A 69,926-nucleotide genomic window follows, 5' to 3' on the forward strand; every position below is an offset into this window, starting at 1 on the left:
TACCAGATTGAGGCATACACCCACAAGAAATTAGAATTCTCCCAGGAACCTCATGTGGGGGAAGGAAAGGCTGAAGCCTGGCGCTAGCCAAGGGGGGAGCTTGTCTCCTTGGAAGAGATTTACAACCTGTCAGACCTCCTTGCCTGAGAAACTGGAGACCAGACTAGGTTGTGGATGGAACCACACTTTGACCATATTGCTTAGCTATGTATAATTCTTACCCAAATTTTTACCTATTTAAGCCTGAACGTCATGTCAGGATCCCAAAGATGGACTAGGGATGGAGGGTCCCTGGGCCTCTTTGTTTCTCTTCCCAATGTGTGGCCACATTAAACCAACCTCTTTCCTCCGCTTTCCATTGTTGTGTCTTTAGTGGTCCTCCGGAAGACCAGAGACCGATCCTGGTTTGTTAGAGTTGACAGCAACTCTATTGGCATTGGAAGATGGGTCTCAGCTCTTGGCCAGTTCCCCCGCCCTCCCAGATATCCCGGGAGCACTCATGGGGAGCACTCTTGGAGCACTTGTGCTGGAAGCCTGTGAGGTCCCCCAGCATGACCCTGAGACCTCTGTCCTTGGTCTCGACACCAGTGATAAGCGACAGCACTGCGTCAGCTACAGGATGTACCCATCACACCCGCCCCACCCCCCCAGCTACCCACTCCTGCCTCCCCTACACAGTTCCAGCTAAGGGTTGATCTATGACAAGGAATCAGTAGCCAACATATTTCATTTGACTATCAGAGAGGGAGAAACGGCTTATTATTTTTAAAGAATGAAGAACACAGAATAGTATTCACATCTTTTATTTCTCAGGCCGAATTTGAGTTCTGAAAGTCAGAGAGGTTGAACTGTGTCGCCAGGCCAGATCCAGCCACAGAACAGTGGGTGGGCCGGGTGGCTCTGGTGCCCAGATGCAGGTGACGGTGCCAAGTCTGGATGCAACCAGCTCTCTCGGACGGACTCTAGAAGGGACAATCCTCTAGAGGGATAAGAGCAGAAAAAAGGCACTCATGAGTGTTCTCTTTCTCTTTAAACAACTGTAGGGAGCTTTGGCTCAGAGTGCCAGTAGGGAAATTCTTCGTGAAATACAAACTGTCAGGCCCGGGGAAATGGCTCCGTTGGCGAAGTGGTCGCCTTGCAAGCAAGAGGATCTGAGTCCAGTGCAAGAAAGGTGCACTGTGGTGCATGCGTGTAATCCCAGGGAAAAGGGTGGATGGCTCCTGAGCAATGATGCCTGAGGTCGACCTCTGGCCTCCACACACATGCATACATGTGCACGAGTGCCTGCATGCACACAAGCACTTGCACAAATGCACACGGAGAAGCTGGCCTGGCATTTTCTTGCCATCCCCTTCACTCCTGCTCAGTGAGCATTCCCCAAGGGTGTGGCTTGGGTTTAGACTTGACAAACCGCCAAGTAAAAGTGGGCCCCTCCATTGCCAGACTCTCAGCCCTGACCAGGATTCCACTCTGTCACAGGCATCCAGGGAACCACCAGTGACACCAAGTCTCATATAGTTCTCCCTACTAAACCCTCGTCCCCTACTATGTTGAGAAGTGACTATACCTTCTAGGGGGCTTTCAATGGCGTGTGGTTTGAAGCACCATGGAACCCCCCGGATAGTGTCATCGAAACAGCAACCTCTTTCCTTGCACTGATGGGGGGTGATACCAGAGAAGCCACAATTTTTCCTGTCTCCGGGAGTCACGGTACATGTTTCTAAAGAGAACACAAAAAGCAGAGGAAAGTCATGGGCTGGATTCCTGAAGTTGTCCACACTCTCAGCAGCTTCCTTCTCTGAGGAAACAGGTCACGGCCTGCTGGGATCCAGGTTTGAATCTGCAACGGGACACGGTCCTCATTTGCAGATGCAGGAAGACTGATGCAGGGGTCAGTTCCAGGGCCCAGGTTTGCACAGCTGCACCTGTTAGGTGATGGCTGTACTGTCCACTTACTAACTTCTGCACCTGGCCAGTGAACTGTATGTGCCTAATAAATACTTACTGAGCAGTGTGCATTCTGGCTACACATAGGAACTGACTTGGCAAAAGCCAGACACTGTGCCCGGTGACAGAATACAGAGATGGAAACAGAGGTCTTGCGGCCCCCTTCCTTTTGTGCCAAGGAGCTGGTGAGCATTCCCTAGGATGTATCTTTGCTTCGGGTTTAACAAACAGCCACGTCAAAGGAAACCCCTTGCCAGGTTTTCAGGTGTGACCCTCCGCCCTACACCTGGATTCAGAGACCAACAGACCCATGGGGGTGTGCGCCACACTGCACAATCATCCCAGTGTGCAGAGAGGATAGGCACAGGGATGGTGGTAGCACTCATGGGGGGGGTAGCAAACGGGGTGGGGGGGTGGGAGGTGGAGTGATGGGGAAGTCCTGTGTATATGTCAATAAAGCACTGTTGGCCAATAGGGAAGCAAGATAGGTGGGACTAGGAGTCCAGGAGGACCCTGGGTAGGAGAAACACAGGGAGTCAAGATGTAGCTGCCATAGGGGTAAGAAGTTCGGAACTTTTCTCCGGTAAGAGGAATACTTAAATTAACAATTATGGAGTAAATACTTAAGTCAGAGCTAGCCAGTAAGAAACAAGCAAGGCCAACAGCTTCATAATTAAATACAGTGTGTTGTGTATTATTTGGGAACTACAACGTGGCAGAGCCCAGGCGACTGGTGGGGAAAAAACCAAAGCGGCTAGCAAGGAAAAGGCTTTCACTCTACAGTGGAGGACCATAAGGCTAAATGAAGCAGAGACAGCTCCTCATTAGAGGAGGCTGACAATAGGTGTCCCGAGCACATATCAGAGTCCGGAGGCCTGGTCATCCATCAGGGCCCACTTCTAGAGCTGTTTTCTTGTGGGGCTCTACTGAACCATTCTCAAAGAACTGGTTCCTGTCTTTTAGGATAAGATAAGGACCTGTCAGCTACTTGCTGGTGGCCTCCAAGGGAGCACCAGCCTCCCAGCTGTGGTTCTATCGGAAAGCTAAGGCGGCCACTGGACACCCAACAGGATGGTCAGGGGTCACAAGGAGCCCTTAAACCGTGGAGAATCAGCAGCCAGGAGAGGAGGGATGTTTCTGCCCACCTGTGGCCTCCAACTCCCTTTCCCAGCAGAGTTTAAAGATCTCTGTCCTGGGCTGGGCGGTGGTGGTGCACGCCTTTAATCCCAGCACTCGGGAGGCAGAGGCAGGCTGATCTCTGTGAGTTTGAGGCCAGGCTGGACCGACAGCTTCCAAAACAATACAGAGAAACCCTGTCTCGTAAAACAAAACAAAACAAAACAAAAAGATCTCTGCCCTGCTCACACATTTGTGCTCACATGAGGGAATTATTGAAAGCCAAGTTCCCTTCAGGATGGGCACAGGCAGCCACTATATCCTAGAATGGATATTTTTACAAAGCTACAGATTCATCTGTATGAAAACAGGGTCATTGACACCATGCGGCCCAGAAACAGATGTTGAGCCCTGGTCTAGGGAATGGGGCAGAGGAAAGCAGGGAGACTATGATGGATGGAACTGGGGGTGCTGGAGAGAACACAGAACAGAAGAGGGAGGTACCCCTCGCCCTTCCCCGTCTACTGCAAAGCCATCTCTACCTCAGGTTCATCCCTGCTGGCTCCTTGCTCCCTGCCACAGGCTGGTGCAGAGGGGTCTAGGCAGTGTCACGGTGCCCTCTCCTTCCTGACCTCCCAACTACCTGCTTCCACTGAAGGGGCACAGAAGGTACTGGAAGATAAGCGGAGTGCTCTTAACTCTTCTCTCGTGCTTGTAGAAATCCTACACTTGGAAACTTTCCCGTTCCCTCTTCCTTGTCTAAGAATCAAGCTCTTCACAGCCAGGGAATGGCGGCTCCCACACGGCTACTGTCGCACGCCTATGCGACACTATTCCCATTCTACAGGTCACAAGGTCCTCCATCCCCAGCAGGGTTGAGGGCCAGATGGATGACACAGGGCTTCAGGAAGGAGTTGGATCCCAGAGCTGGGTGCATCCTAGGGACCCAGGGGCCCACAATATGGGTAGATCTATTGAAGGCCCAGTTACAAGTATTTGGGCAGGGCTACCTGCCGGGGAGAGGCTGGCGAGGCCCTGTGGAAGAGCCAGGCTTCACTTTAAACCACACCGAATGTTGCATTTAGAGTTGAGGCTCTAATAACAGTGCGACATTGACTTCAGCAAGGGAAGGGGGAGCCCCATCACAGAAGCGCCATCCTCCCTGCTCCCTCACAGGCCCCAGGACCTCACTCTACATCCCTGCTTTTGTGACCTTATAAACAGGATAATGGCCTTCAAGGGCCCAGACTAGTGGCTGCACAGAGGAATGCTGGGAATAACAGATCACAACAGTCTCTGGGCCTGGTGTCTACGGTTGTGGTCCCCAGGAAACAAGAGCACTCAACTTACCTGCCTGGTCCTGGGCGAGGCTGCTGAGGGCCAGCATGAGGACCATGGCGAGGACACAGGCCACCTTGTGCTCCATGGCAGCTTCACGGGGAGACCACGAGTGACAGATGAGCCTCTGCCCGGGTTCTCGGCTTTATACTGCTGGCCTGTTTGCCTAGAGCGAGAGAGTTTGCCGAAGGAGGGTCCACGCTGATTAAGATTACAAGGTGTTTCTGAGATGCAGTCACGGGCTGAGAGTGTGATAGCGAAGGCTAGTCCCTCGTAAGACACACCGGGTAGCCAGTGATACACCGGCATGGCCTTGATCCAGACCAGGGTGGTGTCAGTGAAGCCCTGTTTCTGCGTCAACACTGCTTCCTCAGCCAGAGCTGATTCATAGCAAGAGAGCACAAGAAGGGCCTGTCCCAACAACGCCCCTTCCAAGTGATCCAGGAAGAGCCAGTGAGCCCCCATCTGCTGGTCCTACCCATCCAAAGTGGGCACGTGTCACCAGGTCACCAGGGGGCAGGAAGCGTGTGGCTGGACACGATGAGAGGGGGAAATAATGGGCTAGCTCCCCGCTGGCATGGTTCCTTCCACTACAGGGACGATCCTCTAGGCTGCATCTTTTGGCATTCGCTCCATCCTTATTCCTGCATTCGTGAGCAAGGTGTTCTTAGGTCCCTTACTGAGGAAGCCTGCTCAGTGGGGGCCCGTCCCAGGGACATCTCTGGGCCCTGAAAACTCGGCAAGGACACAGAGTCCTCATCAAGGCGCTGCACATGAGTCTTGAGCGCACCTAAGTGATGCCCTTTTTTATAGTATTCTTTCTATGTTCATATTTAAGACTAGAACAGGCACATTGCAGATTCTGTGGCCATAGACTGTTACTCCATTTGCAGTGGAGTCCTTTTAGAAAGGAAAAGAAAAGAAGAGAGAAGAAAAGAAGAGAGAAGAAAAGGAGAGGCGGAAAGGCAATCATATACAAGAGCTAAACGGGAAGCAGACACAGTGTGCTCACCCTGCCGCTCCCTGGCCTCTGGCCTCTGCTCCAGCGCTCCCAAAAGGCATTCCACCTCCTGGTTCATAGGTCTCTAAGAGGGTGCTTTGTCCCCATGCTCCGACTCACCCTCCACCTCTGCCTTCATTATTGATCTCATGATCTAGCGCATGCAGCCACTCCGTATGTCTGCTCATTATTTATAACCCTCCCCTGGACTGGAAGGTTCCTGAGAGCAGGGACTTGGTTTTGTTCTTGGAGTGGCCCAGCTCCAAGACCACAGCTTCAATAGGCCTCACTGGTAGCTGTGAAGACAGGAAGGAAGGAAGGAAGGAAGGAAGGAAGGAAGGAAGGAAGGAAGGAAGGAAGAACCACAGCAGAAGTGCTTTTCCTTTGGTAATAATAGACTAAGGGACCTGCCCCCGGAGTTAGTCCCCAGAGACCCTTGTCGAGGAGAGCATGGGTCAGAATAGAAGCCCCACCCTCTTCTCCTATAACTCCAACTCCAAGGGATCCTATGCCCTCTAATAGCCTCCGAAGGCACCATGCACACACGAGGTATACAGACATACATGTAAACAAAGCATGCACATACATTTAAAAAAAGCTAAATATTTTTAAGTTAAAAAAATCAGTATGGAGTTTCCTCAAAACACTAAAGACAGAACTAGCCTATGACCTAGCCGTACTACTCCTACATGGACCCAAGGAACTTGAAGTCAACCCATCACAGAGACACCTACACATCTGCATTTAATGAAACACTAGAAATAACCACAACACAGAATCAACCATGGTGTCTGTCAATGGATGAGTACGTAAATAAGTAATGGTCATATACACAATAAGGTTTATGTAGTCATAAAAAGGATGATATTTTGCCATATGCAGGAAAATAGAGAAGACTAGAGGTCAATGTAGGCAAAAAGTCGGACTCAGGAGGCTCAAGTTTTCTCCTGTTTGTAAATGCTAGATTTTATAAACATATGTAAAATCACATATATGTAATGTGTATGTAAAAATATGTGGCATTAAGGGGAACAAAGAGGAAGGAGAGGGAAAGAGGGGTGAACACAGTCTAACAGAGGGCACACCTGTATTAGAATGTCTGTGAAACCATAGCTATAAGTGTATGTACGTCCATTTAAAAGTATTAAGTCTTCTGTCATCTTTGGAATGAAAATTTAGTGGAGGACACCATTGATGAGAGATGTCATTCCGAAATCTGTCTCTCTTATTGGTTGCTGAATAAAGCACTGTTGGCCAATAGGGAAGCAAGATAGGTGGGACTAGGAGTCCAGGAGGACTCTGGGAAGGAGAAACACAGGGAGTCACGATGTAGCCGCCATAGAGGTAAGAAGTCCGGACCCTTTCTCCGGTAAGAGAAATACTTAGATTAACAATTATGGGGTAAATACTTAAGTCAGAGATAGCCAGTCAGAAACCAAGCAAACGGCCAACAGCTTCATAATTAATACAGCCTCCTGTATGTTCATTTGGGACTGATGTGGCTCTGGAACCAGGCTGGCGGGAAGACTTCACCCTACACACCATGTTCATAGAAATGAGCCCGGTACAGAAAGACAAACACTACAGGCTCTCACTCACGTGCAGAAGCTGAACAGCTGATCTCACTGTGGCCACCAAGGGCACAGGGGCTGACTAGGGTGTCGGGAGGGAGGGTTGGGGAGAGTGGATGAAGGGCGTGGGGAGCAGTTAGGGGGGAGATTCTTAGACACACACAGTAGGACAGCCATAGCTGATAACAGTTGAGTGGACTGTACTGTTGTTGACATAGAAGGATGACGGTGTCAGGGGACAGACATGATTGATAGAAGGATGACGGTGTCAGGGGACAGACATGATTGATAGAAGGATGACAGTGTCAGGGGACAGAGAGGCCGGTTGCCTCCATCTCATCATTGCGCACGGCTCCCATGCTGGAATGTCACACTGCACCCTGTAAACATGTAAAGTTACCTTGTGGATTTAAAACAAAGCTGTGCAGCTGGGAAGAGAGCAAAGCATGTGCTGTGTAAACATAAGGACCTGGGTCTGGATCTCCAGCACCTTTGTAAACGGCCAAGGCAGAGCTGAGTTCCTCGGCAAGAATGGGAGCCAGGTCCCTAAGATAGGCCGCTAGGTTAGTGGTTCTCAGCCGATGGGTCATGAGCCTCTTTAAGTTTCGAGGGACCCTTTCACAGGGATCGCCCGTGACCATCCATAAACACAGATGTTTATGTTATGATTCATAACAGTAGAAAATTACAATTATGAAGTAGCAACGAAAATAATTTTATGGTTGGGGGTCACCATAACATAAGGAACTGTATTAAACGGTGGCAGCGTTAGGAAGGATAAGAGCCACCGCCCTAGAGTGAGGCTGTGAGGTTGTTTGCAGGTGTCTGCACTGTACTGAAGCCTTGGCCTCCAGCACCTGATACTAAGTGCTCCTTTGAAAACGGATCTTTACAGTTGGTGGAGTTCAGATGGAGGCATAAAGTGGACCTGCATGTTTCCCTGTGAAACAAGAAACCCAGACGCAGACACATATCCTGGGGCTTCACTGAGGCAGCCCCGGGAACCAGCGCAATCTGGATCCCGGTGAAGAAAATCATGCAGACCTTCTGAGACCACCTGAGCTAGCTCTGAGCTGACCCCGTTCTCAGATGCACAGACTCCATCCAGATCTCCCAGAGCGGCTGTGGACGGGAGCTGACGCTGGTCTCACCTCGTGGGCAGTGAGGTTCCCTGTCCTCAGTATTGGAACCCTCCCTTGCAGATGTCGGGGGATTATCATCATTCATGGAGAACCATCATACTACAGAGCTGCATCCAAAGGAACTGGTCACTGAGGCTGAAAACAACCTGAGAGAAAAAATCGAAGACTCGGCACAGGTGTTAGCTGAGGTGGTGAGAGAAGGGAGGTCCGTGGCTCTCTCTGACTCCACTCCCCCGTTAACCCCCGGAGGTGACCCATTAGCTGTCGTCACTTGTGAAAGGGCAGTATTTTACAATGCAGTGCAATAATTTTGCCCTCACCAAAGCAAAAGGAGAGAAGCTACCTTCCTCTCCTGGCAGCTGAGTCAGAAGATGAGATATGGGGGTAGTGTTTGACTTTGGGGGGTTTCCTTGGGCCCACGCCCTACTGATGTGCCTGCACCGAAGCCATTTCCGCACACCTTCCCTGAAGGCAAACACTGACCTGAGGTGAATTGTGAGCTCCTGTAATCTCAGATATCAGCGCTGGTGAGTGGAGCCACCCGTTCCTGCCCAGTGAGTCCTCCTTGCCCCACCCCATAAATCCCAGAGCCTCACTCCTCATGGGCCAATAAGGAGACAGAAGTTGTGCAGGCCTACCTGTGGTAAAATGGGGGACCTCTAAACCCATGTCTCTCCCCTTTGCCTCTTGTCACCCTAGGACTCCAGCTTGACCATGGTCATGTCACAAGGGGGACACCATAATTGTGAAGTGTTGCAGTGGGCGGTGTGGATAGTTCCTCTGCATCCTTCTTCGGGGCTTTTGGTCTTTTCTGTTTTTCTGTGAAATGAGACAATGAAAAGGGATTTCGTGCACCTGCACACACAGTAACACACACACACACACACACACATGGGGGGGGGTGCCGGGGGTTCTGAGGCCAGAACTCCAGGGACTTAGCCTGTCCTCCCACACTCTACAGTAAGACTGGTGTTACGAGGGAGTTGAATGTGGTCCAAATGGGGCCGAGATAATGGGAACATATTCCGCCGAGGACTTCAGGGTCCCTTCCTGGAAACTGATAACAGCAGAGTGACTCATTAGAGGATCAGCAAAAAAATAGGAGGGCTGAAGTGCCCAGTGGACTCTAACTGGTATGTGTAAGACACTCCAGTCAATAACAGCTGAACACGTCTCTCCAAAACAGCCCCTATAGAGATGAGACCACAAGACACAACGTAAACCTCCCAGACTAGTAGAATCAAACTGGGAATTCACAACAAACAACAGGGGTGAGGGGCAGGGTGTCGTCTAAACGTGTGGTTCATTAACCCATCAAGTGAAAAGGGCATTTTAAAAGAAACTTAAAAGTCCATAGAACTAAATAAACATGAAAACATATTTCATTTAAAACTCCTAGGGCTCAGCTGAAGCCGGAGTGGGATAGTGCAATAGTGTTAATACACAACAGAAATGAAGAAATTCTCAAGCCAGTAACAAATTGATTCACTGATAACAGATCAATGGTGCCAGGCATGGTGGTGCACACCTTGAATCCCAGTACTCAGGAGGCAGAGGCAGGCAACTATCTGGGAGTTTGGGACTCAGTCTGGTCTACAGAGTGAGTCCCAAGCCAGTCAGTGGTATAAAGTGACACCCAGTCTAAAATAAACAAACAAAAAGATAAATAATACTGACAAGCCTGTATTAAAACTGACAAAATTTAAAAGAGATAAGACACAAATAACTAATACCACAGATGCAGCAACAGACATCACTACAGGCCCTACAGCCACCTAAAGGATCAGAGAAAATGACTTGTTTTGTGCATGATAGAGCCAGATAAGAAGGAACAGACTAACTCCTCAAAAATTATAAACTCAATTAAGGTTAAAAAAAAAGGTTGCTGTAAATAATCCTACAATTGTCAGAGAAATTGAATTCATAATAGGATTTCTAAGTTCAACTTTTAAAATTAACACCAATTTCACATGATTTCTCTGGAAAACATAGACTGGTATGAGATCATTGTCTCCTAATTACTAAAGTCAGGCAAAGCCAATGCACACAAATAAAGTAACAGATCAATGTTACTCATGAACTTCACACAAACTTCATCAATGAAACATCAGGAGCTTAAGTCAAATATGAGTAAAAAGAATTATATATAAAACCCACTAGGATTACCTCTAACTATATAAGGTTGATATAACTCTTAAAATGATCACAACATGACCATAATTAGAAACTAAAGAAGAAAAATCATACAACCATATCAACTAAAGTAGAAAAAAAATTCAGCACCCATCTGTGACTTAAAAATCTCTTAGCATCTTGTTTACAGATGCAAATGATCTCACCTTGAAAAAGAGCACCCACAAAATGCCCACAGCGATGTCATATTTACTAGTGAAAGACTGGATGCTTTTATCCTAAGATTGGAATAAGAAAGGGATGGTCATCCTTATTCAGTGTGGTAATAGAGATTGTAGTAATATAATCAAGGTGAGAATAAATAAAACTGTTTGGTCTCAGGGAGGTAGGGGTGCGGCCCTGGAGTAGAGTACCTCATACTTAGTCTGTGTGAGGTTCCGGGGTTGATCTCTAGAGGCAAAAGTAAGATCAAATGTAAGTAATCCTAAAAAGAACTAGGAATAAAAGAGTTCAGCCAACTGCTCTTCTACCGCTCCATCAGTGAATATGCAGAAACATTAAAAACACAGCTACCTTTTACAGCCACTCAAAAAAAGAAAAAGATGCAGAGTAAGACCTGAGTGCGAAACAAACAAAAATAAAAATCCCTAAAAGTTAGAAGGAAGTGAACGGTGGTGAATGCTGACCATGGCTCTGGACAGGAGAGATGTCAGTTCTCCTCAGACGTATCCGGCTCCTGTGTAAATCCCAGCAAGGCTTTTGGTAGACATAAATAAGCCTATTTTAGAATCTACTTGGAGATGCGCAGGCCACAGAAGAGCTGAAAACAGTCTTTAAAAGCCAAGAGTGATGTGTGAAGAACCTCTGATCTTTAGGTTTGCCATGGTAGGGTCAGTCCTGGAGACAACGCCGCGGTAGCAGAAGGACAGACGCATGGGTCAGTACAGAACTACAGAAGACCCAGAGCAGACCTCACACACATGCTCAGGTTATTTTGACAAAGTGTCCAGTGGAGACATCTCTGGGGGAGCCAGGGGAGTCTGTGCTGTGGCCAGGGGGAGGGGGATTGCTTCCGTTATACCTCACAGCTCATACAAAACACAATCCGCATCCTAGAAGTAAACGTAATCTTTCTCAGCCTTTTGGCTAAGCTCAAGTGTATAGAAGAAGAACTAAATGTAAAACTGTAAACCTTTTCAGATAAACACAGACAAAAGTCTCCCAGGACCTTAAACCCAGCAAAATGTTCTCCAGCCTTTTACTGTAAAGTGGAGAGCTGACACGACTCCAGCAACTGGACCACCACTTGCTTGGGGACCTAACCCCACCACTTGCTTGGGGACCTAACCCCACCACTTGCTTGGGGACCTAACCCCACCACTTGCTTGGCATTGTCAGTCGACACAATCTAAGATAATCATCTGGGGAAGGTCTCAGTGAGGGATTGTCCAGAGCAGGATGGCATGTGACTATATCTGTGTTATCTTGGTGGCATTAGCTATGGTGGGAAGACCCACTCACTATGGGCAGAGCCATTCCCCAGGCAGGGGATTCTGAACTGTATCAGCACAGAGATGCCACTCACTATGGGCAGAGCCATTCCCCAGGCAGGGGGTCCTGAACTGTATCAGCACAGAGATGAGCACACAGAAACATGCGTTCGTCTCTCTCTGCCCTCGATTACGCATGTTGTGACCAGCTGCCTCAAGTTTCTGCCCTCGGGCCTTCCCCACAATAATGGACTATAATGTAGAATTATTAGCTGAGGCAAACCCTTTTCCTGGTTTTTAGACCTTTCTGTCAAAGCATTTTATCATAGCAACAAAATGAAACCAGGACGTCAACCTTAAATTTCTTAAGACTGATTTTTTTTTCCCCAATGAATCGTGTTTGCACACACAAGTGTAGTTGTCTACGGAGGCCAGAGGCATCAGATCGCCCTGGAGCTGGAGTTAGCAACATGAGCATTGGTGCTGGGAACTGAACTCAGGTCCAGCCAAAGAGTAGCTCCTGTACACCACCCATGCCTTCTAGGACAGCCTAGGTACTCATGAGAGCAAGGAGAGGGATGGTAGCAGGTACAGGGGCTGCGTCCTTCCCCAATGATTCTTGCTACAAGGGGAGATGGTAAGGGGCCAAAATGCACCTAAAGGAGAAGCAGCCCAGCTCCCCTTAGAGGGTGGGAGCCTCCACTTAGCACCAAGGTGTGAAGAAGAGAAAGGAAAAGCCAAGAATCCAGGTCCTGTCCCTGAGACACAGCCCCGGTGCTTAGAGACAGGATGACTATGCTCTGCTTGTCATTCTAGAAGAAGAGGAGGGGGAGGGAGAGGCAGGGCTGGGGGAGAAGGGGGGACCAGCCCTGTGCTGTAAGCTCTCTGCTGTGGTCTGAGTTGTAACCCCTCCTCTGCTGTGATCGTACTCTGGACACTCTGTGAACTTCACCTCAAATGCTATTTCTACATGACTCACACCACTCAGACGGCCCAGGATATGGTCCAGGTCAAATGGTGATATCCCAGAGTCAAATAAACACTGATAGTGTTTGTACTTTTGAGAGGAGAGATACGGAGACTTTTAAAGCAAATCATGATGTTGAAATCTATCTTCGGGCTGCTGCTGGTGTGTAAAGTGACAGCATTCAGGAAAGGTTGTGGTGGTGGTTTGCTCTTATAGAAATCATCCATTCATTCCACAAGAACGTGTGAGCATCGTGTAGGTCCTGGGCTCCATGCCAGGGACACAGGCATCCATGGGCCAGCTTCATTCCCAACAACCAGTTTAGAGCAACAGACAGGCTCACACACAAATGATGACACTGCCAGGAAGGGTAACTGACCATGTGCACACTCACTTGCAACCAAGTACATGCCTGTTTTACACACGCACACCCATGTGTATGCTATGAAGGCCATAAAGAAAGAAGGGATGTAGCGGTTTAATGAGATGTCCCTCATAGTCGCAGGCGTTTGGACACTTGATCCTCAGCTGGTGACACTATTGGGGAGGGTTTAGATGGCTCACCCTTCCTGGAGGAGCTATGCCACTGGGGTCAGACTTTGAGATTAAAGCCTCGTGTCATCTCTCTCTCTCTCTCTCTCTCTCTCTCTCTCTCTCTCTCTCTCTCTCTCTCTCTCTCTCTCTCTCTCTCTCTCTCTCCCTCCCCTGCTGCATTTGAAGATGTGAACCCTCAGCTTCTGCTCCTGTTGCCATGCCTTTCTCCCATGATGGACTCTTATCCCTCTAGAACCGTAATCTAAAATAAACTCTTGCTTCTGTAAGTTACCTTGGGCATGGTGCTTTAACACAGCAACAAAAAAAAAGTAACTAACACGGAGGAGGTTTGCGAATTTCAAGAAAAACCTAGTCTATCTAAGGACACGGAAGGCATAACTAAGCTAGAAAACACGCCCATCTCAGGAGGTGCTGCGGGACAAACAGACAGTTTATCCCCGCATGCTGAGCACCCCACAGGCTCTGCATGGACCCAGTGTGGTCAGTGCTTAGCCATAGCCTGCAGCAAGCCAGGTAAAGCTGTCTTTTGTACGATGTGGGGGAAGGTGAGGCCCAGTGAGGAAGTCTCTCGGAAGAGATTTGAGTGGGCGCCATTCAAAGACTTCTGTAACAGAGAGGCTGGGCAGATGGCTTGCCACCCCAGAAGCTCATAGAGAGTGGCACTATTGAACAGGGCAGTGGTGGCACACACCTTTAATCCCAGCACCAGGGAGACAGAGGCAGGTGAATCTCTGTGAGTTCATGGCTGGCCCGGTCTACAAAGGGTGTTCTAGGGCCGCCAGGAATGTTACACAGAGAAACCCTGTCTCTAAAAAACGGAAAGAAAGAAAAAAGAGTGGCACTTTTAGGAGGTGTGGCCTTGTTGGAGTGCACGTGACTTTTCTGGAGGAAGGGTGTCATGGGGGGTGGGAGGGCTTTGAGGTCTCAAATGCTCAAGCCAGGTCTAGTGCAATATTCCCTTCCAGCTGCCTGCCGATCCAGATGTAGAACTCTCAGCCACTTCCCCAGCACCACGACTGTCTGCACACTGCCATGACAGTAATAGACTAAACCTCTGAAAGTATAAGCCAGCCCCAATTATGTTTTCCTTGGTAAGGGTTGTCATGGCCATGGTGTCTCCTCACAACAATAGAACGCTGACTAAGGCAGTGGGTAAGAGTGCTTGCTACGCAGACATGAGGACCTAAGTTCAGATCCCCACATCCCGTGTTTAAACACACAGAAACGTTGACACACACACACTGGTAACTCCGGAGCTGGGGAGGGCAGGGCAGAAACAGGAATGGATTGCTAAGGCTTGCTGGGCAACGAACAGCAAACTCCAGATTCAGTGACACACCTTGTCTTTAGGGGATGGGGGAGAGAGTGACAGAGGAAGTCACATGACATCAACTGCTAGAAAGGGAGGAACATGGCCACCCTGTTGACCTCAGCCTGGAGCCAGCAGCTGTCTTTTGGAAGACCGAGCTTTTTCCCAGAGCAGGGGTTCTCAACCTTTCCAGTGCTGCGACCCCTGAGTACAGTTCCTCATGTTGTGGTGACCCCCCCAGCCACAAAATTATTGTTGTTGCACTTCATAACTGTAATTTTGCTACTGTTATGAATCGAAATGTAAATATCTGATATGCAACCCCTGTCCGGTCGCAACACATAGGTTGAGAGCCACTGCCCTGAAGGAAGGTGAAGTCAGAACCTGGGATCACAGATGTCTCTCACAGCTTTGGATGGGCAGCAAAAGGCCCAAGTGTCTGGTCCCACGTTGCTTTCCTTGCTGCTGGTACAATGAACCACTCTGAGCCCATCCATTGCTGGGCCAATGTGTGACCCTGGGAGTGTGCTTCCCTTCTCACTAGAGGGATCATACTAGTGCTGTCCTAGTGTCTCTGGACAAACGTCTGGGCATCTCTACTCAAAAGCCAATATTAGGGAGATGAGAACTGATGGGGTAGAATCAGGTTTCTTCGAGGACCGCCACCATGGCAAAGAGACAAAGCTGCCAGGGATGCAGGAAGAAGGAGGAGATGGGCAGAAAGGCTGCCTCTCAATGCAGTTTCCTTCTGGCCGCAGCCCTGCAGTGGAGTTCATGCTTCTGGAAGGACTTCCCAAACTCCCTTCTGAAGGGCACGGTGCTGTTCTGTGAGCCAAACCTCCTGGAACTACTCATGCTTGTGAAAGACTATGGAAAGGAGGTTCATGGCTTATGCTATATGCAGACGGCTAGATGGTATAGACTCTGTAAATCTAAAGAGATATGACTTAGCAGTTAGCATGTTGATCCTTTAGGCAGGTTTCTTCTCTAGAATTTTGAGTGCCAGGCAAAAGGGAATGGAGCTAAGGCTTGAAGGGGATTAAGGAAGTGAAGCCGGCCTTGCGGTGAGGCAGGCTTGGGGAAGGGGAGACTTGGGGAGGAAAGCAGGACTGGGGAGGGGAAACAGGCCTGGAGAGGAGGGAAATAAAGATGACTTTCCAAGAATGGCTCCCAAGGAGCAGCCATGCTGTCACAGCGACAAAGAGGTAGGCACATTGGAATGTCCACAGGGCTTGGTCCGGGCACCCAGTCTGTGCTGGTCAGCTGGCTGCTGCCTTATTATCCAAGACCAGAGTCTGTAAGCATCGAAGCAGCAGTGGCCAGAGAGGGATGAAGTACCAGCAGGCTGGAGCTGTCCTGCTACCCTCACAGGCCGGCTGTCTTGAGTGAGGTGGCTACTGAGGAAAACCCCTCATTTCACAGCCTGGATATATCACGTGGAAACTAGCAGTGTTTTCAAAGACAATTTGACCAAACCCCCCTGAAATGAAAATGTCATCAGTGCTTATCTAAGGTTTCTCTTTCGATTACAAGTCAGTTGTGTGCAGCCCAGAGACATTAAATGGGAAGTTCCAGAAATAAACTCCTGGTGAGTCTTCAGTTACATGCTGTTCTGAGTAGTGTGAGGAAATCTCATGCCTTTCCACCCTACCCACCCCCCAGGACATAAATCATGCCTCTGTCCAGTGTGACCACACTACATATGCTATCCATACTCCTCAGTACTCCATTTACTGGGTGGGGTGTTGGTAGAGCGATGTGTGTATTCAAATGACCCTTCTAACTGCTACGGGCATGAAAAAGAAAGATGTCACACGTTTGTGGCTGGGAGCTGAGACAAATTACTCTTCAGAGGAGGGTTTCTGAGATAGTTAAGGCAGTAGGCAGGGTTCTGGGGGGAGGGAGCCTCCAGTTTCAGAGTTCAGAGGGAGTTTCTGGCTCTTAGAGGTTGGGGGATGAGGATTTCATATCACACCAGTGACTTAGCCTGCGTTTAGGAGTCAGGCAAGAAGGCACTAGACGGGAGAGTGAGGCTGTAGCATCGGGAGTCTGCAGCTGCCTCTGGCTACAAGGAGGAGAGAGGGAAGGACTTCCAGGCCACGGTAGTTCTCACCTGTCTGCTCTCGTCCTGGAGTGGCTACAAGGGACATAGCTTGACTTCTCCATGATTGCAACATCAGCTTTCTCTATTATCCTTACTAGTCAATGTCAAAGCCAGAGTCATCAGAGAGGGAGGATGGAGTCATAGCTGAGAAAATGTCTCCATAAGATCTGGCTGTAAGGCATTTTCTTAATTAGTGATTGGTTGGGGAGGGCCCAACTCATTGTGGGAGGGGCCACCCCTGGGCTCATGGTCCCAGGTTCTATAGGAAAGCAGGCTGAGCAAGTCATGAGGGGTCAGCCAGTAAGCAGTGCCCCTGCCCTCCTCCCACATCCGTCCCATGGCCTCTGCATCAGCTCCTGCCTCCAGGCTCCTGCCCTGTTTGAGTTCTTCCCTTCACTGCCTTTATATGGAACTATGAGTGAAATAAACCCTCCCCAAGATGCTTTTTGTTGTGGTGTTTCACACAGTAACAGTATCCCTTACTAAGACACCTACTTTCTTAAGATTTAGTCTTTGTTTATTTGTGTATACACATGCCTCTGTCTAAGTGTCTGTGCACATGTGTGCCAGAAGAGGGCGTTAGATATCCTGGAACTGGAGTTACAGGCGGTTGTGAGCTGGGAACAGAACTCGGTCCCCTGCAAGAGCGGCCAGTGCTCTTAACTGCCGAGCTGTCTTTGTATCCCCCACATCTGGTCTGTTCAAGCCACAGCATCTAAGGTCTGCCACTGATGACAAAGACCTCTGCTGGGGCACAGCAGAGAGAAGCCTATGCCACTTCACTGAAGTGTGGTAAGGTATTTAGAAGGCAGGAAGTCGCTTGCACTCAGTACTGACCGCCATATGTTTTTATAATTGCTGGGTTGTATTATTCGTCATCATTGCTCATTTCTTCCTGTGACTGATAGATAAATTACACCGCAGGGATGTGTGCACAGTGAAAAGAACCATCGGTACAAGGGCTCAGAGTTACCCAAAGATCCGGACACCCACAGTGGGTCTTGGGACATTTATTCTAATCATAGAAATCTGAGTAGTGGCTCTGATCTGGACAGGGTTGAGCCCAAGCACAACGGCTGTGTGGCAGCTTGTTTTGGTGGTGTCAGCCCTCCAGAGCCACACACACACACACACACACACACACACACACACACACACACTTGCATACATGGGCACACATATTTTCTGTTGCAGCCACAAAGCAACTGATTCATATTCTGAAGACTTAATCTGGGACAAGCTCAGATGACCAATGGCTACTTCCTATGTAGCCCTTCTCTTTTACTGGGTAATGTGGGGACCATAGGATTGTGGGCCATGAAGGAGGGACCCAGATTCCATCAGCTGTAGTACATTAGCAGAGTTCATGGAGGGATGAGGCAGCCCTCAGTGACTTGGGACCTTCTATTCGACTTGTTTTTAGTGTCCTCTGGTCTTGCCTTTGCCCAGACCTGTGTCACTTACTCTGCTTATGAGTCCCGTGATGCAATGCGAGCTACTTCTAATGTGGTGAGAAACCTGTTCTAACAGGAAAATACACACTGCTGGCATGTGCAGGGTGGTCTTTCGATGTGAGCCCATGATTTCAGTTTCTGAGAGCCGCCACAACCCCTTCACTCAAGCCCAAGGACAAGCCACACTGAGAGAAGGGCGCCTCCCAGAAGCAAGGACTAGCCACACTGAGAGAAGGGCGCCTCCCAGAAGCAAGGACTAGCCACACTGAGAGAAGGGCGCCTCCCAGAAGCAAGGACAAGCAATTCATCAAGCACCAAACCTTGTGAGGAAACAGTAGAACAGAGCCTCAGGCTGAGTCACTCACAAACTAAGTTCCCCGACTCCTGAAATGGGCTGTTGGAAGTAAAGGTTTGGGCTGAGAACTGGAGCCCAGGGAGAGAACGAACAGGTGACTACATCTGTAGCAATCCACACCAGCAGCTCCTGGCCTCTGCACCAACAGGTGTCGGTGGTTTTGCATAAGAGGTTGCCTTTGTTGGCAGCAGCTCTGAGGGGAGAATCTAGGAGGATGGCAGGGAAAGGTGCCGTTTATGTGCGTGGGCGGGGATGTTTTTGTCGTTATGAAGCACAGAAAGTTCCAAGGTCATTTCATCCCCATACCCCAGGGCATTAGCATCAGGAAGCTCTGAGTGTCAAGGGTAGGAGTGGTGCTCTCCCCGCTGGCTCTGTCTCAGTGGGATGGGCAGAGCACTAAACGCTGGTTCTGGCACCCACCATGCCCACACAGGAGTCCAGGGAAGGCTTGGGCTGTGTCCATCCTCGGGAGCTCAGGTGCTGGCTTGTCTCCGTTCTTCAAGTCTTCAGGTCTCTCTGAAAGTGAAAACACGGGTCACCATTTTCCCCCTGCAAGCCATGTCTTAGACATTGTAACTCTGTGGGCACCTAGATTTTCCATTAAATGTTATCGATGGTCACTGGGGAGGCTTGGGTCTCTGAGGGAGGATGCTGCTAGGCTCCCATCCAGAAAGGCCTCTGTACTTTTCATCTCTACCAAAGATTGTCCCCAGACCGCTGTATGAATGTGCTAGGTCTCAGCAGCGTGTTCCTAAGACTTACTATGAGACAGAAAAATTTTGTTTTGCCTTAGCTGGATAGGGAAACGGGGGGGCGCGGGGCGTAGAACGAAGATGATGGAGTGGGGACCGCTGCAGGTGGCAGGACTCCTGCAAGGGCCTCTAGTGAGACAACTCAAACCTGGGAACCCTCCTCCAGAGCAGAGGGGCTTCCGGCTCTTGCTTGAGCTGCTTGGAAAGAGATTTGGAAGCAGGTGTGTCTGACAGAGGGCATCTCCTGCAGGTCATCAGTGGTCACAGACAGCTGATGACTAAGATGCCCTGTGAGACCATAGCAAAACCCCTCAGAGAACAGACGCTTCCAGAAACTGTCAGGCCTTTTCCCGATTGCCAGGGAGCCTTGGTGCGCCAGCCTTCCTAAAACGATGTTCACGAAGATCACCTGGTCCTTGCTCCAGCTCCCCAGTGAGAGTGGCAGGAGGAGGGGCCTGGAGAGTCTTCAGTTTCAGCAAACAGCCAAGGAAGGGTTTGCCCACCCCAAGTCTGCTATCCATTTATCCCCCTGGGCAGAGTCACACTGAGGTCCTGGTCTGGGTTCAGCTGTACTCACTTGCACGAACACACACACATACACAATCAAAACATAAAATAAGATCTTTGGTTAAATAAATTATAATCTTTAAAAAAAAAAGTCAGTGCTGCTCAGTGTTAGAGTACCCGTCTAGCGTGCAGGCCCTGGGTTTGAATCCCAGAACCCTACTAACCAAGTCTGTTGGTACATGCCTGTTATTCCAACACTTGGGAGGTGGAGGCAGGAGAACCAGAAGTCCAAGGTCATCATCAGCTACACAATGAGTTAGAGGCCAATCTGGATTTCATTAGACCCTGTGTCAGATACCACACACACACACACACACTCACACAAGTACAGGCATGCACACACATACATTTACACACACCCTAACACAAGTACAGACATGCACACACACACACACACAAGTACAGGCATGCACACATAGGTACACACACATACATTTACACACACACTCACACAAGTACAGGCATGTACACACACATACACTCGCACAAGTACAGGCATGCACATATATGCACACACACAAGAACATGCATACACACAAGTACAGGCATACACACACAGGTACACACACATACACACACACAGTAAATGCAAGGCTTGGAAACCTGAAACTGATTGCTGCAGGCTGGAGGGCTAGAAGGGACAAGGGTTTCCCTTGGGAGGATCAGGAAATTTTGAGAACTGAACAGAGGTGGTGGCCGCACACATTAGTGTACCAAGCCATGGGATTGTTGTCTTTTGAGAGTTTGTCTATGTTACATAAATTTCACCTCTGTTATGTCAGGAGAAAATATCTTTGAAACTGGACTAGGGGATGGTATGAGGCCAATCTGCGATAAAGTTAGTAAATATTGGCTTAGTGGTTAGTCCCTGGCTGGGCCTTGCCTTCCTGCAGCCCTTTCCCACTTGGAGGGCGGGGATTCCTGAACATCTAGCTCACATCACAGTAAGACCTGCGTCTATCGGAACATCTTTTTTCCTGGTGCCCAGTGAGACTCACTTTCCTGATGGCTCAGGGTTCCCCTGTCTTCCTCTGACCAGGGGTCTCTGTAGGCCTGTCCTACGTCCCCCTGCCTGAAGCAAAACTACCCAGGCCCCTCTTGCTTAAGAACTCTGTTCCACTCTGGCTCCCATGAGGCATCAACTTCACAGGGGCATTTGTGGGCCCCCTCTCCTGGCTCTACCTCATCTAGACTCAGCCTACCCACCCTCTGCTCCACACACTCATGGCATCCTAACCCCACCCCCGCTCCAAGGGGAACACCTCATTCACTGGTCAGCTTTTCCCCTGCTGAGTCAAGCAGGTCCATTCTTCCTGTCCCTCCCCTGTGAGTCTGGATCACACCCGCGGGGTTAGCTGTGCTATAGGGTTGATACCCCACAACCACCACCAAATCATTGCAGAATCAAGATCCTTTCCATTCCTCCTGGCTCCCCATGGCAGAACTGTGGTCACACTGGGTGCAGGGAACACATGAGCTGGAGAGTCATATCAACCTCCAACGGGGGCACTCCAGCCACCTCCAACGGGGGCACTCCACCCACCTCCAACTGCTCGTGAATCCAGTCCAGGAAGGAGGTGATGCGGGTGTAGACTCCAGGCTTGTTCACCTCGGCGCAGCCAATTCCAAAGCTTGTCGCTCCCACCAACTTCCACAGTCTCCTCTCCTGGCACACCAGGGGCCCACCGCTGTCTCCCTGGAGAGCAGGAGGAGGCAAAGGTCGGGGAACTGAGCAGCTACACTGTGCTGGTGACACAGACTTCCCTTTCATGTTGCGAGCCATTGATGGCACGAGCTCACCCCTCCCCGTGCACTTCTAAATGCACTCCGCTGTTGCCAGGAGGTGGCTCCTTGCCTGTATGGGAAGGTTTCCTTCCAGCTGTGTCTCCCCCCCCCCAGGTCCCAAACACTAAACCGGGAAGGTCAAGGTGGCCCGTGTAGCCCATGGGGCTGAAAGAGGAAGGGCCTTCTGCGTGAGACAGAGCTCACTCACTGTGACCACAGGCGGTACTGAGTCTCACCCGCTGTGGCTTTTGGAAGCGCAGGCCCATCCGCTCACAACCCGCTTGCTGCTCTGGTTGTCCCCATATACACTCAGAATCAGGCTGGAGAGGATTAGGGGAGGCTACATCCCGTGCCCTGGAAGACTGGGTGCCTAGGTAAACACAGGCCGGGCCAGCAGGAAAGCCAGAGATATCTTAAGCAAATCTCTTCCTTGTGCCATGTAAATTTGCTTTTTGTTCAGTCACAGGGAAGCTGGCAGTGGCCTGTCCCATGGGCTGGGTCACTATACTGGACTCTTGCCTGCTACCACCCCCCCCCCCGGGGTAACTGGCAGCCCTTTACCTGGCAGCTGTCCACACCGCCCTTCAGATAGCCTGCACAGAGCATGGATGGGGAGATGATGCCGCCGTACACCTCCCTGTGGTTGCAGATCTTGTTGGAAATTAAAGGGACGGCTGCGTGGTTCAGGACAGGGGAGGCGTCACCTGCCTCAGAGTAATGAGGAAATGTGCAGTGAGGAGCCTAGCTTGGAAAACAGAGACAGAGACAGGAGAAGAGGGGGCGGGGATATGCCACCTGACACAGCGATGATAGCAAACACAGGCCCGTAGCTGGAACAGCAGACTGTCATGGAGCACAGAGTGTCCCTACTGAGTGGGTTGTGTATCACACACACACACACACACACACACACACACACACACACACACCCGCCTTCGTCGGGGCCACTTATTCCCCTAAGAGACTTGAAGCGGGAAACAGTAGACAAATGTTTCTTCCCATAGCCAAGTCAAGCCCTTGACCCACCCCGGGTCAATCCACGTTACAAAAGGGAAACTGAGGCTCCCGAAGGCCTCACATATCTGGACAGAGCTGTATGTGGTCAGCAGAAATGTGTCCCTCCAAATAGAGGTATGGGCGCCAGACCTGTGGCAGTGCCGTTAGCCAGGGAACTTCACAGGCAGGCGTTCAAGGGTACAGGTGTGAGATAGCCTCAGTGATGTGGGTAGGCTCATGAAAACTGCAAGCACTTAGCAAAGACTCAAAGAAGGCCACATCAGAGGAGAGGCGCTTAGCATCGGGTCAGCCCGTTGGCCTCGAAGATGAGGAAGAGGCCGCCAGCCCAGGAGTATAGAAGCAAAGGTAAGGGGACAGCAGTCATCAGAGCCACCTGAGGAGCCAGGCTGCCAGCACCTGGGACCCCTGAGGCTGGCTGGTGACTTCTGAGCTGTAACAGGAAGACAATAAACACAAGCTGAGCATTGAATCACAGAGATTGAGAGGCTAAGGCCGGAGGGTTGCTGTAAAGTTCATGGTTAGCCTGGACTACACAGTGAGTTCCTGGACAGCCTGTGCTACACAGTGAGTTCCTGGACAGCCCGGGCTGCTGTGAGACCCTAAATGAATATGTCTCCTAAGGAAAACACTGAGCTTGATGTATGGGTTGGATTATAGCCCTCTTTTGATTTGTCTGCCTATAACTGAGACACGTGACCCTATTTGGAACAGCCTCTGCAGAGGCTGCTGAAGTGCGATCTCAAGGCCAGGTCATCTTGCATGTAGGGCAGGCTCTAGATCCAACAACTGATGTCATGGAGACAGGGATTGATGAGATGGGTCAGCCAGTAAAGTTGTTGGTTCAATACCCGGAACCCACATTGGTGACAACAGAAACTCAACCATCTAGACATTTGGACTGGAGTGACACATCAGTCAGCCAAGGAGCCTAAGAATGGCTAGAGGCACAGATGCTGGGGAAACGTTGGGATAGATCCCACCTCAGGCCTGTAGACACCTTGACCTCAGACTTTAGAACTGTGAGAGGATTTGCATCTGCATTTTTTGAGCCTTTTGAGCCATCTGGGCCATGGTAGTTTGCTGCAGTTTCTAGTGACAGCAGGATGCCCTGAGCCTAGAAAATGCATAAAGAAAAGACATTGCTGGGAACCTTGAGCCTCGAGACCGTGTCAGCAGCCTACCTTGATGAAAAGGACACAGATGGTCCGGGCAGGTATGTGACCATGACTGACAGTACCCGCATAGTGGAGGCTCTGGGTAGCGCCTTCTATTCCATGCTCACAGGAGAAAACACGACACCCCACCATGCAAACTGAATAAAACTTGGGGCATCATCAAGGTGTGCTTCATACACTCGCTTTGCGGAGTGAGAGGAGACAGGAAGGAGGGGTGTGTGAAGGCCTCTCCGTGGACCAGTACCCACACTTCTCCCTCGTAGCCCGTTTCTCTCCAGAGAAGACTCACAACGTCACTGTGACCAAAGATAAGTGACACCATAGTAGCCTACTCAGCAGACTGCTGCTGTGAACAGTTGATCCTCACTAACCCTGAGCTGGGTGGGACCTCCAAGCATCCTGAGGGGACATCACAGCAGAACATCGGAGGGGCCCTCCCAGCCTCTGGCTTCAGACCACTGACCTCCGTCCTCCGTGGCCCCCCATCCTGATGTCCAGCACAGTTTCCCATCAGGAAAGTTCTCTTCCGAGTTGGGCAGACAGACGGGCTGGATGGTCTCTGTTAGAAAGGGAATGGTGATATGAAATCCCTGAAGCCGCTGTCCCAGAAATCAACCGACTTTGTGTTCGGGTCTCTGAGCCCATCTCCTAGGGAGGGGTTGGGCCTTGGTCATTGAAGTCAGCTAACTCAGAGCAGAGGCCCCACCCACTCATCCCCCAGAGTCTATAAAACCTGAGTGCAGGCTGGAATGTGGTGTAAGTCCACAGCGCAGCAGCAAACCCTGGCTGTGAATAACTGGATACTACCTAGTTTAGGCTTGGGGACCGTGTGATCACATGTCATGGCTGTTGCTGGCACCATAGGAGATGTAATTGGTGACAAAATTTTATTGCTCAAATGTGCATTAAGTCACACTTGGGCCAGAGTTGGCCACTCCTGGTCCAGACCTTGGGTGTATACACAGAACATCACACAGGGATGTTCCTGCTGCCCCTGGTGTTTGTAGAGGGCTGGTCTGTACTTAGGCTGTGTCACTGAGACCCTAGCAAAGCCAAGTGACTACATGTGCCCAGGGCTTTCATGTGAGCAGCACCCGGAATGATGATAATGGAAAAGTGGGGAGAAGCCGGGCGGTGGTGGCGCGTGCCTTTAATCCCAGCACTCGGGAGGCAGAGGCGGGCGGATCTCTGTGAGTTCGAGGCCAGTCTGGTCTACAAAGCAAGTTCCAGGACAGCCAGGGATGCACAGAGAAACCCTGTCTCGAAAAACCGAATGAAAGAAAGATGAGGAGGGGCGGCATGTTTAGCTCTTTAGCCAAGTACAGCAGCAGACAGCTCCCTCTCTAGAATCAAACACCACCAAAAATAGCCGGAAAGCAGCGGCCCGCAATCCCACCCCGGCAGTCCTTCCTCTCTGTTGTGCTAGAAATCGCACAGGTTCGCTGTAGAGAAGGGGGTCCACCTTGGAAACAGCCCTGCCTGCCCTCCAGCGCGCTTATCCTTGGAAGGTCAGGACTCTCACTGATGGAACCAATGTTCTGTGCCACTCACAGAATGCTGGAGAGTTCCAGCAGGGCCAGCTCTGCGGGAGTTTCTATAACAGCCAGAGGGCTGAGCTTGGAACTCAGCCCCTGTCACTAGAGGTGATAAGAATCTGAGAGAGGAAAAGGAGAGATCCGTTCTAAGAACACCCAGGGAGCTGAAGATTCCTAGAACCTTCCAGATGTTGAGGAACAGGGAGGGAAGCTCTTGCCAAGCCCTCAAGCTGCCCCAGACTGGGACCCTGCTCTTTCCACCAGAGGGACCCTACCAGAGGCTCTATGTAACCAACACCAAGATGGGAACGTGCTGTCTGCCTGGGGTCCCTAAGCGCAGGTGACTCTCTTCCACCACCTAGAGGTACCAGGTGGCCTGGCCTAGAGAAGCTCTTACATTCAGTTGGCACCAGACCGAGAGACCAGAGCAGGACCAGGAAGGCTGTGAGATAAAATCAGCAACACAGCCACCTTCAGGACCAACAAGCCAGATCTAAAGGAGGTAACAGAGCTGAAATCTTATGAGAGGACTCAGTCTCCTAACATGCTCTGATTAAAGGCACATAACTTGGGCTGGGAAGATGGCTTACCACACGGTCGTGAGGGCCTGAGTTTGATCTCTGAAAACCTTGTAAAAAGCCAGATGTGATGGCATTGGGTCCCTTACCCAGTGCTGAGGAGACAGAGACCAAAGGGCCCTTGGGGATTATTAGTCAGTCAGCCTAGTAGGTGACTCTAGACCAATGCGACCCTGCTCCCCACAAAAAAAAACAAGGTGGAAGGTTCATGAGGAACACCACCCAGGGTTGGTGTTGGTGTTGGCCTCTGGCCTCCACATGCACACACACACACACACACACACACACACAACTTTAATGAGCAAAGGCAATGTGTCAACACCCAGCTGAATCAGACATTGGAATTTTCTGGCAAGGATAGTAAAGCAGCCATTATAACGATGCTCCAACAAGCAACCACCAATTCTCTTGAAATGAATTGAAAGCAACTATCGGGCACAGACGCCTAGACATTACCATCAAAGGTGAGTGGCTCAGCCAGCTTCATGAGGGCGATGTCATTGCCTAGCCGCTTTGGCTTGTACTTGCTGTGGTAGATGATTTTCTCCACCAGATGGGAGGGCACAGGACTGTCCATTAGGGACACAAGACCCACCTGGACGCTCCAGGACTTGGGGTGGTACAGGCTGAAATGCATAGACAGAGAGACGGAGCTCAGGACAGACCCAGCCATGCTGGGCTCCAGTGTCCCAAGAGCCCAGGGAGATGTGAGAGACGTCACCAGGTGGGAGATGGCTCAACGCTCCACACATCTGTGCCCCACGTTGAGCACATTCCCAAGTCCTGCAGGGAACACAGGCCATACCCCTTGTACATCCCAGACAAGCCATTCTCTCCACACCACCCAAGGGACAGGCGTTTGAGAGCCTCATGCAAGCTTTGCTCCCTGCAGAGGGCGTCAGGATCTTTCTCCACTGACCAAAACAGGAGTTAAAGGGAGTCAGCCGCTGGGTCTGGGATGCTCTCTCTGACTTCCTTGCCATCTAAACTCCTGACAGACGCAGCTTGGTGGGGGTTTGGTGTTGTCTGGGTGCCCTGCACTTCTGTCCCATGGTACCCTGCTGTGCCATCACATATGTGGCAGGAGTGAGCCACAGGGAGGCTGGGGACCCTGATTTCCATAGGGTCTCTTTCCACCCCTTCCTCCCTTCCTCCTCTTTCTACCTTCTCTGTGGCAGCCCAGCTCATGTCACACCCAGACACAGAGGCAGGTCCTATGACAAAGGTGGGCATTCGTGCCTATGTGTGGCTTTACGGTGACTGGCTTCCCGCCTTCCTAACCCGCCCTCACCCCCAGATCACCCCATCTCCCTCTGACCCAGGACTAGATAAGGCTCTGGGAAGATCGGGTCCACAGCGGCTGGTCCAGACACTCACTCATAAACACAGTGAGCAGCAGTGACGATCCACAGAGGGGTGATGACAGAGCCCCCGCATAGGTGGTACCCCTGGAACTGGAGGCTGACCTGCCATGGCCACTGGGCAAGCGAGGATAAGTTTCCACCCACAATGCGGAAGCCGTAGCCAGTTCTCAGGCCACAGGCTACAGAAGGAGAAGAGGGGTTTATGGGTAATGCTGTCAGCACACTAAACCTCCTACCTAGCAATATTCCTGTCCCCAACCCTGCAGGAGAGGGGTCAGGCACACAAGGGGTCGGGCTCACATGGGGTCGGGCACACAAAAGACTCAGAGGTACGCAGGGTTTGCGGGAGGCAGTGGGAAGGGCTGTTGCAGAGAGCAGACATGCTCGCCCTGCTCATCAATGACATCCTAGTGCCTAGCCCCACACTGGCATCTAAGAGAAGGGGTCTCGTGTTGGGGAAGTCTTTTGTCAATAAAGCACTGTTGAGCCAATAGGAATCTAGATAGGTGGGACTAGGAGTCCAGGAGGATTCTGGGAAGGAGAAACACAGGAGAGTTCGACATGTAATGCCATGGGGTAGGAAGCCCGGAACTATTCTCCGGTAAGAGACATACTTAGATTAACAATTATGGGGTAATTACTTAAGTCAGAGCTAGCCAGTAAGAAACAAGCAAGGCCAACAGCTTCATAATTAATATAGCCTCCTGTGTGTTTATTTGGGACTGATGCGGCTCTAGAACCAGGCTGGCGGGAAGGCTCCTCTCAAAGAAAAAAGCTTCTCTTTACAGTCTCGAGCTGTCTGTCCCCAAAGGAAGGACATGACTCCACAAGGGCAGCTTCCATGTGACTCCCTACCTACTTAGACACTTAGGACACTTACCCGAGCACTTCAAGGTGACCACGTGGCCTGAGGCACAGCCTTCCCTACAGAAGAAAGAGCAGTTCATGGATGGGCCATCAAGCAGCTGTTTGCAGAGCAAGGGTCACGCGCGTGGGACCTGGGGGGGGCTGGGTGTCCAGAGGAAAACCTGACTGAAGAGTTCCTGTGGCGTTTTCTCCTTGCCTCAGTCTGGGCCCCAGTGAGGAGATGTCTCAGATCTGAGCACCTGACTGTTGCTAAGGGAACCTGGTTTTTCTTTATCTGAGTTTATCAGGGTTGTGGCTGTGGGGGGGGGGGTGGACGGGGAGGGCAGCTAAGTGGCGGGTGTGAAAGCTCTTTGTAAAGGATGCTGTCTAATGTCCTTGTCTCTCTCTTCCCTGCTTATTTGCTTACAAACGCGCACATGCGCACACATGCGCACACACACACCACACACTCAATTCCCTGCTGTGAGGCAGGCCCAGCGCTGGCCCGATGACGTGCCTGCCTGTCACTGGGTGTCACCGTCGCTCTTCTGCTGTACTCCCCTCCCTCCCTTGACACAACCACACTTCCCTGGGTTGGGGGTTCACCCCTGCACCCCAGCTTATGCACCACCATCCTAACTGCAGCAGTGAGCTCCACCGCTGCTCATGGGGGTGACATTCATCCCTCTCAAGGCAGTGCGCCACAGCTTCACAAACCCAGCCTGTGACTCAGCACCAGTGTAGAAAGCACCGGCCCCTGTCTTAACCGCTTACCTCGTGTACACAGAGTGGTGCAGCGTGGTCACCTTGTCATCTGGCAAGAGGTGGTTAATGGACGCAAAGTCGCCCTGGAACTGCTCCTCCAGCGCATCCACTCTGAGGGGGTCCGAGCTTACGTAGCTGCAGGTGCATTGGAAACTCAGACCCCAATCGTCATGGTGACTCTGAAATGCCAGTCACCCACACATACTCACCAGGTTACAAGCCTCACACTTTGAGGACCCCACTTGGTCCTCCCCAGACCATCAAAGGCTTCATTTTGCTGAGGAAATGCACACACCTTAGTCAGGCATTCCAGGCTGGCTGTGGTCTGGACACCTGCTTGCTGTCCCACAGTCTGCAGCCTGGCCTGCCCACCCACCCAACTCCAGCCGCAGAGACCGCTTCCTGCCACCGTTACTTCCCACCCAGCCCGCTCCGATGCACTCGGTTTGGCTGGAGCCGAGCCTCAGGGGAGGCAGCTAGGTGTCTAGTTCCTGAGCGTCAGGAGTGGGGGAATATGAGAGCCTGTCCCACTTAGTCTAGCACTGACAGTGAAGGCAGTGACTCAACTCAAGGACCTGGGACCAAGCAAATGGGCCCAGTGTCAGGAGACAGGCAATACAGCCACGGTGCAGAAGAGAGATTTAAAGAGACCAGAACAGGGCAGAATAGCTCAGCACATACCCAGCAATGAAAAATCAAAAAAGGAAATGCAGCATTTAAGGGGTCCCAAAGGAAGGCGGGAGAGCAAAGTGTCCTGCAGGTGGCTAACTGCTAACCCACCCGGCAGTTTGTCACACAGGGTGCCATCCCATTGCTGGCACAATGCTGGCCACAGGGACTCACACAAGTACAGTGACAGTGTTCAGCCAAGCATGGGTTTGAAGGAAATGCCATCAAGATATTTTTCCAGGCATTTCCTCCCAGGGGAGGCCACGGTAGTCTGCCTAGGTGTAAAGGAGTCAGCAGTTGCTGAGAAGTCAGGTCGTGGGAAAGATGGCAGGGTGACAAGCTGGGGCCCATGAAATGCAGAAGGAGCCTAACTGGAGCCCACGGGTCCCCTCAGAGCAGCAGCCACCCCTCCCCCAGCCATGGAGAAGCTGTGTTCCTAGCATCCTCTCAGATCCGGGCAGTATGGCAAAGGCCAGGGATTTGGAGAGGGAGAATTTTCCAAAAGAGAAGAGGAAGAATGAGGAAGAGAATGACAGGAAACAGAGCTACCTAATGGGGAAACTGGGGTGTTTTGGTGTGTGTGTGTGTGTGTGTGTGTGTGTGTGTGTGTACATATGTGTGCATGCATGTGTGTGCATATGTGTGTGTATTTATGCATGTGTGTATGTGTGTGTACAAGTGTGTGTGTATGTGTGCATGAATACATTTTTGATGTTTTCCTTTTCTCTAATGAATAAAGCTACATAATTCTCTGAGTGACCTTTGCAGCTGTCGTTGAATTTTAGTTGCAGCTTGTTTAGGAACCCAGGTGTGCACAGGAGGCAGGCCTGGGGTACCCCAGCTGTGGGGTACCCAGGATCCCACTGGCTTAGATCCTCCACAATGGCCATAGCCACATAGTTTTGAGGACCTTGCTTCCTTGACTACAAACTAAGATTTACTTCAGAGTTTGCCTCCTTTGATCTTTGCTCAGTTCCCAAGATGCACAGGGGCATTCGGGAACCTGCCTGTGGTAAACTGAGAAGCCAAGAGGTAATAGCACCCTGGGAAACAAGGCAGGAGTCAGGGGGATGGCCATGAAGGAGAGGGGCCTTCAGTCAGTCAAAAGCATGTTGCTGCAGTGTAGACAGCCAGCAGCTGACTCCCAACTCTGAAGATGGAGAGACTTAGATGGTCTCCCAAGGCTAAGGGTGTTTCTGAACAATAGCATCCTCTGGGACTCTTGAGGGTGGGTGTGCAGACACGGATGTGACCAGCACCCATGTGTAACAGCACCCCTACATCTGCCCTTTAAGCTGCAAAGCCCTGAGCCAGAGAATTTTTTTTTCACTCAGAGGTCCCGGGCTTACAAACTTTTTGCGTTCTGTTACTGGTTTTCTTTTTTTATGGTTTGCATGTTTTATTTGGCTGTGTTGTTTGTTTGTTGTTGTTGTTGTTTGCTTGATTGGTTGGGTTGTTGTTGTTGTTTGACAGGAACTCGCTCTTCAGCTCAAACTCTCCATGTAGCCCAGGCTGGCCTAGAACACACATTGTTCCTCTCTGCCTCGCCAGTGCAGGGATCACACGTGTGCCACCATGCCTAGTTGTTGCAGTGCTGGAACAGAACCTGTGGCTTTGTGTATGCTACGTCAGTGCTCTACTAGCTGAGCCCCAGCCCCAAGGATCTTAATTGCTTTTGCATCTAAGGTGCCAGCCTCACCCTTCACACACAATGTTCTGTGTGACTTGGAGTCACCCGGCTGCTTGGGCCTTGTCTTGCTCCCTGTGGAGGAAGACGAGGCTAGGTGCCACGAGGCTGTCATAAGAATGAAGTGTGACATGTTAAAGCATCTGGAGAGCTCCTACCGTCCCCATCCTGTCATCCTTGCCGTTTGGCCTTGACTCACCTGGGAAACCCCAGCTGGGCACAGGCAACCTTGGCATAGTGGCTTTTCCAGTCATCAGAGCACACGGTCCTCCAGGCAGCAGCCGTGAACACCTGCAGCGCTGCTCTTTGTCCACTCACCCGCACTGGCCAGGCGTGGGGAGAAGCGCGGTGAGGACCAGGGCAGGCTGAGGCCAGGCAGAGGCTGACGACAGCCCCACTCACTCCACACACCTCCTCTTCCGACCCGCTCCCACCCACGGCCCCTCCCCATGAGATGCTGCACCCTGAGACCCCCACTCAGAACCCGCCTAGTCCCCCGAGTGAACACAAACACACGTAACAGTCCTCCCACAACCTAGCTAGGCACATCCCAGCTGAGGACAGGGCATGGCAACGGCTGCACCTTGGATCCATCTCACAGACGGGAAGGGCGAGTCCTGGGTTGTGGTCACTCTCTATTACTTCCTCCAGTGAACGGTGGGACTCACCACATCGGAACTCATCCTCCCCGTCCTTGCAGTCAGAGACCCCGTCGCATCGAGCAGTCATTTCAATGCACTTGAAAGATGAATGGCACCTGTACTTCCCGGAGCAGTCGAAGTGAACTGGGGGCAGGCGGGAAAGGGAGACTGCTAGCAGGCGGGCGGCCCCTCCAGTGTGCGGCGCTCAGAGCCGCGCACCTGCCACGTGGCCTTGGACTTGCCCATCAATAATAAAACCCCGCAGTGAAATTGCATCCCTGACAACAGCCTGTTTCCTTCAGCCCCATCTGGCCTGAACTCCAAGGAGCAGGACTGCTGCACCCACGGTTACCACTACCGCCAGGAAGCACAGATCAGGGGTGTATTCAGACCCCCAAGGTTCAAAGCCAAGAGCAAAACTGCACGGCTGTGGCCAACACACCCAGCTGTCCCAGCAAGAGCCTCAACGGAGACGTTCCGACCACCCTGCTTCCTTTAACTCTGGGCCTGAAGCCAATAAACTATGGGACACACGGCCGCGCAGAAGGCGAACTCCACTGCCCTGTGCGCAGTCACTTGGAGGAGAAAAAGAGAAGCTGTATACTCTAAGAGAACCCCTTCCTCCCTATGACCCGCTTTCTCCAAAGCCCCACATACCTCCCTATAAACATAGCCAGGGTGCGTGGTACGGCTTGAATGGAAGTCTTTGTTCAACCCCAGCCCCCACCTTCCCATCCCAGAGTCCTGTTTCATCAGCTACCTGTGAGTAATTCTAACTGGGCAGGTACCCTGGGTGGCAGAGCCCAGAGCACGGCCAGCAGCCCCTGCCTGTTCCCACACTGGCTTGGCATTCACATAAGCAGATAGACCCCAACGCCATCAAACCAAAAGGACATCAGCCACCGGTAATTAAGGCCAGGCAACAGCAAGTACCGGCGGGGTGGGGGTGGGGCACTCATGCAAGTGTAAATGCCAAAGCGGGTATTGGAGCACCTACTAAATAATGGACTGGTACTCACTGCCCAGGCCGATAGCCAGCGCCAGTATCAAGGCAATGATCCCGATGACGATGATCGGAAAAAACTTCAAGGGCAGCAGGGACAAGATCTGAGCAGCTACTTCGTCTGCATCTGAGAACCAAAGGAGTGGGGAGTGGGGGAGCCAGGGAGCATGATTGACTTTGAGTGACATAAAACTTAAAGTGTAGCCGCGTGTCCTCTGTCCCCTCGGTGCAGAGAAAGTACCAGCCCAAAGACGGCTGACCTCATTGCATGAGTGGTCACTTTGTCTAGGTCAGTCTCACCCTTCCCAGTTATGGCCCAGCTCTCCGTCCCTGCTTAGGAGACATTGTTGTGGGTTGCAAAGTATCCTCCAAGGGAGCCTTTGACACCCTAACCCCCTGCAGCCAAGAAAGGGATCTCACTTGGCAGTCACGGAGAGCGCCAGTTAAGATGAGGTCCTTAGAGAAGGTACAACTCTTGTACGGCTGGCGTCCTAGGGAAGGGGGAGATTCCGACACAGACGCGGACATGCACAGAGAAAAGACAAGAGCCAAGGGGGACAGACAGCCATGTGAAGTTGAAGGCCGGGGGCAGGGTGACACGTCCACAACCCAAGGAGGAGTTCCAAAGGCTGTTGGTCAAAGGTCACTATCTGCACAAGGCCTGGCGGGTCCTGTGTGCATCCACGGGAGCAGGGTGGATATCGGGGCTCTCAGGCTTCCAGCCCCCCAGATAGGATACAAGGAGACTTTGTTGACTGAGCCACCCAGCTGTGACATGTTGTCCCAGCAGCCCGGGAAGAACAGCCGCAGGAAGTTCAGGGTCCCGAGGATGTGTTCAGAGAGGGTAGTGTGACATGGAGATGTTATGCCGTGTGCTTGAAGCAAGGAGGGCACTGGGCTCTCTCAAATTATCCCAAACTGGCCTTTCCCCCACAGAGTCACCCTCAGTCTTTGTTCAGGCCATGCACCACACGTGGGCAGAGGCCGTCATATGGCAGCATGTCCCCCAGAATGGGTCTGTCCAGCAGCTCGCTCCCTGTCCAGGTTAGTACATTTCATGTCCTTTTTCAGCTCAGAGCTGCCCCAGGTCGTCTTGCAGCTCCTAAAGACTGGGGTTCCCAGGCTCTGGATTCTTCGGCTCTCATGGGAACCGCCTGCTTGTGTGATACCCACAGGGAGGGAGCTGGCAGTAACACTGGCGACGAGGCCACCTGCTGTGTGGGGAGTGACAAATCCCTGACCTTGACCCAGGAGCTTCGTGCCTTCTGGCTACATCATCTATGAAACCTGGGCAGGCTAACTGTTAGCTTGCGAGTAAGGTGGACGCTACCACCCAAGGTGCCCTGCAGAGGTACAGCATCTCCACCTCTCCTCCCTGATGTGGCTCGGACACACTTGGTTTGATGGTTAATTTTCTATCAACTCAGCACAAGCCAGGATCATCTGGGAAAGGGGAACCTCCATTGGGAAAATGCCTTCATCAGACCTTTGGGCATATATAGTGTTTTGTTTTGTTTTGTTTCCTTTGACTAGTGTTGGAGGTGGAGAGGCCAGCTCATTGTGTGCGGTGCCACCTGGGGGCAGTGTTGGTTCTGGATGACATAAGAAAGTAGACTGAAAAAAAAATAGTGAGCAGCGCCCTCCATGGCCTCTGCATCAGCTCCTGCCTCCAGGTTCCTGCCCTGTTTGAGTTCCTGTCCTGGCTTCCCTGGATGATGGACCGTGAACTGCGAAGCTGGTATAAACCTTCCCTCTCTGAGTTGGTTTGGTCATGATGTTATCACAGCAACAGAGGCTAACTAGGGCGCTCAGGATGGTGAGTAAAATGCATCTCTCTGGAGCAGCCCCACAAAGGACAGACAAGCAGGAAAACCTCCAAACCTCCCTGGAAATGAACAAATGAAAAATGAGCCTAAATTCATCCTGACATCACAGTGACTTGGCTGGTACCGCACCCACTGGTGCTCACAGCGGAAGAGACCGTGAGCCTCTCACACAGCACAGGGCGGGATGCATTCGAGTCTGCTTTGTTAGTATTCAGGCGTCTGTCCTGGCCTGTCCTTGGGGTTCTGACAGGATACGCCCTCAGCCGCAGTCACCAAAAGCACCTGTACACATTCACTATGTTCCCATCTCCTCCCTCTCCCTCTCCCTCTCCCCTTCCCCCCCTCCCTCCCTCCTCCTCTCTCTGCTTCTCTGCCTATCTCTCCCACACAGACTGCCTCTTTTTCTTTTTTCTTTCTTTTTTGCTGCTCCTGTCCGCAAAGGCCATCTCCCCTTCCCACCTCCTTTCCCCTAATAAAAAAAAACCCCTCCAGATGATTTCTGTCACATGGCATCTTTCTCTCTCCAGCCAATTTTTAAATTACAACACCCTTTGTGTAAGATTGGAGATGTATCTACGTGGTTTAAAAGCAGATGGTGTTTTTGACCCAGTAATGTCACCTCTAGGAATGTATCCTAAATGCTGTCAAGGGTGTATACAGATGTCCCTCTCCACACACCCTGTGGAAGGTGCCATTCCCGAAACCAGCAAACAGGAAGCAGCCTGGACAGTCAGCAAAAGAGCAACAGGAAACCCCTCAGCATCGCTGTGGCACATGTGGGATGGAATTCCTAGGGGTCTTTTCCGATTTCACCCTGTCCTTTATACTCTGTCAGCAATCCAGAAGGCTTAAAAAGAATCCTTAGGGCATACAGGTTGCAGGTTGTTCAGAGCTACAGCCTGAATTGTCCAAGTTTCCACGCTGGCCCAGCTCAAGGGTTATCCTTCTCATTGCTCCCAAGCCGGACTCTCCAGACCAGCAAGTCACAGCACAAGGCCCCATAGAAGCAGGCATCACAGGGAAAACAAATGCTTCATCTAATAGACATGTGGCTCAAGGGACCACCTTTTCTTTTGGTGGCTACACCGATCATTTCAGTCAGGCACTTAGCATTTGGTGACATATAGCTTGTCTGAGTTTTCTAAAAGGGCTGTGACCACTGTTTCTAAGGAGTGGTCAGAGTTTTCCTATCCAGCATTCGGCCTCTTTCTGAGTGAACCTGAGCCAATACGGAGCTTGGGTCTCTGAAAACCGCCAAGAGAAGAAAACAAAACAAACAAACAAACAAACACAAAACTGCCTCCAGGGAGTTAGCAACTGCCCCTAACAAGGGGGCTCCTCCTGAGCATCCCCCAATTGCAAGATCAGGAAAGGGAGGCTATTAATGTGAAAATACCCAGGGAAAGCGGGAGACACAGCAAAGTCACAGAGTACCTGTCTAGTTCGATCCCTGGTACAGGAGAGAAGGAAGGAGAAGGGATGAGAGAAAGACAGACAGAGGGAGGTGGGAGAGAGAGAGAGAGAGAGAGAGAGAGAGAGAGAGAGAGAGAGAGAGAGAGAGAGAGAGGAGAGAGGGAGAGAGAAAGAGTGAGAGAATATACAAGGAGATCCCTCCACCACAAACACACACACACACACACACACACACACACACACACACACACGCACGCACGCACGCACGCACACACACGGGCACAGACAGACACTTGACCACATTCACCACTTCTGCAAAAGTCCCACCTACCTGGTGCCACAGGACTTATTTTCAAATCATCCAAGCCAAAGAGTGATCGGAAGGAGAAGGGGGCTTCGGATGCTGGAGGATCATTTTCTCCCATGGTGACTATCTCAGGGCCTCTGATGCTGGCTTCCGGCTCCGCCTCCACCTGCTTAGCCAGGGGTGAGCGGGATTGGTCCCTGTGGGAAGTGTGGGCACCAGGGGTGCCTCTGTCCCATTTTAAATCCTTTCGGTCAGACTTGAAGCCCACTCCCTCCCTGTGGGTTTGTCCCAAACACCCATCTACTGAGAGCACAACTTTCCCTGGACTTCTAGAGCTGACAAAGGAGCAGAATTTTAATTCCTCTCCAGTAACAGCAACACGTCCTCTGTGTAGATAAGCCCTTTGCCACACAGAAGCCCCTGTGTCATTCTTCTTTAGAGGACGGCGACTACCTGATTTCTAAGGCTGTTCTCCCCTGTTCTTCAACATTTGGTTTTTCTTTCTAGCCATGGGATTTACTTGTCATAGACATAAGATGTTCTGATACTCAATTTTTTGTGTCCCAAAAATGTAGATAGCATCAGAGAAAGGGCATAGTCACGCCGTTAGTAGCGTAAGTAGCTTCCCACAAACACAGTCCTTTTCTGGCTCCTGCAGGCATGACCTGATTAAAAATGAAAGTATCCAAGCCCTGGGCACCCAGGCCACCGAGCCAAGAGGGGAGTGACAGGGAGCCTCTGCCTCAGGCCAAACCCACACAGGGCTCTGTTTCCTACAGTAGAGACTTTCCAGAGAGGGTTGAGCAGCCATGTGAGGTGCTCCCCAGTGAGTCCCAGGTCAGTCCTTCCAACTGCACAACCAGGTTGTTTAAGATTCTGCTTCTGTCAACACTGAGGTCCACAGAGTCCCCCCTGAAGGCTGTGAGCACCAATCATGAATCTGCCTCCTTCCTGGCCACCTGTTGTGTTTGTCCATGTTCCAAATGGAGCTACTCACCATTAACAACTAACCCTGTTTCTCACACTATTTGTAAACCTTAAGCTTTCCGGAAAAATCAGCCCTGGGAGAGTATCCCCTCCCAAGCAGGCCTGGGAGGCTGAGAGGTTACCTAGAGTGCATCCTCGAAGTGTCCCCCCACCCCGCTGCCCCCCACCTGGCTCCCTTACTTACTATTTCTGGAGCCGCCATCATTTGGGGCAGCAATAATTTCCTTTTTCATTATAAAAGTGAGCAGGAGGGGAAGCAGCTGGCAAAAGGGAGTCCGGGAGGAAACTATTTCCACCGAGTCACTCAGCCTTGTCGACTCCGTCACTGAGGCCAGCGGCATCACTGTGGCGCCTCTGTAACTCAATCTGGATGTGGTTATCAGGTGGCCCCGGTGGCATGGCCGCGGAGATGAGGAGAACAGCTTGCAAATGAGCAGCGTCAGAATGACAGGAGTGTCACAGAAGAATGGAGGGCCCAAGGACACTCCTTTTGGTAAGATGACCGAAGGGGCCACACCCAGTGCCAAGCAGACAGCCCCACAGAAGGGCAGATCGGCACTTTGCCAGGCAGTGCCAACCACCCAGGTGACTGAGCCTTGGCCTTAGTCCTACAGCTGTTCTGAGGACAGAAGACAGAGACTAAACGATTTGCCTGAAAATTTCTTGATGTCATTGTTTTTAACAGCTGAGTAATACTCCATTGTGTAAAGGTACCACAATTCCTTTATCCATTTCTCGGTTGAGGACATCTAGGTTGTTTCTAGTTTCTGGCTATTATGAATAAAGCTGCTATGAACATTCAACTTGATATGACTTGTTTGGTTTATCTCCATGGGAAGCCTGTCCCACTCTGAATATAAATGGAGGAGGGATGGATGGGGGGGAGAGGAGAGGAGAAGAAAGGAGAGGAGGGGGGGAACAGTGGTTGGGCTATAAAATAAATAAATACTGTCAGGCAGTGGTGGCGCATGGAGGCAGAGGCAGGTGGATCTCTGTGAGTTCCAGGCCAGTCTGTACTACAAAGTGAGGTCCAAGGCAGCCAGAGCTATTACACAGAAAAACCTTGTCTTGAAAAACCATTAAAAAAAAAGACAGACTAAAGTCCACCATGCCATAGGTCCTTTCTTACCTCTGACTACTCTCCCAGTCCCAAGATGAACATTTCCTGAGATGGTGATAGCTCACTTGGCTCTTTCTTTACTTTCTCCTAATTGGAGCATCTTAGCCCGTCATCTAGAATGTTCTGTCATGACCCCCACAGTGACCAGGGCCCTGAAGGGCTGAGTGTGAACCTAAGTGGATGGGCAGAACTGAACAGACACAGATAACCAACAGGGGCAAGCCGGAGGGCAGGTGCGTCTCCCAGGCCTTCAGCACCACTTGTACAGGAGCGAGTTCTCTTCAGCAAGTGCTGGAGAAGAGCCACACATCAGGTTTCCTTCCTCTGTCCGACCTGAGAGACTGCTTTTTTTATTTTCTTATTTTTTGGTTTTTTGAGACAGGGTTTCTCTGTATTGTTTTGGAGGCTGTCCTGGAACTCGCTCTGTAGACCAGGCTGGCCTCGAACTCACAGAGATCCACCTGCCTCTGCCTCCCGAGTGCTGGGATTAAAGGCGTGCGCCACTGATGCCCGGTGAAAGACTGCTTTTTAAGGTGTGAGGAAAGGAGTAAGACAGCTGGAGGGTTTCCTGGTTGGCCGTATGGGCTCCCTCCTCCCTCTCCCCCCTCTCCTTCCTTCCTTCCTTCTTTCCCACCTTCCTTCCATCCTTCCATCCTTCTTTTCCTTCATCCCTCCCTCCCTCCTTTGCCTGTTCTTGTTTGATGGCTTCCTTTTGCTTTCCAAGTCAAGGTCTCATTGTGTAGCCCAGGCTGGCCTCAAACTCACCATTCTGCTGCCCCAGCCTCAAATTCTAGGATTACAAGTTCATGTTTTTAATATATTATATATATAAACCTAATTGCTCAAACTTATTATTATTTGAATGAGAAAAAATCATATTTGAGGTGAGCTATTTATCAGACCCCATATTCTCTTTTTGATTCTCTGAGTTATGTGGAATGAAGCACCTTTGCACACACCACGCAAAGCCTTGCCTGTGTTGAAGATTTTCTAGAACTCTGTGTGTGTGTGTGTGTGTGTGTGTGTGTGTGTGTGTGTGTGTGTGTGTTGGAATGTTGCAGGTCAAGAACCAAATTATCTTGGGCTGTCTTTAATTCCTTCATGACCATTCATCACGCACCTCTTTGTCGAACCTAACATCCTTTCAACTAACAAGGAAAGCCCTTGGGATGTATTAATTTAGCAGACCATTGGCTTCCACCAGCCCTGAAGCTAAGAATGCTCTCAGATAGCATCTGAGACTTATGGGAACGATGTCTCCACTTTCTCACATCTCATCTATTTGGTGTCCCTGGCGATACGTTCGAGAATGCCTTCATTTCAGACTGCCTTTTGTTCTGTGACTGCTAAAGTTCGTGTACGCATTTCAGACTGCCTTTTGTTCTGTGACTGCTAAAGTTCGTGTACGGTTTCCAGAGTGAAGCGTTGTCATTCGGGGCAACTCGAACCCATGTGACTCCCAGATGGATCGCAATGAACTATCTCTTAATTCCCTTTGGAGCCAGAGACGAGTTCTGCCTTGATGGTAGCAAGCTCTGTCTATTTCTAACACTCACATTCAAGATAAATAAATTGATTGGGGAATTCCTCCTGAATCCCTCAGGGGAAAGGGAAATAGGCCAGGCAGAGAAAGAGGCGTGGATGAGCTTCTGGTGTGGAAAATGTAAAGGAAAGGATGTTGCAGAGGACAAAATGGTGGTTTGGGAGGTCGGGGCGGAGTGAGGAGAAGTGGGGAGATGTGAATCAAGGGGTGCGGACTTAGACATGTAGCGTGAGCACGTCCAGAGTCAGGAGTGACCTCATAGACACAGCGCTGCACTGAGTGCTGGGAAGTCTGGAAAGCCCATTTCAAAGGGCACTTGTTGCTCCTGCAGAGGACAGAGTTCAGCTCCCAGCACCCATGCTGGAAGGAGCGATCACAACTGCCTGTAACTCCAGCTCCAAGGGGTCCCCAACACCTCCTCGCACCCCCACACATGTGTGTGCACATACATACAAATAGATCTTTTTAATTCATTTATGTTTTTATGTATGAGGGCTCTGCATGTACCCCTCCATGCCAGAAGAGGGCACCAGATCTTATTACAGATGGCTGTGAGCCACCATGCGGTTGCTGGGAATTGAACTCCACATCTCTGGAAGAGCTCTTAACTGCTGAGTCGTCTCTCCAGCCCCCAAACAAAAATTTTTAATTAAAAACAAAGAATGCAACTTTTTGAGAAGTGAGAGAGAGAGAGAGAGAGAGAGAGAGAGAGAGAGAGAGAGAGAGAGATTTCTGATTAAATTAAAGCTTAGAGATTCTAGAAGAAATAGAATGAACTCATATTTTTAAGTGAAACACTGAGCTCTCTCCTGTACAGTAGGGAGTGACGTAGAGGTGTTATCACAGATATGCAGTGTCTTATTTTTGGTTTAACATAGTACAATGTTAGGTAGAGAAACAGAGAAAAGAAGAAGGTTGGAAGGGGAAAAGGATAAACAAGATGGGAAAAAAAAGGACACATAAAAAGAAAAGTTGTAAGAACCAGTGAGCAATAGGGACATGAAGCTGAGCATGGCCGCTTTTAATCCCAGTGCTCAGGAAGCAGAGACAGGAGGATCTCTGTGAGCTCAAGGCCAGCCTGGTCTACAGAGGGAGTTCCAGGCTAGCCAGGGCTACTTGGTGAAACCATATCTCAAGATAAGAATAACATTTTTAAAAATAATAAAATAAAATGTCATCATCACTCACAGACAATATCCAGAATCTAAAGATAAATTATTATAATCAATAAATAAACCCAGCAGGACTTTTGGATATAAAGCCAGTAGGAAACAGTACAAATGTGGTGGTAACTTACCAACAACAACAACAAAAAAGCATGATCATGGATAGATCAAAAATATATAATTTATAGGGGCACCAAGGATTGCCCATTGCCCAAGGATAGTGCGATACATACTGCATGACTTCTACCCACAAACCCCTGCAGCAGAAGTGAAAAGAAACACAGACCAGCAAGCCTGTGTCGGGAAAGGTAAAAAGGATAAATTCCTTGGGAAACATTTTAACCAAACAGATTATATAAATTAACTTTACACATTAAAACTTGCCAACAAAGGAACTTTTAGATCCAGGATATTCCCCTTACAAGTCCATACAAATTTGGGAGGTAGATGCAGAAGGACCAGGAGTCCAAAGTCATATTTAACTGCATAACGAAAGCCTGTATCAAATATACATCCGTATGGGTTATATAGATACATAATTTATAATAGCATCAAAAACATAAATGAGGGGGCCAGTGATGGCTTGGTGGGTAAAGTACTTGTCAATCAACCCTGATTACCTGAGTTTGATCTCTAGAATCTACACAAAGATGGAGAGGGAGAAGCAACTCTACCACGTTGTCCCCTGGTCTTCACACATAGCCATGGCACCCATGCACCCACAGGAAGACAAGACACACAAAAAAAAATCATAAGTAAAACCCACAGGAAGACAAGACACACACACACACAAATCATAAATAAAATATTTTTAACTATGAAAGGAAACTGAAAATGACAAAACACGGCTGGGAGAAATTAAATGGAGAGATAAACCATGTTCATGGAATGGAAGACATAATATTATTAAAATGCCAATTCTCTCTATGATCTGCAGATTCAGTCTAACCTCACAGATTGTTTCTGGCAAAAAAAAATGAATTTGGCTTTTGTTGTCTTTAGAATTCCTTTCATTTCTTTTTTATTTCTTAAAATCAGTTTTATTGAAATGTGCCCATGCTAAACACTCAGGTTGGTAGTCTTGAAAAAAACATCACTTGTATCAACACCACTCAGTCAGGTCCCTCAGCCCCTAACTCACTCCCCACCCTACCTCAGGCAACCACTGATCTGCTCTCTGAAACTCTAGCTCAATCTCATCTTGTCTAAAATGGCATCTAAATAAATCAGTACAGCAAGTGTGATGGCACCTGGTGCCTGGCATCAGCTCGATGAGCTCATCTGTTCATTGGTAATGCAGGAAGCATGGCTGTGGTGCTTCCTGTTTAAGAGCACCGCTCCCTGAGCTCGCAACTTGGCGTGTCTGCTCACAATCGGATCTCACTTGGACTATGTGGATCGTTTTTGGTAAGGGACTATGATGAAGAAAGCCACCGTGGATGTTTAAAGATGGATTTTTGTGGGGGCACAGATTTTCACTTTTCCCTGGTGAAATCTAAGATCAGATTGGGTCACAGAGTCAATCGGTGTTGGTTGACCTTTATGAGACACTGTGTCAACATGCTTTCCAAAGTAGTTGGACAAATTACAGTCTCAGTAAAAAAGGTGGGTGTTTCAAGAGTTCCCTCGCCTGGTTAAAGCTTGACCTTGCTGGTCGTTTGGATTTCTGCTCCAAATCTAGCCGGTACTATGGCAATGGGCCGTGCTCCTTGTTTACGTCCTTCCATTATGAATGAGGCTAGACACCTTTCACAGTTTCCCGTGTCTTCTTCACCAGGTGTCGTTTGGATACTTCCCCAGTTCTGAGAGTGCTTATTGGTGCTCTCATTTGCTGTAAGAACGAAGACTTTCATACATACACTGTATGCTGGGTGTCAGACCAAAGTCTGTAGGCGGGGAACATTTTCTCCCACTCTGTGGCTTACCTTTTCTTTCGTTTCCTTTACCATACTTTTCAAAGAGTAAACGCCTGTAACTTTGATGAGGCCCAGTGTGGAACAGTAAAAGATCGTGGATCATGCTTGTTATGCCCTAAGAAAGTTCTATAACCTAAAACACAACGTGCATTTTTCTTCTAGGCTTTCGGGGGGGTTGTCGAAGTCTCAGACTTTACGTTTAAGCCCGTCCTCCATTTTGGCTTAACGCTACACATGCTGTGCAGTTCCCTAGCACTGTTAGTGAAACAGCAGCTCTTCCCGGGGAATTACAGCGCCCGGTTATTGACAGTAGACTGGTGTGTACGTGAGTCATCTGCACCCTCCATGCTACACACGCAGCCTGCTCTTTGAATTTACATAAAGAGCCAAGAACGTAGAACAGTCTCACTGACACACAGTGAGAACACTCTGACGCCATAGTGGCTAAAGAATGAACACAAAAATGAATAAATAGACGAGAGAACAAGACAAAGCCAAAAGCTAAGTATATCTGTCAGGCACGTGGCTGGCAATCTACTGGTGTGAACCGGTCTTGTCAACGGGAAAATAAAGAACTTTAAGCCCAACCTCACACCGTACACAAAGTGATTTCTAACCAACACTAAGCTAAATAGGAATGGCAGCAACAGTGAACCTTCTAAAACAAAGAGGAAGACAGCATGTTCGCCGATGCGGATAAACAGCGGTTTCTCAAACAGGTTAGAGAAGATGCCAACCAGAGCACCCACCGAGTGACAGGGAAAAAAAAGAGAGACCAACAACCTAACGGGGAAATGAGCAGAGAGATCCAAGCAGACTCTTCCCCCAGAGAGGCTAATCCATGGCTGGTAAGCCTGTGAAACAGCACTGGTACCATGGTCCTTCAGGGAAATGCAAATGACAACCACCGTGAGATGCTTCTGTTCAGAGACCAGAGGGCTGTGAACACCACACCTCCCATCCTCTGCTGACCAGAGGGCACCCTGTGGCCTCTGCCCCTATGTGTATCCGCAAAGACACAGATGGAGGAACAAGGTGCTGTTTAGTAGGATGTTGCTCAGCCGTGCCAATGAACGAACTACAGAGCAAGCAAGAGCATGGATAAACCCCATAGACATAATTTGGACCAAAAATCAGAGCATGAAGAGCTGAGGGGGGTCAAAGCACTTGCCTAGCATGGATGGGACTCTGAGTTCAACTCTTGACACCACAAACAAATGAAGGAAGGAAGGAGGAAAGGAAGGAAGGAAGGAAGGAAGGAAGGAAGGAAGGAAGGAAGGAAGGGAGGGAGGGAGGAAGGGAGGAGGGAAGGAAAGAAGGGAGGAAGGAAGGAAGGGAGGAAAGGAAGAGTGTGCCATGACATAGCATGTGGTCCAGTGTCCTAGTAGCATGAGACTTGAAATTAAAGTAGATTTGTAGGGGAGGGGGGAACCCACAAGAAGAGGCAGGGTGGGGCAGATCATCTAAGGAATGGAAAGTTCTGGAACAGGGTCTCATAACCTGCCTTGCTCAGATGAGACAAGTTCGCCCTTTGCTGTACAGACTGTCCTGGGTACTGTGCAGCTGGTGGTGGCTGTGGTTGACATCCCCTAGTTGCCACCATGGCCCCACCCCTCCCAGATTTTTGGCAACCACAGATGTCTCCAGACACTGCCAACTGTCCCTTTAGAGAGGGGTGTAAAACTAAAATGCCCTAGGTTTTACATCATTGTTTCATTGGTCCTGGGGCAGAGACGGAATGTGCTCACTGCATGGAAGTTCCTTATGCTGCATACATACCACTGGACTTTAAAAGTTCTTACTTCAAAAAAACAAAAAACAGGTCAATAAAAACAAAACAAAAAGATTGGCTTTCTAAGATTTTAGAGCAAGCAAGGACAGTGCAAAGAGTGAATTTCAGTGTCTTGTATGCAGACATGGAAGCTAAGGTCCAGGGTGGCTCGGTGTGGATGGCCAGCAGAACCCACGAGAGAAGCCTGCTCCCTCAGCCTCCTCCTCCCAAACGCTTCCCCAGGTACCCAGCAGATCCCAATGACGAGCTTCAGGGCAGACACCCCTCCCCTCCACCATGGAAGCAGGTGGGTTTAGAAGAAGCTGCCGTGGACGAACGAGGAGCATTCGAGCCCAATCATTGTGCAAACAGGATATTCGCTTGTGTCAGAGAGATCAAAAAAGACTTGAGGTTTTTCTTCTCAGCCTCAGCCTGCCTCCTGCTCCGCTCTCACTTTATCTGGCAGAGAGCAGGCGCCTCTTGCCTGGCAAGCAGGAAGGAATGGCTGCGGGGGAGACGCAGCTCTACGCCAAGGTCTCCAACAAGCTCAAGGGCCGCAGCACCTCCTCGCTCCTGGACCCCCTCCTGGCCATGGGCTTCCCCGCACATACCGCGTGAGTACTTGCAGCTCCCAAGGCCCTACATACAGCCTGTCTTTCCTGCCTGGGTAGACCCCCCCCCGCTACACCCGCCACACCTCTGGATAAGCAAGTGTGGCTGACTTCCTAATAAAGCTGTCACACTAGCGTGGCATGGCGTCTCCAAAGAGGGCCCCTTCCTCCTGTTCACGTATGGAATGGTCTTGACCTTTGAAAGATCAGCTCGTCTACCTGACTGATAGAGCCCCTGAACATGTGCACATTAGAAGCCATGTGGGTCTCTGGCTGCCCACTACTTGTGGGGTTTGGAGGAGAGTGAGGGCAGATGCTACCTCTCCTGCCAATCAGTGACTCCAAGAGTGACAGTTCAAGGTATCTGACTCCCATAGGAGTCTCTACGGACTCCCTGAGAGAACTACCATTGGAGTTTCTAAGCAGCCCAGGGAAAGCCATTTGTCTCTAGGGAAAGTACCTGGAATGTCCAGGTGACAAGAGAATGGGTGGGAAAAACCAGAGACAACGAGGCTCAGCACCGCTTGGCTCATCCAAGTCCCCAGGGCTCATCCACTGCCAGCCTGCTTCTTAGCTGTAGTCCTTATTCCCAGAAAAACAAAAGTAAGAAGTGTGCTTCAGGGAGCCCAAGGCTCAGGGGGTGAACCAAACACTCCTTCAAAGAGATAAGAAAGACTGTGGAGGACAGGATATTGAAGCTAGTCCAGTCTCCTCCCAATATCAGGGGAACAGAACCCAGACCATCAGGAAGCCATCAGTGATATGTTCACCATCGCTCTGCAGAAATCGAGGCCTAAAGAATAGCCTGTGGCGAGCCTAGGACGGAGCCAACTCCCCATGCCTCCCAGACCAACTCTGTTTTACTGCTCAAGCTTGTGGCTCACCTTCAAAATGTTTGCTAGCTCAAACAATAAACACCTGTGTGTCTTAGAGCTCTTACTTGGGCAGGGCTCATGGCATGGGCCTCATTGTCATGGCCTCTCCGGGTGGCTGCATCCCCACTGCTCTTCACACAGATGGCTATATTACTGGGCAGTGCAACACTGGGTTCCAATGGGGACGGCTGTGTCAGCCAATGATTGCTAGTCTGTTCGGCCCAGCTCAGCCAAATTCAAGTCAATGTATTTACATCCCAGGTCCCAGAATGAATAAGACACACGGAGCCATGAGGAAAGCACCAATGAGCATTTGAGAGTGGGGGACACAGGAGAGGGATGTGGACCAGTCTGCCCAGTAGTTGGGTAAGGGACGCTTCCAGCTGAGCAACTGGGGTGGGGCAGCGTGTGTCTGGGAAGCAGACTCCTGTCCCAGATGACTTCAGCAGCCACAAGTGCATAGGACTGGCTTTGTTGCAGGGTAGCAGGGTGCAGAGAGGGGAAAGCAAGAGAGGACGGAAGTCAGGTCTTGAGTTCTAGGACTCCAGGGCCCAGGAAGACGAGGTCAAGTCATAGGAGAGGAGTGAGCGTGGGTGGGGGTTGGGGCGCGAATCGCTGTGTTAAGGATGGAGATCTTGGCGTAAGGGTACCTGCTGGGATGTCCAGCAGCTTGGCCCTGTTAGTGCACAGCATGGATGAGCAGCCACCTCACTCCTAGAACTCACCCCTTCCAAGGAAGAAACAACTGGGCCTTGACCATCCTGTGTTCATGACCCGCAGGCTCAAAGCGCTAGCAGCAACAGGGAGGAAGACGGCGGAGCAGGCCGCAGACTGGTGAGTGGGCTATGAGGGGGCTTGGGTGACACCACCTGGACTCTACTCCCCTGGTGGGTCCTCTGTGGGGGATGGGGTGTCTGCAGAAGAGAAGTAAAATAACACTCATTGCCACCAAGCCCACTCTGAGCCCAGGGAAGTAATATAGCTCTCCTTAAGACATTAAAAGAGGACGGGCGGTGGTGGCGCACGCCTTTAATCCCAGCACTCGGGAGGCAGAGGCAGGCGGATCTCTGTGAGTTCGAGGCTGGGCTGGACCGATAGCCTCCAAAACAATACAGAGAAACCCTGTCTCGAAAAACCAAAAAAAAGACATTAAGAGAGACTCTAGAGAGTTTCTCACTTGAAAGTCAAATTTAGAACTCTAGACAGACCCTGCCCAGCATGGGTTCCACCCCTGGCACACACACACACACACACACACACACACACACACACACACACATCCCAAAACAAAACTGACTTAATCCAAATTTGACTCAAAAACAGAGGTTCTTGTTTATGATCTATGTTAAATAAGTAGGAAGTTGTCGTTTTGTTGTTGTTGTTGATGATGATGATATACAATTCACCATGCTATCAGGCCACTGAAGATGGGAGGAGAATTTAAAGACAGTTGTGAATCCCCAAGGTATCTCAGGATATACCTGAAGGGGGTAGGGAAAGATGACCCTCCTGAACTCCAGTCACCTGCCCATCATCCTCAGCCTCCTGCAGGGGCAGGGGGCGGGGCGGGGGTGGTCCCTGTACTTGGGAGATCCTCCCCACCCAACTGGGAAGTCCCTCCTGCTCTTATCTGAAAGTAGCTTCTGTGGAAATCCAACAGCACAAAGCAGATCTGGGCTTGGCTGTGCCGTGGAGGGCTTGGCGTGCTAGCGTGCATGGGCACCGCCTTAGTTTCCTTTCCTGTGGCTGAGATCAGATGCCTGATAAAAGCCATTTAAAGAAGGAAGGGCTTATCTGGGATTGCGGGGTGTGCACTGCATCATGGCGGGAAAGCCATGCAGCGGGAATGTGAGGCAGCTGCTCTGCTCCTATCCATGGTGAGAAAGCTGAGCATAATGAATGTTGGTGCATGAAGCACTCACACACACACACTCACTCACACACTCACTCACACACTCACTCACACACTCACTCATACACACACACACACACACCGCTGGTGCTCAGCTCACTCTCTTTTACTCAGCCCCCTACCCCTGCCCCTGCCCTTGGGATGGTGCCACTCATTCAGGTGGAGTCCCCTTCCTCAGCTGACCCAGCTAGAGGAAGGATGAGCTGGTGGTTTGTCTCTAGGATTGATTCTAGAATCCAGCAAATGAACACTCAATATTTACCATCCAGGTTCCGTTCCCAACCCTACCAAAACAAAACAAAACTTCTTCCGGCACTGGGCAGAAGCATGTGAATGGTCTCGGGGGTCTGTGTTCTAGGAGAACCTCTTCCTATAAGACCATAGGCCAAGAGCGCACAGGCTGGGGACACACAGGCAGAGGTGCATAGGCAGGGCCTCCAGCACATAGGGGAATGCCCAGTCTGACTGCAGACTGAGGGGGGATAGCCAGGGTCTCTGCAAACGTGGGGAATGCCTAGAGTCCCGGCAATCTGACTTCAAAGCCAGCCTCCAGATTCAAACTATACACTATAAGCCAAGCTCCGTGATGGGAGGGGTCTGGGTATCACTGCCAGTAACAGCCTAGTCAGTGAGAGTCAACAAGGAAGAGGGATGAAGCCAGGTCCCCTACACTTAGCTAAGAGTCATCCTGACATCTTACAGGAACAGAGGAAGCACAGACTAAGACACCATTCAATCAAAAAGTGCCTTTGATGCTATGGGGAGGAGTGGGAGCTGCTCATGTCTGTGGGAGGCAGGGCAGGGCTCCTCAGCACTGGAATTCCACCTCTATGCAGAGATCTTAAAAAACCAGATACACACAGAGATCTTGATCACTGTGCCAGAAGCTTTGGAAAAGCCAAAGCCATTAAAATGTCCCTGGAGTTGGGAGTGGGTGGGAGCAATGTTCCGTATTTGTAAGATGGGCTGTGAGGCAGTCTTGGAAAGACTTGTGCTGGCAATGTACTGAGATGTCTATTCTCCACATGGAAGAGCTCATGATGAGTACAAACGCACATGCTGGCTGGACCTGGGCACATCCACCGTTGGGGTGAACTCAGGAAAGAAGCACCAAGGGAGCCAGAGAGGTGCCAGCTCCAAGCCTTTGCGTATCACCATCAAGAGAATCCGTTTACACTCGAGGTGTCATCGTCCCGGTGACAGCACCACACTTCCTAGCCCTGCCGTGACATCACAGGCAAGCGGCGGTCACGGGGAGTTCTCCAAAGCCGTAATGGAAATGAGTGTGTGCCAGGCAACCTTAACTACTGCTTAGCTGTCCCCTTCCAGAGAAGTTCCCCTGTGAATGCTGGCCTATGCTTCTGCCCTTCCCTGGGGAACAAATGTCTTGGAGTAGAATTACTAATTTAAGACCCTGAGAGTTTGCCTCTGCACGTGCTGGCAGGTCGCTCTAAGTAATGGGTGCACGGCTGCAGCCTGTGGTCTTGCTGTACTATTGGCACAGTGGAAAACAGCGTTGGACCTTTGAAATAGATGCCCATGCTACATTGACCAATAAAGAGAAATGTGTCTCTTCCATTTTTACCTGTCTTGTAATGAGCTTGCATTTGGTGCTGTACATCAGTTTTTCTTGTATTTAGAGTAATTTTCTTAGCCAGGTGTGGTGGTTCACACCAGTAACCCTAGCGATGAGGAGGCCGAGACAAGCAGAACCACCAGGCCCACCTGGTGTGTAGACAGATCTGTTTCAATAGACAGATAGACAGACCGACAGACAGATATGGATAGACAAATGGTTTTTTTAAAAATCTAAATAAATAAATATTCTTGAGTCAAAAGAAAATAGCAGTATTCATCTAAATTATGTCCAACCTTTGGTGGCTTCAATTTTCCGTTAATTTGAAGTCCACAGTGAAGTAAAAATGTGAAAAATGTCCCTGTGTTTCAATACCACAAAGTTACCTAGACCAGCACTCTCCTGAAGACAGGGGTCTGAGCCCCTCTGTCTTTGGCTGCCTTGGCGGACTATAATGGGACTGAGAACGGGTGTGTATTGGTCTAGCCTAGAGCCACACAGTCCCACCACTGGGCACCATCTTGCAGGGATGTGGCCACAGCTCTGATGTGATTGTGTGAGACCAGCGTGCCTCCAACTTTGGGCTGGTGTCACTGCTGTTGCATGTCCTCAGTGGGACAGCTCCAGTTGATACGACAGTGTTTTCTGTTGCAGGCTGCATGGCCACTGTGGTGACCCTTCTCTGGATGACCCCATCCCCCAGGAATATGCTCTCTTCCTCTGCCCCACCGGGCCCTTGCTGGAAAAACTTCAGGAGTTCTGGAGAGAGAGCAAGCGCCAGTGTGCAAAGAACAGAGCTCACGAGGTCTTCCCTCATGTGACACTCTGCGACTTTTTCACGGTGAGTCCGCTCCAGAGGCCTTAAATGCTCACCACTGCAACTGATGCGGGTTGTCAACTGACTTCATCAAGACATTAGCATGACAGCCGGGCGTTGGTGGCGCACGCCTTTAATCCCAGCACTTGGAAGGCAGAGACAGGTGGATCTCTGTGAGTTCGAGGCCAGCCTGGTCTACAAAGCGAGTTCCAGGACAGCCTCCAAAACAATACAGAGAAACCCTGTCTCAAAAAATCAAAAAAAAAAAAAAAAAGACATTAGCATGAGCTGGCTCCTTGGTGGGACTCTTTTCCTTCCTCTGGCCAACTTCAATTCATCTTTCAGGACCCGATTCATTTAGAGCCTTCTGCTCCCCAGGCAGAAGGAGGTACAACCCCAGCTCCCATTTGGGGCTATGAAGGTCCCTATAGGAAGGCAGATGCTGCCCTGGTGCTTATCTACCCAGAGACTAGCAAAGTCCTAAACAGAGCAAGAGCCTCCTGTGTGGTGAGAATACTGAAGAGTGCTGGTTTGGGCTGGGGCACCACCAGGGTCTTTCCTATGTCAGAGGAAAACAAAAGCAAATGGCAAAGTCAGCAGCCTCCCCGGGGAGCATTGCCAAGTCAAGAGGACACACAGCTGCTGGACAGCAAGAAGGCCTGGGTACAAGGAGGAGGACCCTAAGCCATGTCCTCTATTCCTGTGCCTGACGAGCTAGAGAAGGGCCCGCCCACTCCTGGGACAGCGGGAGAGCCTTCTCCTGCCGCTCCACACTGCTGGAGGAGCATGAAGCACAATGGTCAGTAAAGAAGCTTCTAGACACTGTCCCCTGGAAAACAACACCTCCCAAGCATCCATGATGCACCTCTGTGTGCCTGAGACTAAGAGGTCTCTGGGGACAGAACCAAACTGTTGCTTTCCGGAGGTCTGAGCTGGAATCCCCTGGGACACCATGAGCTTCCTCAGAGTTGACTGGAGACTTCCAGAGGCTAACACAAGCGAAGTGAGACAAGCAAGGAGCACAGAAGGAAAGAGGGCTGCCTCAGAAGGTGACAGGGAGACAGTGACAGGGGAGTTCCAACCTAGGCATGCAAAGGGGATTATGTTCCAGAAAGACTCTTACCTGAGATGCCTCAAGTAACTGAGGAGAAAATATGGGAGGTGACCCTTTATAACTGCAGGGACTGCACAGGGAGTATCCCAGTGCCTTGGAGAGAGAACAGCCCACAGAGAGGAAGCCTTGATTTTCAACAGGTGAATTAATGCGACAAGCCCTGAGGACGCTCCCTCTCTGCTTCTCTTCCCTTAGTGTGAAGACCAGAAGGTGGAGTGTTTGTACGAGGCTCTGAGGCGAGCAGGGGACAGGATCCTGAACTCCTTCCCTACCCTGGTTCCTCTTGTTCTCCATTCTTCCATCAGCTACCTCGGCTTCTTCATCAACGACAGCCCTGCTGATGTCATCAGAGAGTTTGCCACAGCGTTCGCCACAGAGGCATCAGTCTTGGCAGGTGGGGAATCCCGGCTGTGGGCAGATACACTGTTCCCTTTGTGTCCCAGCAGAGCCACACCTAAGGCCCTGGTGGGCTAGCTCCTGTCTGTGATGATGGCTCTTCAATGACCATCCTCTGAGGGATAGTTTGGTTCTTGTCTGGAAGCAGCACGCCAGACACTGCTCTCAGACAGACACCTGTCTCTATGCTCCCAGATGGGTCCCGTTAAAAGGGGTAAGGAAGTTGCAGGGGTGTATCTCAGTTGGTAAGAGTGCTTGCCAGGGTATGAGGCTCGGTCATTAGTGTTACATATCTCAGGCATGAGGTCCACACATCTGTAATCCAAAAAGGGGGAGGCAAGAAAGAGGGTCTGAAGTTCAAGAACATCTTTTACTGCAGAGCAAATGTGAGTCACACCTAAATTACATGAGACCCTGTCCCCCCCCAAAAAAAAGAGAGAGAAAGAGAGGGAGAGAGAAAGGAAGGGAGGGAGAGAAAGGAAGAAAGAGAGAGAAAGAGAGAGGGGGGAGGGAAGGGGAGAGAGGGAGGGGAGGGAGAGAGGGAGGGAGGGGAAGATAAGGAAACTATACTGTCCAGGAACCTCTGAATTGGACCTTTTTCAACATTGAGCTCTTTAATGATGCAATTAGTTAAGATGCAGTCACACTGAAGTAAAGTGATCCTAAATCAATAACTGGTTTCCTGTAAAGGAGACATGGAGATAATAAGGGAGCCACTTGACCACAGAGGCAGAGATGGGCAGGACAGAGCCACAGCCCAGGGATGCCTGAGGCCACTAGAAGCTGGGTGACACCAAAGGACCCACCCCAGGGCCTTCAGGAGGAATGTGGCCCTCAACACACCCGGATTTTGAACTCCTGGCCTCCAAATTCCTAAGACGATGAACTCCTGTTGCTTCACACAGCCCAATTTTGATATCCTGTTGCAGCAGGAAGTGAGTGCCATGCTCACCCCATCCTGGAGGCCTGGAAATGAGCATTCTGCCTCACTGAACACTACCAGGGCTCTGTGTCGTTAGGCCCCACTTCCTGGGAGAGCTGGCCCTGAGCTGCTTATCCATCTCCTGACCCCGAGCAGGCTCTTCCTGCCCTCTAGGGTTACGTCTCAGTCTGACCTGAGAGGCTAGCAGTCCCTCATGGGGTGACGGCTCGGAGTGTCCAGAGTCCCTCCCTGCCCACACCAGCCCTGCTGGTGAAACTGAACCCAAGCACACAGGGCAACAACAGAGTACAAACAAAAGCCTATTCAGAAGTCAGCATGACTCACCCCTGTCTCTGGGGAAGCCAGACCAGGTCTTTTCCAGGCTGTGCTGACTCACAAGGGAACCCACCCTCCCCGACTGCTAAAAAATGTCACAAAAGGAAATTCCCATCACCTACACACACCTTCATGGCACCTGTTCTGGCTGCCTTCCCAGAAACTTGGGACTCAGGGACCTGGCCAGGGTCTAGCTAGTACTAAGGGTCCCCTGTGTGGAGAATGCTGTGGTGAACCTAGCGTCATGGTGCCTGTGCCTTCCAGAACTTTCATTAGGGGACTAGCAAGTCTTGCTTGCTTCCTGCCCTGCATGGAGAGGTGACAAGCAGTTTGGGGGTACTGAAAGTCCTTGGAGAACTCCAAAGTCCTGGAGCCAGCTGTCTTTGTCCTCAAGTCCCAGCTGTCATAAAGGAAGCTAAGTCAGAGCATGACTCTCAGTCAAGGCCCCTGGGATAACAAGGACAAAAGAGCCTTGAAGTCAGGTCCCCCTGCGGCAAAGTCTGTCATTCCTATGAAGACACCGGACTGCCTCCTCAGAATCTAAGAGGCTTTACCACCCAGCTGTCACCACAGCTGGCTGTTCCTGTGATGCCTGGCTTACCTGAAAGACCCAAAGGCCAACCAGGAGCCAAGGGCTTCTCAAGGTCAGAGGCCATCACAAAGCGCTGGGCCTTGACCACTACCAGGGCATCCAGTGAGGAAAGTCAAATGAATGTCAGGTTTTACAGGTGATTGCTCAAGAAATGTTCTTCCTGGGACCCTTCTTTAAGCAGAAGGCATTGGTCTGGGGTGTGGATGTAGCTCAGTGGGTAGAGTGTTTGCCTAGCAACCACGAGGCCCTAGGTTCAGTCCCTAGAAACACACAACCAGGCATGGGAGTGCACACTTGTGATCCTGGTACTCAGGAGATAGAGGCAGGAGGATCAGAAGTTCAAGCTCATCCTCTGCTGCATAACAAGTTCAAAGCAGTCTAGGATGCATGAGATTCTAGGCCCTTCCATGTGTGCACCAGAGAATGAAGGGGCCATTTGCCGCATTTCTACCTTTCAAGCTAACTGCAGACTAAGAGCCTCGAGACTTTGAGCCACATCTCTGTGTCTACCTTTTGTTTTTCTTCAGAAACTCTGCAAGCATCCAACCACATCCTTTCTAAGAGAGAGAGCCCAGTCCTTGCCTTGTCAAGAATGTGCCAACACTAAGGAGCAGGCATGATTAGAAAAGGTTTCTGCCTGTTCCAGGCAGACAAGGCTGACATTCAGGGGCAGGTCCTCAGCACTCCCGTTCTCTCCTGACATTCAGAACGGGTACCCAACTCTAGACATTCAGCACCTGGCATTTCCTTGACTCCACAGACTGCACCGTCAAGCCCTGCACTAAGCAACTGCACCTGACCTTGGCACATAAGTTCTACCCTCACCATCAAAGGACCCTGGAGCAGCTGGCCAGAGCCATCCAGCCCAGCCACACCTGCCAGTGGACAGCTGCCCTGTACTCCCGGGACATGCGTTTTGTGCACTACCAGGTGAGAAGTAGTGGCCTGGCTGGTGGGACTGGCCCAGTCTGCCTTGCTGGTAGGACGTTCACTTCTACAACCCTCCCTGAAGAGAAAAGGGGGCTCCTCTCAGCTAGATCCCTCTCCTTGTGTGCAGTTAAGAAGCTGCATTTCTGCATTTCTCTATAGATGAGTGGGGCATGCACAGTCATTTCAAAAGGCAGTGAAAGCTCTCCCACGGTAGGAGCAAAGCCCATTGTCAAGATGTGTTAATAAATGGGTTGCTTATTAAATCATCTTATGTAATGATTTTGTGGGGGTTTCTTCTCCTAAGAGCTAATTAGTTGATGAAGAACGTATGTCACACGTAGACTAAGTATGAGGGAGCCACCAAATTCCCTGCCATAAGAGAAGGTGTGAATAGCTTCACACCAAGGAAGGTGGCTATACACATTTGGTCACACTGTAAGGTCTTTCCCATAAGAGAAACAAATATCTGGATAAATGATGGATGGTTAAGTAAATAGGTGGGTAGGTGGGTGGGTGGGTGAATAAGTGGATGAATGGAAGGATGGATGGATGGATGGATGGATGGATGGATGGATGGATGGATGGACGGACGGACGGAGGGACAAATGGATGGACAGATGAACATGGATGATAAAAATGGACAGATGGATGGATGATAAAAATGGATAGGTTAGTAGACAGATGAATGGATGGATGAGTGTGTGTATAGATGGACGGATAAATGAGAGAAAGAATGCATGGGTGGATAGATAGATGTCTGAATGGATGGATAGATGTATGGATGAGGGGAGGAATGGATGGATGGATGGATGATGGATGGATGATGGATGGATGGATGGATGGGTTGACAGATGGTAGGCGTGTGGATGGATGAGTAGATAAACAGATGACTGACTGAATAGATGCATAAATGGGAAGATGAATGGTTAGACTGATAGACAGATGAATGAAAAGTAGGTGAGGGATAGATGGGTAGATAAGGGTGTGCAAGCAGATGGGAAGATGAGCTCATGAGGGGATGGTGGTAGGCGGGCAGAAGGATGAACAAACATGTTGGTGGGCTGGTAAATGAATGGACAAGTGGGTTGGTGGGTTAGTAGGTAGATTGGTGGAAGACAGACATTAAACTTTATTGGTATTTGACACTGGTTCACAGTGGTTCACATTGACTCCATACTGCATATCATTAGGCAAAGGCATGATGGGGCCTTGGAGGCATAAGACATATCAGGAAAACCCTAAGACATGGTCTACTTCCTAGACCCTGAAGGCGCTGTTCCAGTACAAACCCCAGAACGCAGATGAGCTAATGCTCAGTCCAGGCGACTATATCTTCGTGGACCCCACTCAGCAGGAGGAGGCCAGTGATGGCTGGGCCATTGGGATCTCACATCGGACTGGTTGCCGGGGCTTCCTGCCAGAGAACTACACAGAGCGAGCCAATGAGGCTGACACCTGGGTTAAGCACAGGTGAGAACTATCCTTTCTCTGTCACTTATTACTTGAAACAGTGGCGTAGTGGTGATAGGCTTCTAGATGGTTCTATCCTTATAAAAACAGTCCTGAATAGGGCCTTTAATCCCAGCACTCAGGAGGCAGAGGCAGGCAGATCTCTGTGAGTTCCAGGCCAGCCTGATCTACAAAGCTACACAGAGAAACCCTGTCTCAAAAAATCAGAAAAGAAAGGAAGAAAGGAAAGGAAAGGGAAGGGAAGGGAAGGAAAGGAAAGAGAAGGAAAGGAAAGGGAAGAGAAGGGAAGGGAAGGGAAGGGAAGGGAAGGGAAGGGAAGGGAAGGGAAGGGAAGGGAAGGGAAGGGAAGGGAAGGGAAGGGAAGGGAAGCAGTCCCCATACTGGCCACATAATCCCTCTGTGCACACAGTTAACTTATAATCTATTTATGGTTTCTGCTGATAACCCTCCGGAAATCAGATTGCTTCAATTACTCTTCTGAGATAATAGTGTGAAATACTTCCTTCTTATGAACATCACACAGTGCACACAGAGGTCAGAACTGGGCCTCGTAGTGTTCTAAGGAGGGTTAGCAATTTTCTAGTGTTCTATGACAAAAAAATGACACAAATATAACTGGGTCCTCTGCTCTGGGTCCTACAAGGCTATGACCCTAGCGTGACTGGTACTGGGGTCTCATCTGAGGCCTGGAGTCCTTCCCTAAGCTCATGTAGTTGTTGGTGAAATGTATTTCCTGGAAGTTGGCTTACTCTTCTAGTTCAGTTGGCCGATCTCTTTATTTTAGCATCTAGCATCATCTGTGGAGGCTAAGGACTTTCAACCAGAACTAGGGTGTTGTTGTTTTAAATGCTGGTTCCTCCCCCAGTGTGTCTGTCTCCTCTCCCGTTTTACTATGAGCAGAAAGCAGAAACTTGGTGATGGCTTTGACACTGTGCTTACGGATAACCTGAGCTACTTCATCCTTTAGCAGTTCTGTTCCCCGGAAACAATGTTGCTGAGCGTTTTGCTGCAATACCGAGACCTTTCCCCAACTTTCTATGTCTGTGTCTCGATCCTGTGGGCATCCTTGGGCAGCAACTGTTGCTTTTGTACTCTACATACAGTCTTCCAGCAATAACCATGACTTTCAACTTGCTTTTTCCCTGCATGTATGTGTGTGTGCGTACACGCATGCAAGCTCATTGTACATGTGTGTGCTATGCATGTTTGCCGGACGTTGTGGACAGATTTTCTAGCTTCTCTATATCCAGGGAGCTTTTTCCTGTGTCTCTTTCTATCAAAGCTGGGTCCCAGGGCAAAGCTGTGGAAACCACACTATGTTATTTGTGTGCCTATTGGAAGCTAGTTAAAGAGTGTAGTAAAAGTTCTGGTAGCTAAAACTTGTTTAGAATAAATTAAGAAGCAACATACTTTGACTGTTTGAAGCAAATGGTTGATTCTGATCCGTTTTACCAAACCATTTTTTAAAAGTGTAGCCACAGCTGGCAGAAGCTCATGGGGAAAATGACTAGACTTTGCAAGAATTTTTTTTTAAATCGAGGTTTTTCTGAAAATATTAAGGGAGATCGATGAACTCTATGCTACTATTTCTTCCTGTTAATAAAGCTTACATTTGGATTTACATGACAAGCCAGGGACAACATTTGTGCCCTTGCCTCCCCCCCCCCACCAAATGCAGTTGATAACAGAGCAAGTCCCCCACTACCCCTACCCAGGCAGGTGCTCATGTAACCCAGGCTGCCCTGGGACTCACTTTGTTGCTAAATAGACAAGGATGACCTTGAACTTCTGATCCTCCAGCCTCCACCTCCAGAGTGCTGGTATTACAGGCAAGTGCCATCACATGGGTTTCGTGTATGCTAGGCAACTGAGCTAACCATGGATTCTTATATGCATTAGGAATCTGTCACATACAGCAATATAAAATAGCATTTAAAATGCATGGATGCAACCAGTTCTGCAGCAGGCCACTCTTAGCCTCATACACTAATCCGTAACAGCTGGGAATCACACCTACAAACTCAGGAAGGAAAACTCAGCCATGATTCCAGATCTTCTACGTCAACTCTCAATTCATGATCCACTAAGTCACAAGGGCCTATAGAGAGAGCTGGACACGCCCTCCTGTGAAAGCGGAGTTCCCAGCTTGGATGGTGAAGAGATAAACAATGTCACAAAAATCAAAGAAACTTTGGTTCCCTGTAGACCCCACGTGATCAGTTAGTGGCTTTAGAAACAGCTAGCAGAACATAGGGCAAGGAGATGTTGGCATGAGACTCCAGGAGGCTCGGGGGTGAGTGGCCTATAGTCCCTCGTCCTTCTCTCCACTCCACGGGCAGATCTCACTGTGGCAAAGAAGCCATCGGGCAAAGGACAAGCCTGGGTTCTGCAGCTGCAGCAGAACCTCTGCAGTGAACTGTGGCTAGCAAAGCTTCCACTTCATGGTCACTATGTCCCCTGCATAAGTGTCCCACCTGGTAATCCTGACCTTCCTGAGAAACCAGTTTCTGTTAGGAACCAGTGTATATTTGCAAAAAAAAAAATGCAAGAAAGAAAAAGCAAGTTCCTACTAAATGCTGTGGTGTACCTGATGGAGGTGCCCCCTGAATCAGAACCAACCCTTCCCCACAGGGTAACAAGCCCCCAGGCTGATGGAGGGGTGACTGTAGGCTGGGAGGTAGCAGCGGGTTGTCTATGACTTCTAAAGTTGCTAACCATTCTTTGAAATGTTTACAGAGGCTTAAGATTGGGGCTTGGTGACGCTCAGCTTTAATCCCAGTACTTAGGAAGCTGAGGCAGGTGGATCACTGTGAGTTCCAAGGCAGCCAGGGCTACACAGCCAGACCCTGTGTCAAGAGAGGGCATAGCTGAAGGCATCATGAAAGTGTTAAGTAGTGGGGAATGTATTCACACAGCTGGGTACACATAGTTGACCTGTGGGGAGACAGCTTGTTGTAGCGACATTTGATACATCTCTCCCAAGGCCGCAGGACTCACACAAGGGTATGCTTGGTGCCAACAGCAAGAATCGCTGATATGCCACCGCCCAGGGAAATATCTGCAAACCACATGGGAGAGGCCCCTTCCTGCACAGAGGACACCTTCCCAGCCCTGGGGGTGGCTGCCCTGTGAGCACACTGTAACCCACCAGCACCAGTGTAACTTCTTCAGCCTTTAAGATGGTGGTTACAGGATTCTGAGGACCTAGCGGTCCTGATCCGGCACCCATCTGCTACTTAGAAATCACGAGTTACGGGCATCTTCACAGGGTGTGTATACAGCCTGGCTGTAGATCAGAGAGGCAGGGCTGAGAGTTTGAGCCCAGGAGGAGCTAAAGCTATCTTCCAACCAAGTGAGGACATTCCATCCCAGAAGACATAACGTCCCACAAGGCAAGCTGATGGCAGAAGACTCCAACACAGCAAGGGTACCGTTGCTTGATGGGATGTATCCCCGCAAAAACTCATACGCTGAAGCCCAGGAGGGATTTTTTAAGGACCTTTAATTTAAGGTCAAACAAGGCCTTATTATGATCCCTCATCCAGTCATACTTTGTTCAGAGGGACGATCATTGAGGGCACAGGGGAAAGATGCCATCTTATCTCCAAGCCCAGGATAGAATCCCCAAGATGAGTCATAAGCCCCTCGATCTTGGACCTCCCAGTATCCAGCACAGTGAAAAAACAAAACCTGTTCTGCCATCAAAGCCCCCCAGTCTGTGTGACAGTAACCCCCGGACATGAATGCAGTGACTTTATCTTTGAAATGGCACACACTGAGGTGACCCCCTTCTAAGAACAAAGGAGAATGGAAGCATCTATTTCTATGGCACGATTTAACCACCAAGTGACTCTCTTAGGTCCAAGAGAAAAACAAAAGAAACAGAAGTGTCACACGCTTCCCTCGCTCCCTTCACCACCAAATGCCTGCCTTTTGAATTGAAAGACTAGCGGAGACTTCCTTTCTGACTGTAAAGTTCACAGATGTCATTCAGAGATAACAATGGTTTTACTGTCTGAGTCGCGAGCTCCTAGTTACACAGGTGTCCCTGCCTTGCCCTCAGGAAGAAGAAAGCAACAGCACTTCCTGTGCAGGGCTATTTCGGCGGTACCTGCTCTGTCTGTGTGGCATTGTTGTTGAGGAGGGGCTGTCAGTGGCGTCAGTGTGTGCCACTCTTCAGCCGTGGAACCCACTGATGTCCTCAGGGTGAGAATGCGTGAAGAAAGTCTATGTGTGCCCAGCCTTTGATGACTTGGCCGTCTCTCCAGCCCAAGTCCATCTGGAAGAGCCCGTAAAAGTTTTACAGGACAGGACACAGTGTCAGGGACAGAAGACTATAACTCACGAGTCATCAAAAAATACACGATAAGACTAGATAAATGACTCAGCAGTTAGGAGCCCTGGCTTCCCTTTCGTAGGGCCCGGGGTTCAATTCCAGCACCCACTTTTTGGCTCACAACTCTCTGTAACTCCAGTCCCAGGGCATCTGATGCCCTCTTCTGGCCTCTATGGATATCAGGCGTATGCATGATGGACAGACAGACACATAGGCAAAACTTTCATGCACATAAAACAAAACATTTAAATGCATGAACTATGACAAAATGCCACAACGGTAGCAGGTGTCAGGCAGACAGCCACAGCCAAGATGCAGGATGAAAGATGCCATGTAGCTCTAGACAGGTCTCTGGCTGGAATCATGGGGAGCCGTTGGCTGCCATATGATAATCTGTTGTAAGAAAAGGGCTGAGTAGCCCAGCGGTGGTGGTACAGCCTTCAGTACCAGCACTCAGGAGGCAGAGGCAGGCGGATCTCTGTGAGCTCGAGGCCAGCCTGGTCTACGAATCGAGTTCCAGGACAGCCTCTAAAACAATTCAGAGAAACCCTATCTCGAAGAAAAAAAGAAAAGAAAAGAAAAGGGCTGAGTAAATAAAAATTTACCTCCCTGGTGGATGAGGAGAGTGAATCACAGGAACCTGTCAACTTTAGGGTCACTTCTGGGTTTTATGGAACTTAGACAAAATCCTGGTGCCATCATTTGTTTGAATGTCACAGAAAGAACAAAGCGTTTATCTAGAAGGAACACGGGGAGAGGAGCTCTGAGAAGACTTCCGGGGCAAAGTCATGAGAGGGATGAGTGTGCGGCCCAGCCTGGGGAGTGCTTGCCCAGCACACACAAGGCCCTGGGTTTGATCTGCAGCGACCCCTAGACCCAGATGCGGTGGTGCACACCTGCAATCCCATCACTTGGCAGCAAAATCAGGGGTTCAAAGTTATCCTTGGCTACACAATTAGTCTAAGGCCAACCTGGCATACATGAGACCCTGTCTCAAAAGATATATTATTTTAAAGAAGATACTAATGGTATAATACACTAAAAACCAAAATAGGGTTTTAGCTTGAAGGAAAGAGGACAGCTGAATGGGACAAACCAGGTTTTAGGTGATAGAGAAGCTTCCTTTGCATCCTGGGAAATCCATGGCTGGCAGCCCTGCAGAACCTAGTGGAGAAGAATGAATGACATCAATGGTATTTACATCCCATCCACATAGTTCACCCAAGTCAATACCTGGCAGAGACAAGAAATAAACAGAAAGCCTGTCTCTGGCTTCTGGACTGAAAGAGTTTTGATGGTGCAGAGGCAGCCAGGTATCTGAGAACGCTCCGTAGGCCTGTCTTTGATGGTGACATCCATGGCCTTCGTACACTCAGAATGACAAGGGGCACCACAGGGCGGGACAAGACATTATGGACTCCACACTTCTGTGAGAGGTGTCTGTCTGAGCAGGTTCCTGCCTGAGCCTCTCTCCTTTAAAACAGCTGTGACTCTGGCCCAGGTGGTCCTGAGTCACACTCACCCAAAGCCAGCTCGGTGGCCCCATCTGCATCTCACTAGAGGAGATCCAGACTTACAGCCGGCCAAGTCGAACTTCACAGACTCCTTATCTCCTTCAAGAGCAATTTACTCTTTCCTGTTGCTGTACTGGAAATTCTGGAGTCAACTTTACATTGTGTCAGTGATAAAGCACATGGCTAATGTGTGAGGCCTGAGCATGATCCCTAACACACAGGGAGAGGATGTGGGGGGAATGCCAGTCCTGCAGACTTGTCTGGTCCATGCCTGAAAGGAGGAGTGTGCCATTAAAGAAATAGACAAGAATTGGAAGATAGAGTTGAGAGGGCATCCAGTAAATACTGTGATCAGTCTCAAGTTTTTTGCTCCAAGTTTTTACAAACCCCAGTCATACTGGAGGAAGGCAGGAGACTCCCTTACCATGATACAAGGAACAAAGAAATGTAATTACCTCCTTAATACCCAAAACACCAAGTAACCACACCCTAAACTAAATATCCTGTTGTTTAGGTAAGATATCCAGTAGGCATACCTTAGGCCAAACATCCTGCGGTTTATCCTTGAAGGAGCAATAACAGGCTCCCGAACTCTCTGACCTTAAGTCAAGATGGGGTGGAGCCACTTCTGTGGGCCTCCACAGGGGAGAGGATGATGGTGGAGGAGGAGGGGAGGGAGGGAAGGAAGAGGAAGAGAGAGAAGCCTGGTATAGAATCCTCCCCCATCACCCAGGCTCTGTCTAGTTTATCAAGAGCTGCTGTTCACACGGTCACCAAATCTAGCTGCTCCTCACACTCATGGGAACCTGCAGGATCTGGCCTCTGCACCCACAGCAGCATCTCTGTTGCATTATCACTGTCTTTCCTCCCGTGGCTCTGCTGCTCCAGCCACCCTGGCCTCTGCTGCTCCGCAAACCCTCAAGAGAGTTGAACCCCTGCGTGTCTGCCTTCTCAGCCTGCCCCTGCGTCCCCACCCTCATCCCCATCCACCCACCTGCTGTGTCTGAGAGGTCTGGGGGGGGTCGTCCCTACCCCCAGAGAGCCAGAAGCCTACTCAACCAGGCCACCCCCGCCTTATTGCAGCCAAAAATACTCCACCTTCTGTAAACTCAACGGTGCGATCTGCTTTTCCCGAAAAAAGTGGGTCAGAGTCTAAATATGGGTGGTTGACTTCAGTGGTTGACAGGATCGTGGGTGCCTTTTCTTTTTCGGTGTGTTGTGACCATTTTCCATGTCTCTAATAATGACTAGAATCAAAATGTTCCTTGTCCCTCAAGGAAGTGGAGATTAACCCTGCTGGGTCAACAGAAAGTGAGAGCAAAACTTCTCAGAGACAAAGGATGGTAGGCAGGATTTCTCACAGAACGAAACCCAGAAGAGCCCAGAACGTCTGTCCAAGGACTGCATAAGCAAGTGGCTGTCACTAGGGCTGGGGATGACTTTTGAATCAATCACAGAAACTTTTCCTAGTAGGAAATGGCCTCTGCCCTGGAGAAACCACCCCTCTTCTGCTCCAAGGAGGAGTCACATGACCACTGCTCACCCTCCTCTCTCTTGCCACCTGCCTGCTCTTTCCAGACAGGAAGGAACCCTGTGGGTGCAACACCCCTTCCTGTTTCGTATCTTGGGGCTCTCACTCCAGTTTGCTTTGAGTCTTCCACACCCCACCTATCCCCAAATGCCTGTCCACCTCGTGACACTTTATAGTTCAGTTTCCTGGTTACCTGGCAAGTCCCCAGGTGCCATCAGTACCCACCACCCAGAGTGCATCCACAAGCTCCTTGATGTTGTCTGGCCACTATTCTCGTCTCCCAAGGACTTCCACCTGAACAGATGGTAAATCAGAGGATGGTGTGTGAGAGAAGCAGATTTGATACTCATCAAAGGCACAGAACCAGCAGGATGTAGAGATGGGGACGGGGTACAGTAGGGAGGAATCTGCTAAAGTTTTGATTGGCAGATCTGAATTCTGCAGGGCAGCCCAGCAGGCAGGAAAGACCTAGGGCTACAGCTTGTGTCTGAAGGTGGCCTGGAGACAGAATCCCCTCTTCCACCGAGACCCCCATCTATCCTGACATAAGACTCTCATCCTACCCTACACGCATGGAGTCTGTCTTATTCAAGGTCTGATGACCTCACCACTAGTGTCATCTAAAAGGCACCTTCTTAGCAGCGTTGAAAGCAGAGCTTGGCACAGAGGCACACACCTGCAGTCCCAGCTACCTGCAAGGTTGAGGGAGGGCCTGTCTTGAGCCGAGAGTTCATGGCCAGCCTGAGCCACATGGAGAAACTGCCGTCTCTAAAATAACATTTGAATTACACCTGGGCACAGTGTTGAGGCAGGTCTGACATCATGGTGGTGCTAGACTAATGAGCCAACCGCAGGCTTCACAAGTCATGTCCTAAGCACTCTGTATACGTGGCTTTATTTTGCGGTCTTGATCGTCATTGCAGAGGTTGAGGTGGGTATTCCCAGGAATATCCATGGTGACAACATGCTATGTCTCTATTCACCGCCTCTCCTCTTCCCCCACAGGACATACACATTCAGTCTAGCCATGGACCTGAACTCTAGGAAGGACGGTGAAGCCAGCAGCAGGAGGAATGGAGAATTCCACACTCCATCAGTGTCAAGGGACACTAGCAGCATACAGGCTTTGCAGGTAACAGGACCCTGGCTGTTGTTGGGTTCTTTTGTTGTTGTTTGTTTTGTTTTGCTTTTGTTAGTAAAGTATACTTGCTGGTTTAACACCCTTGGTAGACATTAGCTGCTAGAGTTTGGCTTTACTCCCAAGTGAGGATGGACCCTCCCACACAGGAGCCCCTCCTGAAGAATGATGAACCACGGCTTAGGACCCTCAGGCTGCTCCCCAAAGCATGGGTATCTACCCAAGAGCATGGTGGGTACATTCCCTGTGATGGGAAAGTGCGAAGGACAGCCTGAAAAGGAAGGAATGTTCCAGAGAAGTGCTGCCTCCTGTGACCTAAGGCTGCTGGACACTGTCAGGCAAACAATTAAAACAAAATAAAATAAGGCCTTTGTACCTCTACATAACAGTTTTAATTATCCCTTGATTCAACCAACTTAGGGTGGAAAACATTATAGATGATAGATAAATAGATAGATAGATAGATAGATAGATAGATAGATTTAGAATATGGATAGATGATAAAAATAGATACATAGAAAGATACATAGATACATACATGAAAGGAAGAAAGAACGAGAGAAAGGAAGAAAGACATATAATACAAATTTAGACAGTCTGACAGGTAGGAATATATATTTACAAGATAGATAGACAGACAGGCAGACAGACAGACACTTAGAAAACACAAAGAAGTTAAAAAGCACATGTTTGTGATGGGGTGAGTCCTCTTATCATCTCTGTTATGATGTCATGGTGCCCAGGAAGTTAAGGAAAAATGAAAAAAAATCCCCCAGCATCATCACTGTGAAAGCTGGCAGCCTGACCCCAGTTGCTGAGCTGCTTGGGAGAGGCTCTATCTCTAGGCAATGACTTGTTGATACTGTAGAGTGAATCTGATTAATAACTCTGTGTCCTATTGCTCCCATCCCAGGCTACCATCATGAGGAGAGGCGTGTTGTTAGTACGCCATGGGGAGAGAGTTGACCAGGTCTTTGGGAAGTCTTGGCTACAGCAGTGCACTACCACCGATGGTAAGTTGAGTCCAGGTGACTCTAGGCAGTCTGTCTCTGTGTCTTTGAGGGACCCTAGACCCCAACAGTGCTGTCCTTTTGAATAACCACGACATACCTTCTGCTGGGAGATGCCAGTGCCCCAAGGCTTTGGTGTCACTTGTGTGGATACGGAAATCCACTCACAATACACATTGGTCACATATCCGAGCCAGGCCCTTGGCATCAGTTCAGTGACTTGTGACAATTCTGGTTTCCCCTTTTCTCTGATGAGAGAGGTTACGTCCCTTGTTGCCAGTCCCGCAGCTGAGGGCTAGGGGTCAGAATTTCTAACAGATTGACAGATCTTAGAGGCCAATGTCAAACTCAAGGATGTCATGCAGCCCCTGTTCTCTGGTCCTACATTTAAGCACCTGACTGATGAGTTCCCAAGGTGGAATATCGCCAGCCAAGTATGTACTGTCCCAGCAGCAGCAGTGCCCACTGACACCCACTCAGAAACCTACCCTGGAGAGACACACTTCCTCTCCCTTGTGTGAGTGATGAGGGCTGAGAACATAAAGTGGACCCCTCCTAGTCCCTGAGGCTCAAACCCATGTGCTTTTCATCCAAGAACGTGTTACAGGCCTGCAAAGCCATGCCTGCTCCATGAATTGAGTGCAGATCACAGAGAACATTCTAGAAATGACAACACTGTCAAGGAATAAGATAATAATCTTCCTGTGTGGATGGATCTTGGTTTTGGGGTCTTGGGGGAACAAATGGGGCTGACTCAATGGTCCCAGGTGTCTGCCACTTGTTTCTACCTTAGGAAAATACTACAGGCCAGACCTGAACTTCCCCCGCAGCCTGCCCAGGAGGAGCAACGGCATCAAAGACTTTGAAAACGATCCACCCTTATCATCCTGTGGAATTTTCCAGGCCAGACTTGCTGGTATGTTTAAGAATGTTCCCATCAAAGAGTAACAGTGACAATAATGATCATAGCTGTGCACACTGAGCCCCTGCCATGCGTCTTCCATACTCTGTCCATACAGAGACACAGAGATCATCTCAATTACTATCCTTTACTTTGAAGAGATGTGACCAAGGCAGCTTATAAAAGGAAGCATTTAATTGAGGGCTTGTTTACAGTTTCAGAAGGTTAGCCCATGAACATCATGGCAGGGAGCATGCCGGCAGGCAGGCATGGCATGGAGCAGTAGCTGAGAGCTTGCATCTGATCCACAGGCAGGAGGCAGAGGGAGCCCAGGCTCGACATGAACACACTCCCAATGACAGACCTCCTTCAACAAGGCCACACCTCCTAGTCCTTCCCAAACAGTTCCACTAACTGGGGACCAGATATTCAATTATATAAGCCTGTTTGAGGGGGGCGTTCTCATTCAAATCACCACTGAGATGTTAAATGACTTACCCAGGGTCACACAGCTAGTGACCAAAAGTGAAGGATGGTTGGTGATGCAAACAAGGAAATAGAGAGGGAAACACTGTAGAGAGAGGAAAAATCAATAAACCCTGTATGCACCAAGAGTGTCACTTACAAAGTTAAACCTGAGCTGGAGAGATGGCTCAGTCGACCAAGTGTTTGTGGAGCAAGCACAACCCCGATCCTCAGAACCTATCTGGGAAAACTGGGTGTGACAACCACCAAGCTTCCTGGCTTTCATGTCAGGTCCCTCTTGTGCCATGAAGTTTCCTTTGCCACCAGCTGGGCTTCTGGTGTCACTAAGAAAACACGGTTGCATTACAGCTTGTCATTCTGCAAGCCATGGCTGGCCTTGAAGTGTCCAACTAAAGTGTCCAACCATGAAGAAAAATATCCACGATAAGCCTTTAGTGCATATCTGACTTGAGCAGGGATGTGGTGGGTTCTCAGGGCATGGTGGGCTCTCAGTCCACAGTGTCACTTTTATCCAGAACCCAGGCCCCTTTCCAGATTCATCCAGGTTATAAGCAGAACTCAGGTCCTCGGGGATGCCAGACTGGGGGCTTTCCCAGGCTGCTATTGGCCACTCTCTGCTTCTGAGGTCACATGCTTGCCTTGTAGCATGGGCCCTTCCATCTTTCAACACAGCCAAGGAGTATCGGGACATGTTTGGTTTCCTATCGTTCATGCTTTGTGGCCAGCTGGGAGGAACCTCCACTACCCCAAGCCAACCCCCTCCACGGTACAATATAATGTAGTCTCAAGAGGAATTGCTGGTTACAGTTGCCGTTTCTACCCTAACCTGGTGGGGGATCCCGCAGGTGTGTACAGCAGTGGGTAGGAGCCTCGTACATCCCTGTCAGGAACATACACAAGCCTAGAGAGCTGGGGCTGTAGACCCATGAAGGGTGTTTTCTACCTGTCATTTTCCAGGAGAGGCTCTGCTGGACAGCGGCATCAGAGTCACCGCCGTTTTTGTGTCTCCAGCCCTGCGCTGTGTGCAGACCGCCAAACACATCCTGGAAGGTGGGTGAGAAGCTCAGCAGGCCTTGCCTTTTGAGTGGATCTTGAGGCCACTCTCCATGGGGTGCATAGAGGGGGTGGGGTAAGCGAGATGATGGGCAGGGAATGGCCACATCTAAGCCAAAAGGCAGTTAGAAACTGCGGGAAGAAATGAGCTACTAACTTTCTGTATATACTAGGGTTTTAGGACCCACGGAAACTGGTGTCACAGGGTCAACACTTGTCATCATACTTTGCCCCTGTGGTTCCTCTCTGCCAGGTATCTCGGTACTTAGAAAGGAACATTCACAAGCCTAGAGAGCTGGGGGCTGTGGACCCTTCCAGATCCAACATGCATGACATCCCAGAGCAGGGAGGCACTGGAAGGGAGCTGTCCTGCATCGCCTGGATGTCAGGAAGCCATTAGCGGAGCCTCTCTGCTATGCAAGACAATATAGCCGTGGGGGCAGCTGGTGGTCACACGGGTTCTGCCCACACTTAGGGGGAAACGTCCTCAGTAGGGGATGGAAACCCTCTTTGTCCCGTCCAAAGTCAGCAGTTAGGAGGCAGGGGCCCTGCCCCCATTCTGAACCCCTCTCAATTACACTTTCATCCCATTGATAGCCTCACTTAATGGGTCAGGACACAAAATGCTTGGGGAGGGTGAGCTGTAAGGAGTCAGAACGTTCAGAAGTTTCTCTCTGGCTCCTCACCTCCTACCCCAGCAGGACTCCCTGTCACTATCACCACACCATTTTATCAAGGTTGAGGCTGTGACATGGGTTGAGTGATCTGTACTTGAAGTTTAGAGTGACACCCTAGTGTGGGCCTACTGCCCATGGTCCCCCCTGGTGGACAGCATGATGTCAGTCCTTGGATTTCTGCCGGCTGCCTGGTAGTTTGGGTCTCAGAGACAGCAGTGCTGTGGTTAAACCCCAGGATAACATCTGCCAGGAAAGAGTCCCATTTATGAAGGGTTTCCCTGGACTCATGCATTGGTTGGTGTCCTAGTTTTCTTTTCCATTACTGTGATAAAACACAAACCAAAACCAACTGGGGGAGGAAGAGGCCATGTTTGGCTTACACTTTCTTGTCCATGTCCGTCAGTCAGAGGGGTTGTGGTAGGAACTCAAAGCGGGACCCTGGGGGCAGGAGCTGAGGCCATGAAGGAGCGATGCTTACTCCTGGCTCGCCCCCCCCCAAGGCTGGCTCAGTCTGCTTTATTTTTTTTTATTTTTTATTTTTGGTTTTTACGAGACAGGGTTTCTCTGTATTGTTTTGGAGGCTATCAGTCCAGCCTGGCCTCGAACTCACAGAGATCCGCCTGCCTCAGCCTCCCGAGTGCTGGGATTAAAGGCGTGTGCACCACCGCCCGGCTCAGTCTGCTTTCTTATAGTACCCAGGGTCACCTGTGCAAGCATGGCACCACCCACAGTGCTTTTGGCCCTCCCACACCAGTAATTAACCAAGGACATGAGCATAATGGTGCACGCCTTTAATCCCAGCACTCGGGATACAG

The 69,926-nt window shown here is 50.1% G+C and overlaps 3 protein-coding genes across 10 annotated transcripts in view; 1 reads left to right on the forward strand and 2 right to left on the reverse strand.

The window, feature by feature from the left end:
- Positions 1-787: 787 nt before the first annotated feature.
- On the reverse strand, positions 788-4,572 carry Tff1 (trefoil factor 1). Its single transcript, XM_021227456.2, has 3 exons — positions 4,414-4,572; positions 1,568-1,720; positions 788-979 (listed from the first exon to the last, which is right to left on the reverse strand). The coding sequence occupies exons 1-3, from the start codon at positions 4,487-4,489 to the stop codon at positions 963-965; spliced, it is 246 nt and encodes an 81-aa protein (XP_021083115.1). The 5' UTR covers positions 4,490-4,572; the 3' UTR covers positions 788-962.
- A 12,944-nt stretch (positions 4,573-17,516) lies between these two features.
- On the reverse strand, positions 17,517-37,916 carry Tmprss3 (transmembrane serine protease 3). Of its 5 annotated transcripts, none has more exons than XM_021227480.2 (13): positions 37,583-37,862; positions 36,436-36,577; positions 32,882-32,992; positions 31,890-32,006; positions 31,421-31,544; positions 28,875-29,000; positions 28,135-28,178; positions 27,268-27,433; positions 26,347-26,516; positions 24,241-24,336; positions 22,147-22,289; positions 21,344-21,496; positions 17,517-18,997 (listed from the first exon to the last, which is right to left on the reverse strand). In XM_021227480.2, the coding sequence occupies exons 1-13, from the start codon at positions 37,601-37,603 to the stop codon at positions 18,980-18,982; spliced, it is 1,431 nt and encodes a 476-aa protein (XP_021083139.1). In that variant the 5' UTR covers positions 37,604-37,862; the 3' UTR covers positions 17,517-18,979. The 5 variants fall into 5 exon arrangements, 4 of the variants coding, with proteins under 4 accessions (XP_021083139.1, XP_012969353.2, XP_040588315.1 ...); XM_013113899.3 differs by having other exon boundaries at positions 36,436-36,580; XM_040732381.1 differs by lacking the exon at positions 37,583-37,862 and adding an exon at positions 36,865-37,072.
- Positions 37,917-45,195: 7,279 nt separating this feature from the next.
- Ubash3a (ubiquitin associated and SH3 domain containing A) overlaps positions 45,196-69,926 on the forward strand; it is a 28,714-nt gene continuing 3,983 nt past the window's right edge. The window contains exons 1-10 of one of the 4 annotated variants that reach the window (XM_005070673.4): positions 45,196-45,528; positions 47,181-47,234; positions 50,543-50,729; positions 52,015-52,213; positions 54,826-54,995; positions 56,257-56,465; positions 64,852-64,978; positions 65,898-65,997; positions 66,788-66,910; positions 68,339-68,431. In XM_005070673.4, the coding sequence (XP_005070730.2) occupies positions 45,212-45,528; positions 47,181-47,234; positions 50,543-50,729; positions 52,015-52,213; positions 54,826-54,995; positions 56,257-56,465; positions 64,852-64,978; positions 65,898-65,997; positions 66,788-66,910; positions 68,339-68,431 (1,579 nt within the window). In that variant the 5' untranslated portion in view covers positions 45,196-45,211. Of the gene's footprint in view, positions 45,529-46,690; positions 46,767-47,180; positions 47,235-50,542; positions 50,730-52,014; positions 52,214-54,825; positions 54,996-56,256; positions 56,466-64,851; positions 64,979-65,897; positions 65,998-66,787; positions 66,911-68,338; positions 68,432-69,926 lie in introns of those variants that run through there. The other 3 variants (XR_005871376.1, XM_005070672.4, XM_040732408.1) reach the window with 3 other exon arrangements.

This window comes from Mesocricetus auratus, unplaced genomic scaffold (genome assembly GCF_017639785.1).
Source record: "Mesocricetus auratus isolate SY011 unplaced genomic scaffold, BCM_Maur_2.0 Super-Scaffold_100027, whole genome shotgun sequence".
NCBI classification, from domain to species: Eukaryota; Metazoa; Chordata; class Mammalia; order Rodentia; family Cricetidae; genus Mesocricetus; species Mesocricetus auratus.

Bases quoted from the DNA above. Each gene is read 5' to 3' on its own strand.
- Tmprss3 (XM_013113899.3), bottom strand. From the start codon at position 37,603: ATGATGGCGGCTCCAGAAATA. The intron at 32,007-32,881 runs GTGAGTACCAGT...GCCTGCCCCCAG, and splicing joins GCTGGCTATCGGCCTGGGCA to TTCACTTCGACTGCTCCGGG. The intron at 31,545-31,889 runs GTGAGTCCCACC...ACGCCTGGCCAG, and splicing joins GGAGGATGAGTTCCGATGTG to TGCGGGTGAGTGGACAAAGA.
- Tff1 (XM_021227456.2), bottom strand. From the start codon at position 4,489: ATGGAGCACAAGGTGGCCTGTGTCCTCGCCATGGTCCTCATGCTGGCC. The intron at 1,721-4,413 runs GTAAGTTGAGTG...TGTTCTCTTTAG, and splicing joins CCTCGCCCAGGACCAGGCAG to AAACATGTACCGTGACTCCC.